This window comes from Cebidichthys violaceus, unplaced genomic scaffold (assembly GCF_023349555.1).
Source record: "Cebidichthys violaceus isolate CVI_PGR_0920_01 unplaced genomic scaffold, fCebVio1.0.p SCAF_4, whole genome shotgun sequence".
In the NCBI taxonomy this organism is placed as follows: Eukaryota; Metazoa; Chordata; class Actinopteri; order Perciformes; family Stichaeidae; genus Cebidichthys; species Cebidichthys violaceus.
This window is the reverse complement of record NW_027176594.1, coordinates 12467354-12538841: the sequence shown is the minus strand read 5'-3', so window position 1 is coordinate 12538841 and position 71488 is coordinate 12467354. Positions and strand designations below refer to the sequence as shown.

At 40.6% G+C, this 71488-nt stretch overlaps 5 protein-coding genes across 6 annotated transcripts in view; 3 read left to right on the top strand and 2 right to left on the bottom strand.

Moving 5' to 3' along the window:
- wu:fc21g02 overlaps positions 1 to 985 on the top strand; it is a 19354-nt gene extending 18369 nt beyond the window's left edge. The window contains exon 14 of the mRNA XM_068727567.1: positions 1 to 985. This exon is cut by the window's left edge and continues 1771 nt beyond it. The gene's annotated coding sequence lies outside the window, so the exon portion shown is untranslated.
- Positions 986 to 15586: 14601 nt separating this feature from the next.
- tmem109 (transmembrane protein 109) lies at positions 15587 to 19879 on the bottom strand. The gene is made up of 3 exons (XM_068727011.1): positions 19506 to 19879; positions 18418 to 18520; positions 15587 to 17048 (listed from the first exon to the last, which is right to left on the bottom strand). The coding sequence occupies exons 1-3, from the start codon at positions 19707 to 19709 to the stop codon at positions 16675 to 16677; spliced, it is 681 nt and encodes a 226-aa protein (XP_068583112.1). The 5' UTR covers positions 19710 to 19879; the 3' UTR covers positions 15587 to 16674.
- Positions 19880 to 21050: 1171 nt separating this feature from the next.
- tmem176 (transmembrane protein 176) lies at positions 21051 to 38911 on the bottom strand. 2 transcript variants are annotated; one of them, XM_068726680.1, is made up of 7 exons: positions 38819 to 38911; positions 31775 to 31903; positions 30314 to 30424; positions 30042 to 30098; positions 29495 to 29641; positions 25255 to 25371; positions 21051 to 22494 (listed from the first exon to the last, which is right to left on the bottom strand). In XM_068726680.1, the coding sequence occupies exons 1-7, from the start codon at positions 38903 to 38905 to the stop codon at positions 22435 to 22437; spliced, it is 708 nt and encodes a 235-aa protein (XP_068582781.1). In that variant the 5' UTR covers positions 38906 to 38911; the 3' UTR covers positions 21051 to 22434. The 2 variants fall into 2 exon arrangements, with proteins under 2 accessions (XP_068582781.1, XP_068582782.1); XM_068726681.1 differs by lacking the exon at positions 38819 to 38911 and adding an exon at positions 34801 to 34998.
- Positions 35042 to 47798, top strand: si:dkey-9i23.16 (uncharacterized protein LOC571915 homolog). The gene is made up of 6 exons (XM_068726682.1): positions 35042 to 35187; positions 39321 to 39405; positions 39512 to 39622; positions 45136 to 45192; positions 45617 to 45784; positions 46158 to 47798. Exons 2-6 carry the CDS (start codon positions 39325 to 39327, stop codon positions 46263 to 46265), a joined length of 525 nt encoding a protein of 174 aa, XP_068582783.1. The 5' UTR covers positions 35042 to 35187; positions 39321 to 39324; the 3' UTR covers positions 46266 to 47798.
- Positions 47799 to 52966: 5168 nt separating this feature from the next.
- vps37c (VPS37C subunit of ESCRT-I) lies at positions 52967 to 62308 on the top strand. Its single transcript, XM_068726937.1, has 5 exons — positions 52967 to 53450; positions 53888 to 54001; positions 55922 to 56093; positions 56622 to 56704; positions 58161 to 62308. Exons 2-5 carry the CDS (start codon positions 53909 to 53911, stop codon positions 58887 to 58889), a joined length of 1077 nt encoding a protein of 358 aa, XP_068583038.1. The 5' UTR covers positions 52967 to 53450; positions 53888 to 53908; the 3' UTR covers positions 58890 to 62308.
- Positions 62309 to 71488: the final 9180 nt, after the last annotated feature.

Sequence of the window (71488 nt, the reverse complement as noted above, 5' to 3'; positions counted from 1 at the left end):
CTAAAAGTAATAATTCCATTCAAATAACCCAGGTTTGGTGTGATGTCCGTCTGTGGTAAATGCTAACAACTGAACCGTAAGAATGCTACCAGAAGAACCACTTTGACTGCCTTTCAGGGTGGCCTCATGCCTCCTTTACAGCAAAAAAACAAAAACATATCACTCATCCACTCATTTATCACCAAGTCACAGTTAAGCAGGAAGTAGCAGCAATCATCTAGAATGTTCCACTTAAAACCACTAACTAATTAATTGAACCGTGAGTAGCATCACAAATGCCTTTCTTTACAGTATTGCAATCTTTCATTTTGTTTCTGGAGGTGAGTAAATACACTACAAAATACTGGAATAAGTTTATGTCCTGCATGATGTCGAGGCAACTGGGTTTTTGGAGTTGCATATTAAACTGGGACAAACCAGTTCTGTACCGGTTTATTTTATTTTTTTAACCTTTGCATCCTATATCTGATGTTCCTCACACCTAGCAATGTTGAGATGAATTGTTATTCACATAATGTTGAAAATATGACTCATGTATTAAGTTGTTTTTTTTTGTAAATGTAACCAATTATATTCACTAAGTGTAGATGTTGATGTTTATGGGTGTTAACGGAGTTGGAGACCACTTTTGTTGTACTTTGGTCTGTCCAGTTCCGTCCACCTCTGGATTATATGCCAATGAACCGTGGTTTCATACCTCTCATTTTATACCTGACATGATATAGTATGAATTGCTGTATGTGGATGTGTAACTCTTGTGTCAGTTTTTTTCATTTTCAACAAGACATTCACCATTAAAAGAATTTTACAGGAGACAGCCGGAGTGAAAATCTGCAAGCGGATGACTTTATATGATACTGTTGATAAACTCCATGCTGCAGGCACAGTGGAACTTAAAGGGACATTGTGCCACCTTCTAGTAGACGTCCAATCAGTGCTAATGGAAAATGTAGTCCACTGAAGAAATAAATTCCTGTGCATTCACTATTGACTGAGAAAGCTGATTTATCCTGCTGCGGAGTGTTGTGCTGCTGTGTCATCAGCTGAGACTACATTTAATATATCAGTGACGTGCGGTGAGGTTCGTGGCTGGTGAGGCACTGACTGACACTACATAAATCAGATTTGCAAATATATGAACTCAATAGAGTAGCTTAAATCACCATTCAATTGGCAGCTTGCACATTGACTACTGGTTGTTTTTCATATTTCATATCAGCATTCTTTACACACACATAGGTAAGGTACATATTTGATTCCACCGGGAGCGTTTCAGAAGCGGAGCGCTCGCGGGCGCCACCCGCGAAAATCGTGAGATTCCGCGATAATCTGCGTAACAACCCCGGATGTATAAAGAGAACAACGAACACATAAAAGGTTACTTTACCTGTCCGACGTTGAATTGCTGTTGATTTGGTCATATTTCCTTGTTTTTTGAGACATTTTTAAGCTTGGATATAGAATCTTACATTTTTGTGGTCAAGAAGAAGAAGAGGACTGTAGAAGAAGAGCAACCACAGAACAAGCATAACCCCGACTCGTGGGCTCTCGCTCGCCCTCTTCTTTGAGGCAGAGTAGTGTTTGCCTCCCCTCTGTGCTTTTTCACTGCGGTTTCTGTCAGATCAGCAACACTAAATATGTTCTACACATACGTGAAATACAGTACCTATTCTATGGAAATAAAGGACATATATATATAAAAGTGTCTACAAATATTACAGTGGTGACAAACAATGAGAAAGCAAAAGGCACGCGCTCAACCCCGTTTATGAGGGATTGCGCAATCTGAGGTGAGGCACAGCTCGTCGCTGCCTCACCTCGCGTGTCTCCTCTGTTTGAACAGGACATGCACTAATTCAGCGATTTTGATAATAAAAATGCTTGAAATGATTGGAATCATACATTAATTACATTTATAGCACAGATCAGTAGAGAAATATTAATATTAAGGCTCTGCCTCCCCTGACATACATATACATATTTATATATATATATATATATATATATATATATATATATATATATATATATATGTGTATATGCATTAATTGGGATATTTGTGTACATGTACAGTATTTGTGTAGATTGAAATATTTCCCATATTCCTATCTAACCCTCAATCGACACCCCTCACCCATTAACCGGATCACACATAAGATTGACACACACACACACACACACACACACATCCATGTATACTGTATATATATATATATATATATACATATATATATATATATATATATATATATACATATATACACATACACACACAACATTTTGCTGGACTCACTTTCATACTCTTTGGTCTAAACCTATTATTGTTGGAATGCTGATTCAGCATTCCAAGTATTGTTCTTCGAATCTTTATTGTTGGAATGCTGATTCAGTATTCCAAGTATTGTTCTTCGAATCTTTATTCAACTATTTCTTCCGTACGTATTTTGGCACTTAATAACTTCCACATTTTTTCAGCTACAGAAACCGTTCAAATATGAAAATGTTCAGCTTTTTCAGGAGAGGGGTGCTATTTCTCATAATATTTCTAATCTTTCAACTTTTTGAATCATTAAGCTTTTTGCAACTTATTTTTTGAATGGGATGTCTATGGAGAGACACCATTTAAACTTTCAAATGTTGAGAAAACCCTGATCAATGATTGTATGTTATAATCATTTCGATATCTTTTACACTTTTTGAATAGTAGCAATTTTGCTTTTATGTGTTTTTCAGTCCTTTTCTGCTTTTATAATGGGTGTGTATTGCGCAGCTTAGAGTGCGTGATGTCACTGTTAGAGTGAAGAGGAGCTTGAGATTCCTGTGAAAAAAATATTTGTCTTTTGCGACTGACTCCTCAATTTTCACTCTTCATGCATCATTTTTGGATGGAAATTTAGCTAATCTTGTCCTTGTCGTAGACATATGATTATGGAATCCCACAGATTTACACATTTGGCACAAAAGCCTTTACTTGAGAGGAAAACCAACTTTCTCCTCCATAGACCCCAATGTTAAAACGTACTTCAAAAAAGTCTTGCACATACAGCTGTACCCTATTTCTAAATCGCCATTGAAGCCACTTTTTTTTACACTACAGACACAATTTTTGCATGATCTGTTCTTCAAGTCATCCTTGCACTCCAGTATTAATATTGGAGAAATAGGGGCTATGGTTATGGGGGTTTTGGGGTTTTGTTTGACAGGTGTTTTCCAGTCTTTTCTTATGAAAAGGCTGTGAAGCTCACAGGTGTTAGTGCTTGAGCTAATTACTGATGTTTATAAAAACACAGATTCACAGACACAAGCCTCACTCTATCTCTCTGTGTGTCTCTCTCTCACATCATTCAGATATTAGAGACTTTTAGAGGACCCCCCCCCCCCCACACACACACACACACACACACACACACACACCATTTTAAAATACAAGCCCCACCGAATGAATTCCAACTGAAATGCTTTTGATGAAGCCTGTCATTTAATAACCTGTTTGTGTTTATCTAACATTATGATTCAGTCTCCTCTCCTCCTCTCAAACACACCCAGCCCCACCCTTTCAAAATAAAAGCCCCATGGATTAACTGTATTTAAACATTAAGCTCAAAATGAGGATTTTGTGGAAATAATTAATGCTCTTACTAATACTACTACAACTACAACTACTGCTGCTAATATTTCTAGTATTACTACTACTGCTACTAATGCTACTACTACTACAACTTTTGCTGTTGCGACTATTACTACTACTACTACAACTTTTGCTGTTGCGACTATTACTACGATTACTACTACTGCTAATACTACCACTACTACTATTACTTATACTACAACTGCTACTACTACTGCTGTTATTCATGCTACTACCAGTACTAATACTACTACAGCTATTAGTACGAATGCTACTAGTACTTCTACTACTGCTATTACTGCTACTTCAAATACTGCCATTACTATTACTACTACTACTACTTATTGTACTACTACTACTGTTATATTAAATACAGCAACCACTACTACAGCTATCACTATGACTACTTCTACTACTTCTTCTAATTACTAATACTTCTACTACTAATAATACTCTGTCTGGGTGGGTCTGGGTCTGTCTGAGGGTCTGTCTGTGGGTCTGTCTGGGTCTGTCTGTCTGGGTCTGTCTTTCTGGGTCTCTGTGGGTCTGTCTGGGTCTGTCTGTGGGTCTGTCTGTGGGTCTGGCTGTGTCGGTCTGTCTGTCTGTCTGTCGGTCTGGGTCTGTCGGTCTGTCTGTCTGTCGGTCTGGGTCTGTCTGTCTGTCTGTCTGTCTGTCTCTCTGGGTTTGTCTGGATCTCACTGTCTAGGTCTGTCTTCTACTACTTCTTCTAATTACTAATACTTCTACTACTAATAATACTCTGTCTGGGTGGGTCTGGGTCTGTCTGAGGGTCTGTCTGTGGGTCTGTCTGGGTCTGTCTTTCTGGGTCTGTCTGTGGGTCTGTCTGGGTATGTCTGTCTGGGTCTGTCTGTCTGGTCTGTGGGTCTATCTGTGGGTTTGTCTGGGTCTGTCTGTCTCTCTGGGTCTGTGGGTCTGTCTGTGGGTCTGTCTGTCTGTCTGTCTGTCTGTCTGTCTGGGTCTGTCTGTGGGTCTGTATGTGTGTCTGTCTGTCTGGAACTGTCTGTTGGTCTGTCTGTCTGTCTGTCTGGGTCTGTCTGTGGGTCTGTCTGGGTCTGTCTGTCTGAGTCTGTCTGGGTCTGTCTGTCTGGGTCTGTCTTTCTGGGTCTGTCTGTGGGTCTGGCTGTGGGTCTGTCTGGGTATGTCTGTCTCTCTGGGTCTGTGGGTCTGTCTGTCTGTCTGGGTCTGTCCGTCTGTAGGTCTGTTTGTCTGGGTATGTCTGTGGATCTGTCTGGGTCTGTCTGTCTGTGGGTCTGTCTGTCTGTCTGTCTGGGTCTGTCTGTCTGTCTGGGTCTGTGTGGGTCTATCTGTGGGTCTGACTGTCTGGGTCTGTCTGTCGGTCTGTTTGGGTCTGTCTGTCGGTCTGTCTGTGTCTGTCTGTCTGTGGGTCTGTCTGTCTGTCTGGGTCTGTCTGTGTGGGTCTGACTGTCTTGGTCTGTGTGGGTCTGTCTGGGTCTGTCTGTCTGTCGGTCTGTCTGGGTCTGTCTGTCTGGGTCGGTCTGTCGGTCTGTCTGGGTCTGTCTGTCTGTCTGTCTGTCTGTCTGTCTGGGTCTGTCGGTCTGTCGGTTTATCTGTTTGGGTCTGTATGGGTCTGTCTATCTGTCCGTCTGTCCGTCTGTCTGGGTCTGTCTGTCTGGGTCTGTCTGTCTATCGGTCTGTCTGTCTGGGTCTGTCTGTCTGTCTGTTGGTCTGTCTGTCTGGGTCTGTCTGTCTATCGGTCTGTCTGTCTGGGTCTGTCTGTCTGGGTCTGTCTGTCTGTCTGTCTTGGTCTGTCTGTCTCTCTGTCTGTCTGTCTGACTGTCTGGGTCTGTCTGTCTGTCTGTTGGTCTGTCTGTCTGGGTCTGTCTGTCTATCGGTCTGTCTGTCTGGGTCTGTCTGTCTGTCTGTCTGGGTCTGTCTGTCTGTCTGTCTTGGTCTGTCTGTCTCTCTGTCTGTCTGTCTGTCTGTCTGGGTCTGTCTGTCGGTCTGTCTGTCTGTCTGTCTGGGTCTGTCTTTCTGTCTGGGTCTGTCTGTCTGTGTCTGTCTGTCTGGATCTGTCTGGGTCTATCTGTGGGTCTGTCTGTCTGTCTGTCTGGGTCTGTCTGTCTGGAACGGTCTGTGGGTCTGTCTGTGGGTCTGTCTGTCTGTCTGTCTGGGTCTGTCTGTCTGGAACGGTCTGTGGGTCTGTCTGTCTGTTGGTCTTTCTGTCTGGGTCTGTCTGTCTGGAGGTCTGTCTGTGGGTCTGTCTGTGGGTCTGTCTGGGTCTGTCTGTCTGGAACTGTCTGTGGGTCTGTCTGTCTGGGTCTGTCTATCTGTCTGTCTGTCTGTCTGGGTCTGTCTATCTGTCGGTCTGTCTGTCCGGGTCAGTCTGTCTGTCTGGGTACGTCTGTCTGGGTCTGTCTATCTGGGTCTGTCTGTCTGTGTGTCTGTCTTGGTCTGTCTGTCGGTCTGGGTCTGTCGGTCTGTCTGTCTGTCTGTCTGTCTGTCTGGGTTTGTCTGTCTGGGTCTCACTGTCTAGGTCTGTCTGTCTGGGACTGTCTGTCTGGGTCTGTCTGTTTGGGTCTGTCTGTCTGTCTGTCTGGGTCTGTCTGTCGGTTTGTCTGTCTGTCCGGGTCTGTCTGTCTGGGTCTTTCTGTCTTGGTCTGTCTGTCTGTCTGTCTGGGTCTGTCTTTCTGTCTGGGTCTTTCTGTCTTGGTCTGTCTGTCTGTCTGTCTGGGTCTGTCTGTCTGTCTGTCTGGGTCTGTTTGTCTGTCTGTCTTGGTCTGTCTGTCTCTCTGTCTGTCTGTCTGTCTGTCTGTGGGTCTGTCTGTCGGTCTGTCTGTCTGTCTGTCTGGGTCTGTCTTTCTGTCTGGGTCTGTCTGTCTGTGTCTGTCTGTCTGGATCTGTCTGGGTCTATCTGTGGGTCTGTCTGTCTGTCTGTCTGGGTCTGTCTGTCTGGAACGGTCTGTGGGTCTGTCTGTGGGTCTGTCTGTCTGTCTGTCTGGGTCTGTCTGTCTGGAACGGTCTGTGGGTCTGTCTGTCTGTTGGTCTTTCTGTCTGGGTCTGTCTGTCTGGAGGTCTGTCTGTCTGGAGGTCTGTCTGTGGGTCTGTCTGTCTGTTGGTCTTTCTGTCTGGGTCTGTCTGTCTGGAGGTCTGTCTGTGGGTCTGTCTGTGGGTCTGTCTGGGTCTGTCTGTCTGGAACTGTCTGTGGGTCTGTCTGTCTGGGTCTGTCTGTCTGGGTCTGTCTATCTGTCTGTCTGTCTGTCTGGGTCTGTCTATCTGTCGGTCTGTCTGTCCGGGTCAGTCTGTCTGTCTGGGTACGTCTGTCTGGGTCTGTCTATCTGGGTCTGTCTGTCTGTGTGTCTGTCTTGGTCTGTCTGTCGGTCTGGGTCTGTCGGTCTGTCTGTCTGTCTGTCTGTCTGTCTGGGTTTGTCTGTCTGGGTCTCACTGTCTAGGTCTGTCTGTCTGGGACTGTCTGTCTGGGTCTGTCTGTTTGGGTCTGTCTGTCTGTCTGTCTCGGTCTGTCTGTCGGTTTGTCTGTCTGTCCGGGTCTGTCTGTCTGGGTCTTTCTGTCTTGGTCTGTCTGTCTGTCTGTCTGGGTCTGTCTTTCTGTCTGGGTCTGTCTGTGGGTCTGTCTGTCTGTCTGTCTGTCTGGGTCTGTTTGTCTGGAACGGTCTGTGGGTCTGTCTGTCTGTTGGTCTTTCTGTCTGGGTCTGTCTGTCTGGAGGTCTGTCTGTGGGTCTGTCTGGGTCTGTCTGTCTGGAACTGTCTGTGGGTCTGTCTGTCTGTCTGGGTCTGTCTGTCTGTCTGGGTCTGTCTATCTGTCGGTCTGTCTGTCTGGGTCTGTCTGTCTGTCTGTCTGTCTGGGTCTGTCTATCTGTCGGTCTGTCTGTCTGGGTCTGTCTGTCTGGGTCTGTCTGTCTGTCTGGGTCCGTCTGTCGGTCTGTCTGGGTCTGTCTGGGTCTGTCTATCTGGGTCTGTCTGTCTGTGTGTCTGTCTTGGTCTGTCTGTCTGTCTGGGTCTGTCTGTCGGTCGGTCTATCTGTCTGTCTGTCTGTCTGGGTTTGTCTGTCTGGGTCTCACTGTCTAGGTCTGTCTGTCTGGGACTGTCTGTCTGGGTCTGTCTGTTTGGGTCTGTCTGTCTGTCTGGGTCTGTCTGTCGGTCTGTCTGTCTGTCCGGGTCTGTCTGTCTGGGTCTGTTTGTCTGTCTGTCTGTCTGTCTTGGTCTGTCTGTCTGTCTGTCTGGGTCTGTCGGTCTGTCTGTCTGTCTGTCTGTCTGGGTTTGTCTGTCTGTCTGTGGGTCTGTCTGGGTCTGTCTGTCTGTTTGTGGGTCTGTCTGTAGGTCTGTTTGTCTGGGTCTGTCTGTCTGTCTGGGTCTGTCTGGATCTGTCTGTGGGTCTGACTGTCTGGGTCTGTCTGGGTCTGTCGGTCTGTCTGTCTGTCTGTCTGGGTTTGTCTGTCTGTCTGTGGGTCTGTCTGGGTCTGTCTGTCTGTTTGTGGGTCTGTCTGTAGGTCTGTTTGTCTGGGTCTGTCTGTCTGTCTGGGTCTGTCTGGATCTGTCTGTGGGTCTGACTGTCTGGGTCTGTCTGGGTCTGTCTGTTTGTCGGTCTGTCTGGGTCTGTCTGTCTGTCGGTCTGTCTGTCAGGCTCTGTCTGTCTGTCTTTCTGGGTCTGTCGGTTTGTCTGTCTAGGTCTGTCTGTCTGTCAGTTTATCTGTTTGGGTCTGTCTGGGTCTGTCTATCTGTCGGTCTGTCTGTCTGTCTGTCTGGGTCTGTCTATGGGTCTGTCTGGGTCTGTCTGTCTGGGTCTGTTTGTGGGTCTGTATGTCTGTCTGTCTGTCTGGGTCCGTCTGTCTGGAACTGTCTGTTGGTCTGTCTGTCTCTCTGTCTGTCTGTCTTGGTCTGTATGTCTGTCTGTGGGTCTTTCTGTCTGGGTCTGTCTTTCCGGGTTGGTCTGGGTCTGTCTGGGGGTCTGTCTGTGGGTCTGTCTGTGGGCCTGTCTGGGTCTGTCTGTGTGGGTCTGTCTGTGGGTCTGTCTTCTGGGTCTGTCTGTTGGTCTGTCTTCTGGGTCTGTCTGTCTGTCTGTCTCTCTGTCTCTCTGTCTGGGTCTGTCTGTCTGTCTGGGTCCGTCTGTCGGTCTGTCTGGGTCTGTCTGTCTGTCTGTCTGTCTGTCTGTTTGTCTGTATGTCTGGGTCTGTCTGTCTGTCTGTCTGTCTGTCTGTATGTCTGGGTCTGTCTGTCTGGGTATGAGATAGAAAGTCATAACTCTGACATAAAAAGTCACAATTATGAGATAAAATGTCAATTATGAGATAAAAAAAAAGTCAAAATTATTAGATAAAAAGTTATAATTTGGACATGTAAAGTCATAATTATGAGATAAAATTATATAATTTGGACATGTAAAGTCATAATTATGAGATAAAATTACATAATTTTGACATAAAAAGTCATAATTATGAGACAGAAAATCTTAATGGGATAAAAGTACTAATTATGAGATACAATGTCATAATTCTGACATAAAGTCATATTTATGAGATAAAAAGTCATAATTGTGACATAAAAAGTCATGATTATGACATAAAATGTCAATTATGAGATAAAAAGTCAAAATTATTAGATAAAAAGTTATAATTATGAGATAAAAAATCATAATTTTGACATAAAAAGTAATAATTATGAGACAGAAAGTCTTAATGGGATAAAAGTAATAATTATGAGATAGAAAGTCACAATTCTGACAAAAACTCATAATTATGAAATAAAGTCATAATTATGAGATAAAAAGTCAAAATTATTAGATAAAAAGTCATAATTTTGACATAAAAAGTCATAATTATGAGACAGAAAGTCTTAATGGGATAAAAGTAATAATTATGAGATAAAAGGTTCTAAGTATGAGATAAAAAAAGTCATAACTATGTGTGTGTGTGTGTGTGTGTGTGTGTGTGTGTGTGTGTGTGTGTGTGTGTGTGTGTGTGTGTAGGAGGAAGATGAAGTTAAAGAGGAGGGAGGTAACAAAAAATCTTATCTCATGCTTCCTGTTGTAGCCAGTGGAGCGGTTGCTTTGTCCTCCTTCCCCTCACTGTCTTCTGTCTGAGGCTCCAGGATCTCCTCTTCTGCTCCGTCAGGTGTCGGACCTCCTAAACTGTGTGAGCTGCAACTCTTCCCACCCTAAGAGTCGAGACACAGGAGAATCAAGGAGATGACAATCAAAAATAACCATTACTTGTATTTAAAGGTCCTGTATGAATTTAAAATATGATTTACCAGCAGGCAGAATCTTGTAGAGTGTGAACATCCAGATGGCGGCAGTCTGTTGGTTGCGAACTTCCACTGAGGTGTTTCTCCGTCCAGGCTCTGTGTCAAAGTGACTGATCAAAGTGACTGATCTGTGAAGCTGAGTCCTATACTGGTGAGGGTTCCAAAATGGATGATGTCACTATTCTGGAACACTCTTAATGATATCATTGACGACTAGCTGTCACATTGCAGAACCCCCCCCCACCCACCTTTTTTCAAGTGACTGTTTAGCTACTAAGCTAGCTAGCTATTAGCTAGCTTTGAGAGCTTTCTCAGACACATTTAGTGGTTTTTCGCATTAAAAGTTATATGTTTCTCAGATTGTGTACGCAGGCGAACAAAATAGTCCTTGTCTTTTAATGGGACCATGGTACTGTTTGATAGCTTTCCCCCCACACACCAAGCATAACGGAGTCAAAGTGACTCCAAGCAAAAGATAACTTTCGCTGTATTGCCTCGAGGGTTAGAAGGTTTAAAAGTCTGCATTTTTCTTTTAGAAATATTTCTCCATCTCTGTTCTTCACCGCAACATCTCCCGCCATCATTTAATTCTACTATCTTACATTAACAAGGTCATTATTGCGCTACCTACTGTCTGCCACCCACTGGCATGGATGAGTATTTAATTACTTATCCAGCCACTATATTGCAGGCTCAGACGCTCAACAATGGCAAATTACATATATATATATATATAAATATATATATATATATATATATATATATATATATATATATATATATATATATTTATATATATATATATATATATATATATATATATATAAATAAATATATATATATATATATATATATATATATATATATATATATATATATATATAAATCACGGTGGGGGATTGCACAAAGGTCTCTCACCCATAACTTGATGTTACACCTGGTGTATTCACAAGCTCTTCAACCATGCATTACAAGTCCTAAACTGTTGGTGTTGATGTATTAGGTCAGTGTTTTTCAACCTTTCCTGAGCACATGTTTTACAATATCAGTGATTTGTTTTAATAATAGTGCTAGTGTACCTGACTGCTACACAAACACAATTGAAACTGAATTCATATGAGCAGCTGGAAATTAAAATGTGATTAAATGTTCTTATCTGTAATTCAATGACGGGTTCAGAACACAACACAATAATGAATAGTAGCTTAGTAAAATCATGTTGTTTATTGACTTTGTATAACTGTCATTGTCAAATGTAACCAAGCAATAACAAAAACACAAAAAGCAATCAAAGGCCTTATGTCACAGCAGCCATACAGAAATAAGGTATGTCTTGCCTGATCGCCTAAAAACATTAATTTGCATTGTTGAAATATTTTAGCCTGTTTTGAATGTCAACTTGTTTGAAAAATGTAAAAATCTGTATCCTGAAACGGAGAACGAAACAGGTTTCGACGATGGAATTCTGAAAGTTGATTTTAGGAAGTACTTTAAAATACATAAAAATGTGTTGAAATATTCTTCCCACACTGGCAGATTTAGTTTTCACCTTTTTTATAGTAAAATACAATCTTGAACTCAATTCCAGACTCAAGAGGTAGATTTCTCTGAGCAATGCATTATGTTTTATGTTTAGTATAAAGAATAATCTGCAGAATAACGAGTGTCTGTAGTCGTCAGGTAAATGTAGTGGAGATAAAAGCACAATATTCCTCTCTAAAATGCAGCAGATGTACAATTCCACCGATTTAAAAAGCTTATGGCTTATTTGTTTCAGCAAATACAGGAAAGAGAGCAATGGCATTTGTGAGGACTACATTCTGCGCTGCCTTCATGGTGACTGTGGTGATGTCTAAACCGGTGAGTAGCTCTCCTATTGTGCTACAACCACGGTCAAGCAATCTAAGAGAACTTGTGATGAATGTAAAGAACGTTTATTGTTGGAATGCTGATTCAGCATTCCAAGTAATGTTATCCAAATCTTTATTGTTGGTCCTCAATTTTCACTCTTCATGCATAATTTTTGGATGGAAACGTAGCTAATCTTGTCCTTGTAGTAGACATATGACTGTGGAATCCCGCAGATTTTCACATTTGGCACAAAAGCCTTTAATTGAAAGGAAAACCAACTTTCTGCTCCATAGAGCGCAATTTTAAATCGTACTTCAAAAAAGTCTTGCACAGACAATCGTACCCCATTTCTAAATTGCCATTGAAGCCACTTTTTTTTAGACTACAGATCCAATTTTTGCACGATCTGTTCTTCAAGTCATCCTTGCACTCCAGTCTTAATATTGGAGCAATAGGGGCTATGGTTATGGGGGTTTTGTGGTTTTGTTTGACAGGTGTTTCCCAGTTTTTTTCTTATGAAAAGGCTGCCGGGCTCACAGGTGTTCGTGCTTCTTCTAATTACTGTTGTTTATAAACACACAGACTCACAGACTCTCCAACTGCTGCGTCGTCACCATGGCAACCAGTGACACACGCATGCTCTCTCTCTCTGTTTGTCTGTCTGTCTCTACACACTCAGTCCATCTATCTGTCTGCCTGCCTGTCTCTCTCTCCCAATCACTCAGTCCAACTAACTGTCTGCCTGCCTGTCTCTCTCCCCCAATCACTCAGTCCAACTAACTGTCTGTCTGTCTGTCTCTTTCTCCCAACTAACTGTCTGTCTGTCTGTCTCTTTCTCCCAATCACTCAGTCCATCTAACTGTCTTTCTGTCTGTCTCTCTCTCCCAATCACTCAGTCCATCTAACTGTCTGTCTGTCTCTTTCTCCCAATCACTCAGTCCATTTAACTGTCTGCCTGCCTGTCTCTCTCCCCCAATCACTCAGTCCAACTAACTGTCTGTCTGTCTGTCTGTCTGTCTGTCTCTTTCTCCCAATCACTCAGTCCATCTAACTGTCTTTCTGCCTGTCTCTCTCTCCCAATCACTCAGTCCATCTAACTGTCTGTCTGTCTGTCTCTTTCTCCTAATCACTCAGTCCATCTAACTGTCTTTCTGCCTGTCTCTCTCTCCCAATCACTCAGTCCATTTAACTGTCTGTCTGTCTGTCTCTTTCTCCCAATCACTCAGTCCATTTAACTGTCTGTCTGTCTGTCTCTTTCTCCCAATCACTCAGTCCATCTAACTGTCTTTCTGCCTGTCTCTCTCTCCCAATCACTCAGTCCATCTAACTGTCTTTCTGCCTGTCTCTTTCTCCCAATCACTCAGTCCAACTAACTGTCTGTCTGTCTGTCTCTTTCTCCCAATCACTCAGTCCATCTAACTGTCTTTCTGCCTGTCTCTCTCTCCCAATCACTCAGTCCATCTAACTGTCTTTCTGCCTGTCTCTTTCTCCCAATCACTCAGTCCAACTAACTGTCTGTCTGTCTGTCTCTTTCTCCCAATCACTCAGTCCATCTAACTGTCTTTCTGCCTGTCTCTCTCTCCCAATCACTCAGTCCAACTAACTGTCTGTCTGTCTGTCTCTTTCTCCCAATCACTCAGTCCATTTAACTGTCTGCCTGCCTGTCTCTCTCCCCCAATCACTCAGTCCAACTAACTGTCTGTCTGTCTCTTTCTCCCAATCACTCAGTCCAACTAACTGTCTGTCTGTCTGTCTCTTTCTCCCAATCACTCAGTCCATCTAACTGTCTTTCTGCCTGTCTCTCTCTCCCAATCACTCAGTCCATCTAACTGTCTTTCTGCCTGTCTCTCTCTCCCAATCACTCAGTCCAACTAACTGTCTTTCTGCCTGTCTCTTTCTCCCAATCACTCAGTCCATCTAACTGTCTGTCTGTCTTTCTCCCAATCACTCAGTCCATCTAACTGTCTGTCTGTCTCTCTCTCTCCCTTTCTGTGAATGAATCCTGTCATTTAATAACCTCTTTTGGTTTGTGTTTCATACATTCTGATTCTGTCTCCTTTCCTCCTCTCTCCCCCACCCAGCCCCACTCTTTCAAAATAAAAGCCTCATGGATTAACTGTATTTAAACATTAAGCTCAAAATTAGGCTTTTTTGTTGAAATAATGAATGCTCTTACTAATACTGCGACAACTACTACTACTGCTGCTAATATTTCTAGTATTACTACTACTACTACTGCTAATATTACTACTACTTCAACTACAACTTTTGCTGTTGCTACTACTACTACTACTACCATCAATATTATTACTACCACTACTGCTATTACTACCACTACTATTACTTATACTACAACTGCTACTACTACTACTGCTATTCATGCTACTACCAGTACTAATACTACTACAGCTATTAGTATGACTGCTACTAGTACTACTACTACTGCTATTACTGCTACTTCAAATACTGCCATTACTACTACTACTACTTCTTCTACTACTACTATTGTTATATTAAATACTACGACCACTACTACAGCTATTACTACGACAACTGATACTACTACTTCTACTAATATTTCTACTTCTACTAATACTTCTACTACTAATAATACTTCTACTACAACTACAACTTCTACTACTACTACTACAACAAATGTCAGTGCTGCTACTGCTAGTACTTATTCTAATGCTACTAATACTTCTCCTACTAACAATATTTCTACTACTACTACAACTTCTACTACTACTACTACTACAACAAATGTCACTACTGCTACTACTAGTACTTATTCTAATGCTACTAATACTTCTACTACTAACAATACTTCTACTACTACTACAACTTCTACTACTACTACTACTACAAATATCACTACTGCTACTACTAGTACTTATTCTAATGCTATTAGTACTTCTACTACTAATAATACTTCTACTACAACTACAACTTCTACTACTACTACTACTACTACAAATATCATTACTGCTGATATTTTTTAAGCCACTGAAACCATTCGAATATCAAAATGTTCAGCTCTGAGAGGGGTGATATGACTTTTCATATTTGTAATCTTTAAACTTTTTGAATTATTAAGCTGTGTGAATTTTTTTTTTAATGGGATATCTATGGAGAAAATCTTCAAATCCTGTTAAACTTCTTCAACATTCAAAGCCTTCTTACTCATACTTTCAGCTACAGACACCATAGTTAGACGTTTCAACTAGAAGGGTTTTCAGCAGTGCAGTTTAAATGTTTTTGGGCTTCAACATTTTTCAGACAGGTAGTCTCCCATTTCTGTATTTTCAGCAATGTTTTTGCAATTCATTTCAGCTTTCAGCATTCCAACGCATTTTCAGCAGGAAATGCATTTTCTAGTTGTTAATTCTGCTCAGTTTGCTTTTGTCCCTGTCTTACTTGCTGGCACTTGTTTCGTATTCACTTTTCTACACATTAAAAACAATATATATATATATATATATATATATATATATATATATATATATATAGTGTGTGTGTTGTTACAAACTTATATGGAGCAATTGAATCACACCTATCAAATAAATCAAAGACCACCTGGTAAAGGATTTCATAACCACAGGTCCTAATGAATAAAATAAATAAATGATATGCGCAATCCCAAGCAAGTTATAACTAACAGTAAAATTGGTTATCAAAATGGTCATAAGTTGCTGCCTTAGTTCAAAAACATCTTGTTCTAAAAATAAGGACAAGAGAGACAACACATGGCGTGAAGTGGTTGCTTAGCTCTGTGCCTTGAATGTTAGGGAGCACAAAGTGGGGTTAGTACAATATATCATCTACAGTTCTGCACTTACTCCAAGTCAACAACAACAACAACAACTGTGAAATGTTATATATTTTTTTTAATCAGAACATTTTTGACAGCTGTACATATTCATCTCAGAAACTCTCCAAAGTAAAAGTACAGTCTTTGGCTTTGTATTCCTTTAAAGGGCTTTACAAAAAAAGTTATTTAGCACAAAACTATTTTCTATCCAATAGTTTCACAATGTTAGCTGGTGGAATGTGTTGAATACAAACTACATTACTAAAGAAACATACAGTCCACACAGCCCAACCGCTCAGGTCACTAATGTATATAATAATAACTGTCATACTGGTAAATGAGCAACATTCAAGGCACAGGCAGCATTTAAAACTTAGGACTTAAGTTTGTTGAGATAGATTTGAAATGATGGGTGAAGAATTTGAATGTCATAGACTGTACAACTCCCTGTAAAGCACTGCTCATGGACCATGATGGAATGTCAGTTAACTAATGGAATCAAAGCCTTCATGACTTCAACGGACGCATATAGCCGACCATATCCAAGCAGAGCACGGCTCTGACCTCTGGGCTATAACCCACCAGCATGGCTCATTATGGGAAATGCCAGAAAGCTGGACTTGATCTGACTGTAAATACCATTATTATTATCATAAGTTAAAGAGTTGTTTGGAAATTTTGAAACAACTTTGAAAAACACGCCAATTGGCTTTCTTTCCGAGAGTGAGAGGAGAAGATTGATATCATGTTAATGCGAGAGTGGGGCATCAACCTTCTCATCTAACTTTCAAAAATAAAGCAAAGACAAATATTTCCCAAAATGTTTCTTTAATGTAATGTGAAGATGGTCAGAACATTGGACATAAAAGCTTTTTCCTTCACACTTTGGCACACTTTTAGGAACAAATTGCCCTTTTAAAAGGAAGAAACTCAAACTCAATTTCCAGGAATGACCATGTACTCAGATAGTAACAAATCATGAGTAATAGATTACTTTTCAAACACATAATATAAAACATCCAAACTGTAGAAATGTTTCTGAATTGAAGTTCCAGAAGCCCTTAAAGGTCAGCGGTGCTGGTGGCATCAGGAAGGAAGACAGCGAAGATAACACACGGACATTTGACTTCTCTCCATCCCTCCATCACTCCTCCGTCCTCCTCCGCCTCTCCATCTCTCTCAGCCGTCTCTCCAGCATCTCCACCTGCTCCTCCAGGTGAGCCGTTTTATCAGCCGCGTTGGAGCCCCTCAAAGTCCCGACACCCAGTAGCACGCAGACGCACACCAGCACAGCCAATCGAATGGCCATGGTATCGTTGCCCACGCTGCGGTCGCTCAGGATGAGTCCGAAACCGACCAGAGCCAGGCCCACTTTAAGCAGCCACAGAGCCCGCCTCAGAGTGGAGGCAACCAATCTGAAGAGCAGGGAGATCAGCCAGTAGCCAATGAGAGCCGCGAGGACCCACTGGGCCACAAAGATCAGCCCCTCTGGGGTCACTTTGCTGATGGGAAAACCACCTGCAGCAAACAAGAAGACCAAGAGCAAAAAGAACAGTTTAGTAATCGATGCGATGTCTAATAATGTCAAGTTTTGATTCATTGTGGATTACAAAGACATTGTAATTTAATTAAAATCATTATGAAGAGCACAGTATTCCCAGTCATTTCAATGAGTCAAGTCTGTTGCATGCTGTTTAACTAAACCCATGTACTTCATAGTCAAAGTCGATTGCTGGGCGATCTGGCAGCACAGCTTCATCACCATAGCTGTGCCTATGGTGTATGTGTGTGTGAATGTTAGATAGTCCTGATGGGCATGATAACCCCAAGTACAAGTCCATTTACCACTGCAACATAGTCTTATATATAAAAGTTTTATATTTTCAGATTGAGAGTTTATTTTTTTCAGTTTCAAATCTTCAAATCACAGTCCTCAAAGTTATATTTAACCCCAAAAAACTTTTGCTACACTTATTTTTAGTTTGAATACATTAATATAATTTTCAAAGTTCAAGACCAAAACTTAAAACTTTCAGTTTAAAATAGTTTTGTTTTTGTAAATGATCCAAACTACTGGCCTGGATTTGGCTCCATAGAAACACTACAGTTTATCGAGTTGATCCAGACCACTTTATTTGAAGGTCCCACTTTAATGTCACTAATAGTCCCTCATTGCAGGGGAGAGAAGAAAACGGTGACAGCAACTCAAAGCTGTAGCAGGAAGTGGGTTCGTAAAAATGTGATGGGTGTATAAAAAACAAACAGTTGGGATGATTTTACTGTTCACTTTGGTTTGTTTTTCTTCTAAATAAGTTGGACGAAACCTGTTTTGTTTGTCATCTGTCTGATCACCTGACTGCTTGTGTTTCTGACCCATCCGACTCTTTTAGTAAGATACGGTAAGATAAGGTAAGGTATGATAAGATAAGATAACGTACGGTAAGAAAAGGTAAAATAAGATATGATAATGTAAGATAAGATAAGATAAGGAAAGATAAGGTGAAATAAGATAATACTTTAATACTTTATTAGTCAGTCGGGAAATTTGCAGGATTACAGCAGCATAGTGGATACGAACAAGCAAGAGACATAGGTAGAAAAACAAGATCAAAACAAACTAAAACTAAAATATGATATAATCGGACTGAATGGTTGTTAATATTGCACAGTGGATACAGTGGATTGATATTGCACATGAATGAATAATTTAATGAGGAATTGTCCGTTTTTGAGACTTTTAAGACTGAAGACTGTCCTCGTGTCATTATCAGTCTGCAGCATTACAGGAAATAATAATGATATGGTTGGAGTGTGCGTCTTTGTGAAGATCAGTAGAGACATGGTGTGTGTGTGTGTGTGTGTGTGTGTGTGTGTGTGAGATGTTCACCTTGGAAACCAGCAGCCTGCAGGAAATGTGAGACGTACTGTAAGAGCACGTTCAGGCCCGCGGACAAACTTCCTGCCACGGCACCTAGGACCTGAGAGAAAGCCTGGAGGAGAGGGACATAGAGAAACTGAAGGTGGTGCATGACGTGTAGTGGCGTAACAAATCATACAACTCATACGACTAATTATTTTGTGATGTCCCAAAAATCATTTCAACTGCTCTGAAGTCTGTAAACCATCAACAATTCTCACCAACGTTAAAAGGAGTTTCTCACCAACACTACATTTTACGAGATTACATGTGAACACATCATGATAAAGTTGTAATTTACCTTCTCCCAATACTCATTTTCACTGAACAGAGCCTGAACGCATCATAACGTAACCGAACAGAACTTTCAGTTTAAACACGGATTGGCTGTTTACAATGTGACATTATCAGAGATCAGAGACTAGATACTAGAGAATCATAAATGATGTCCTGATCGCATATTTTACTAAATATCGACGGATAACGATCGTCAGTAAAACTTTATCTCACACTGTGATGGTAAAGTTAACGTTAAACTGTGTCATTAACTAGACATGTGTATGACAGTGGGATCGGCCTGCTTTGTACACACTACCAGTAAAATAAGAATGGAACCAGGATGTAACGCTTCACGTTGCTCCCTATTCCTGACTAATGTTGCATCACACGTGACAGAGAACTTTCCCCTCATGTGACCTCTCAGCCCATGCGTTAACGTTAGTATGTGTTAGTACAGGTCCTAGCTAGAGCTACGTGTGTAAATAAAGCGCGTTGATGAAGAAAATGGACATATTCCCTTAGTTTTCCCTTTGTTTGTTAGTTTGCTGTTCGGACAGTTCTCAGCCAGTCAAACGTCCATAACATGTTATTTCTCTTCGGTTTTCTAGGTGCATGTCTCTCTCTGTCTTTGCTGTGTGGATATATTTAAATATGTAACGTTATGTCCCCTATGTCAGACATGAAAATATATACAAATCCATATGTTGCATACTAGCCTTCACCGATAAGCCGCAAACTGTTACACTCTTTTGACCGACTCCGTTCTTTCCACCTCTCACCTTCTGTACAGAAAGCACCGTCTGCTCCCCGGCCAGCCTGCCCAGGTAAGTCCTTCCCTCCCCGGCCAGCTCAGCCAGGGCCGCCCGGAGCTCCTGGATTGTGCCGGAGCGACTCTCGAACACTTTCTCCCCCGACACAGACAGCAACAAGGCGCTAAGAACACACAGCCCGCCGAGAGCTCTTTGAATCGAATGGTCAAACATACTGAAAGTAGCAAACTGACCAAAAAATTTACAATCTTCAAGTAAAAAAAACTAAGTTATGAGCGATATAAAGTGACTACATATACAGGTAAACAGCGACGGGGAGGCTGAACAGGATGTGGAAAGACGTATGGGGATAAAAAAAAAAAGAAAAGATGTCTGCCACCCACTGGGCTGAGTGTGCTACAGGTTTCCATGACGGCTTTACTTTCTTTAGTAAAGTCTTCATAAATCTGAAATGAGACACAGCCGTCGGATCAGAAACCAGTAACATTTCCGTGCTGCCTAGTCTTTTCAGTCATATCTGTGAAGGGCTGGTGAGAAAGTCCGACTCCTGCAGTTTATGAACTATTTTCTCACTCAAACTCAACCCACCACCGAAACGCTGGATATATACACTGCATTTTGTATGTTTACATACTGTAACTATACTCTTTTAAAAAAAAAAAATGGACTCATGTGTCTCAAAATAAAGTTCAATTATACTATACTATACTTCTAAACTGCCAGGGTGCTTCCTATGATACACTGAGCTCCTCCCTCCTCTTCTCTATCTCCTTCTGTATGAATTAATGTCACATTAACACACATTACTAACTTTGCTTCTTCCCCAGAGTCTTTGTGCTTTCTCTCACAGGTTTCCATGGATCCTGGTTTTAAACTGCAATTTCCCACATTCCTTAATGAACTCTATGGAAGACTTGTGCCATGCTGGTGCAGAAAGGATGATGAGGCAGAACCCAGAAGGTTTTGTGATTGTATGGCACAATGTGGTGTTTCACACACTATTCCAGTCACAGGCTGCTTTACAGCACATCCCAGGATGGTGTCAGTCTTTCCTCACCGTACTCTCCATTCTTCAACCTTACAAACCTTGGTTTCTGCTAGATGATAAATAAAAGATACTCAAACAAAGACAACAGTGTAAAGATTGTAAAACATATTCAACTGTACCTTGCATTTCTTTTTTTTGAGAATTTTTAATTTTGCCCAATCTTTATATTTCAGCAGAAATCAGTCAAACTGGAAGAACATTTGTTTTCCATTCTCCCTATTTTCTGCATTATAGAATATATTCCAAAAGCAAATAACATCTTTCCTCCAACTCAGTAAGACTGCAGGATATTTTCGAAATTCGCAATGTTTACTCTTTTTCCATATTACTCGGAAACATGTGAAAACAGAGCTGTTTTTGAATCGCGGCAGCATGTTTGTTCTGCTGCTTTCCTGCTATCGGAGTGTGCATTTGAAACCCTGGTTATCCCAACAGCTGTTTAATAAATACTTTTTCAGTCTCACACACACACACACACACGTGTTTGAAAAATGTCTCTCGGTGGACTACAGGTTTAATTCATATATATGTACATAACATTTTATTTGCATAAACAAAACAAAAATTAACAAAAAAATATAAAAGAGTTAGTACAAAATTAAGGAACTTTATAACACTGTAAATTGTCTAGAAAAACAACCTGAACAAATTCCAGAAGCTCAAAACCCTGGAATAAAAAAGCACTGGAAAAGTAAGAAAGTGAACCTAGGAATTGCTTTTTTGTTTGTTTCTCAAATGACTGGTGCTATTTTATATGTACTTTGGCTATTTATTGAGCTCACTGACTTGATGGTGAACACTGTATTCCCCCCAAAGCAGCAGGTTTCCTACAGACTACATCTATATGAGGTTTTCCTCCAGAGTGTCATTTACCCTCAAAAGGTGTGTTGCAGTGAAGCATCCCCTAAGTATTAGTCCGCCACTATGGGCTTCACTGTGGGAGTGGTACTTTGATTACACACAAAATGTTAATTATGTTGGTCTAAAAATTTTTATCTCAGCAGACCATAAAACCTTCCACTTTTTTAGTCTCCAGTCTGCCCTCTGGCCCTGATCTCATGTGAGTTACACAACAGTCTTGACCAGTGAAACAACCTGGTAGGTTGACCCTGGAAAGGTTAAACACACCTGAATCTGACCTGTTCAAATTCAGGTGTTTTTAACCTAAAATCACTTCAGTGACCTTGATTACACACATGTTGATGCAGCGTTTAATGTACATTTCACATGGTGACAGTGGTGTTCCATAAGAAAGGAGAATAGATATGCAATCAGTAATATTGTGTAAATGACAGAATGTTCCTGATCCCGCTCTGTCTTCATCTGCGCCCTACAGCCACAAAAATGTCCTCTACTTCCTGCACACATGGTTGCGCTTTGCATCCTGTACCACCCAGAAAGTTTGCTACCATTATCAGGATATATTTTCACATTTAATGGCCGTACTAATGTCTTATGATAGTTTTATCACAGGAGAAAAACAATCTCTCTGTCAATTCACGTGTCAGAATTTCTTTTTCCATCTTTTCTCTGTCCCCTGTAATACATTTGTAAATGTGTCATATTTGAACCATTATGCCAGTGTTTAAGAGGTATTATTTCTTCATTACAATACATTTTACTACAACTCTGTTGTTCATTGAAGTTTTGAATTATTTGGCTTAAGTGTACAAATAATATAATAATCGTCTCTCGACAGACATTCATAAGGACACTAACAAAGCAAATGCTCCTCAGTTGGTGGCATTTCAGGTAGAGCTGTGGATAAACCATAGATACAAGCAGATAGACAAAATCAATACACATACAACAGGTGATCAGTCACCTTTGTGAAAAAGGTCTTGATGGGAAGTGATCCATCACCTCAAAGACTAGTGGTCCAATGATTGATCAGTTCAGGTCGGAGGGTGAGAATGATGTGGGGGATGATGGAGCAGCGTGAGTGAGAGACTGTAAAACACAGAAGGAGAGAGTCAGCATTCATGTTAGCGCTCCCTCTCTTCTCCGCATAGCAGAAAGCAGCCATGTCCACTCACGTGGTACTGAAATCTTTAAATGTGGACTTTGGACTAGGTGGTCTCTGAACCTGCACACATCTCCAGTAGCTGAGTAGGTTGTATTATAAGGCAAGGCTAATATTGGTGGAAACTTTATTCATTTTCAATGGGTGAAAAGAAAGAAGTAACTGGAACAGACGTCCAAATTATATTACGCATCAGCTAAACAGTTCTAATGTGTCCTAACCTTTTTCTGCAATCATTAGCATGGTCTGTTAACTAGCTTGTTACCTACAGTAGCACATCATTACCTAAACTAGAACATTTTGCAAGAAATTTTGACAATGTGGCTGCTACGGCCCAAAGACGTTGCAATTATATACATACACGCCAATATTACCAGTAGTATCATTGAGGTTCAATTGAGATATCGCTTCTCTCTTTTCTGCATTTTAGATTCATATTCTTGGATTGAATCTTGTATTCGTGATGGACAGTCCACAAATGACTTTCTGTATATGAGATATACATCTTTGTTTGAGAAGCCTTTGAAAATTATGGGAGCTGACGCTCCAGGGTGGGACTGGGTGGGTGAGAGAGAGGGAGACAGAATCATAATGTTTGACACACACTCACACACACACACACACACACAGAGAGGTTATTAAATGACAGGCTTCATCACAAGCATTCCAGTTACAATTCACTCTGTGGGGCTTTTATTTTGGAAGGGTGGGGCTGGGTGGGGGAGAGGAGACAGAATCATAATGTTTGAGATACATATCTTTGTTTAAGATATATATCTTTGTAAATGACATTTCTGCATTTGTGATGGAAAGACTTGAACTTACTATCAGCATTAACAATAAACAAAAAATGTTAAAAAATATAGATTGGAGAAAATATTCAAATGTAACACTGAGCTTTGGTTCTGCTGAATGTGGATCAGTCTGAGCTTGTACTGGCCAGTGATCCAGCATCTCCTCTGCTGATAAACTTAAGTGTAGAACCTGTAAATTATAAATAGCAATACTCTTTTTAATTTGATCAGCTGCATCCGGCCTATTTAAACTTGCTCCCCCAGATTGCCTTTTATACATTATACTATTTGTATATGGCTTGGCTGAATGAACTTGATGGTTATATTTTACTGAGAATTGTCAATCCATTGGTTTCCATCTTGAGTTGTAACTATACCTGGACTGAGAGATGAGATAATCATTGTCTTGTTTTAAAATTATGTAAGCCAATAAGGAGGGCCATCCCGCCCATACATTTTCTGGACTGATCCCTACAGAGACTGCTGCTAGAGTTTCATTTTGTGCATGCACATTCACGCCGTTTATCAAATGTAATGAATAGTATTTCACTCTCACTTTTGTCCAACACAAAGTCACAGAGCAGCCCTGGAAGTGACGGCATGTAAGGATGCCCCTCGATACCCGGTTCAAAACGCAAACCGATAACACAGTAGTAACTACCCAGAGTATCGATAAGGTCTGGAGTTAACGGTTCTCCTATCGGTACTTTAGAAGTTACAGAGTGAGATCTCTGCAGAAAAAAGCAGTGTTGCAAACCTCCTCTCTCTGTTTCTGTGTCTGTCTGCGGAGTCATGCTTTACTCTAACACACACACACCGACTCCGAATCAGTACAGCGTGAGAGAATCATGGCAGAGAGAAGAAAAAGATCCAAAGTAGGGCTACATTTTACTCCAGTAGATGCTGATAACTTTCGTTGTATCAAATGCAATAAAACCCTCACAAGTAAGTGAGTAGGGAGTAAACATTGACACGGGGCCCTGCATCGTTTATGGGGTCCTACACAACTTGTGTAGTGAGTATATTGGGCCGTCTGGTCTGTGTCAAGCTCTCTCGTAGGATATTGCAGGTGCTCTGGGGGGCCCTCTGGTTGCCACAGGAATCTAGTTCATTCATGCTCTTGGCCGGCTCTGGCGCCGCTAATGCCCAACACCGCTAATGCCCAACACTGCTAATGATGTTGGATTTAGCGGCTTGGCACGAGTGGTTCAAGTCCTGACAGGCATTTTTCTGTTAAACTAAGTAGCTCCATTTCCTCGTCTACAATGCTTTCTTTTGGTATACCTCAAGGTTTAAGGGTGGGACTATTGTTTTGTCACTTTGTGTGCTTCCCCTTGGTCACATAATTAGTAGAGACAACAAATTGTTTCACTTTAATGCAAATGATACACAATTATATCTTCCAGTCAACCATGCTGATTCTTTGGTTAGCCAACAGACCGCTTGTTGATATTAATTGTGGAATGCCTTGTACTTCCTGCCAACTATACCAAAGCCTTCTGCCAGAATTTATTAAAGTTATTTTTATTCAGATCTGAATTTTGAAAACCAAGTACAAGGGGTTATCCAGTCCTGTGTTTTATCAGTTTAGAAGCCTCTCTAAAATGTCACTGACCTGGAGAGAGTTATTCGTGGCTCATTCTATGCTCTTTAATCTGCAACCCGTTAAAAAAAAGCACTAAATCATTTGTCAACAATACAGATGTTCTGCTTTTAAGTAGAACCATAAGAAGAAACACATTTTAGCACCACAATACAGGTCAAAGTAATAATCTCATATACTGTATCTATCTATAGGGGAGTCACACAAAAAGCCCCCCCCCCGGCTGTGATTTGGATGTTCTTTGAGTAGATCAATCAAGTCTTGATTAAGAGAAAGTGTTGGAGTCTTACAGCGTACGGCCCAAAGCTGCGTCTCTGCTTGAAGAGAAGGAAGCAGACAATAGCAGAGATGGCTGTCTGGGCCAGGGTGAAGAGAAGGAGGGACGACTTCAGTCCTCTGCTCAGCGTCTGGTACAAAGGACACACAGCACTCCCATTCATTTTTGTCACAGCAACACAAAACACAGCACGTTCATTAGGAACAACAGCAGGGTGTCAGAGAGGATTATTATTGATTTCAAATTTCACATTTTTGCCAACTCATCAATTGTCTGTCACAGTACAGATAATTGTATTACACTCATAGATAAAGCTATCCTGGCACCCCATACAGCACACAGTGTGGCTCAGACTGTGTTTGACATTTGCTCTATCAGAGCTGTTTTTTTCACTGCAAGAGAGTAAATTATCAACACTTAACACATGCACGTTAACTTGTAATAGCTCAATGCTGTGTTAATGGCCATTGGAATTTAACTCAATCAGAGTTAATACGTGATCACAGAAGACAGAATTATCATTACTACTGCCAATAATATTTACACTCTACCTGTGGTGTTAAGTTTAAAAACCCTGTACAGTATATACAAGTGTTTTTTTACTCTGTTGAGAGTTACATTTAAATAAAGTTTTAACACTAGTGCAAGAGTCAATTTAACACCATTTTGGAGTGGTACCAAGTATACTCGGAAACCGTATTAAATTGAACAGCCTGGATTGACTGTTTTCCCAGCAGAAGAATCTTATATAGGAACCATATATGGGAACCATATATTCACTTCTTTGCCACTTTGGAATGACACGCGATTTTACCGAAAGCTGGAGACCTTGAATTAGTCACAAAACTCCTGTTGTAGAAAATTCTATGTTAATCGGGAGAAAAGAGTTTCGTTCACAAATCAATAAAAGGTCTTTGAGAGTCAACGTTGTCTTTGTTGGTTTTATTCGCTTGCAAGAGAGACGAGAGTTCAACAGATACGTATTCAGTAGTCTGTGGAAGAAGCTTCAACGTACTTTGAGAATACGCTGTGTTATATACACTTCAGGAGCCAACATCCTAACTGTCGTACAAAGTTTCACAACAGTCATGGTTTAACAGTTGAGAATCGGTTTGTACTGGTTCTTAATCTATTACAGACAGACACAGGGTAAGTCAAGAAGGAGAAAGCGGGCATTTCCTTTCACTTTGAAAGGCTGTGCACACTTTGAATGTGTGGAAGCTGCGTTTCTTCAATGGAAAATAGGAACCGAGACCGCACTCGTGCCTCCGTGACCTTCCGCTGTGCTGATACATCATGAGTCTTTTTAGGACATGAATACATACACATACATTTTACCATTACACTCCACATGTAAATATAATCTGATACGTGCACACACATTTAACAGTCTCTAAATAAATACACAATAATGTCAATAATATTTTTCGTGAAGTGTTTCGAAGGCGAACATGAACAGATCTGTGACGTTGAAGTTAAAAATCTGAATGTAAAATATCGATATTTATTCAGATTGTGATGCGTGCATTTGTAAAACTGTTTCACACATCTTCAAATTGCTTGGTATTTGTGTGAAGACTGTGTTAAGAGATCGTAGAAAGATATGAAAGCATAAAAGTAAAATCATCACAAAGATATATTTTGTTCACTTTTTATTGTCACAAAGATATATTTTGTTCACTTTTTATAATTGTCACAAAGATATATTTTGTTCACTTTTTATAATTGTCACAAAGATATATTTTGTTCACTTTTTATAACTGTCACAATATATAAACTGTTTTATTTCATAATAGATGTGATTTAACATAAACTGTTTTATTTCATATTAGATGTGATTTAACATAAACTGTTTTTATTTCATGATAGAAGTAAAAGAAACATTTAGCCTGCCTAGACACTTTAAAGTAACAAGGTCACTTGAGCCTCTTGTAGTGCTTTGGTTCAATCTGAACCAAACTAGTTACAACCAGTTGTATTCTGTAGCTGACTCTGCTCCAAGATGTTTCCTGTATTGTGACGCATGTGATTAGAGGAGGTACTAACTTCAGGATAGCATAAAAGAGGCGGGAAAACTTTGAGAAAATACGCTCTTTTTCCCCCATCGCTAGAGACGGGAAACTTTTCTTCACAAGAAGTTAGAGACCCCGGTTTAAAGGGATACATTTCGCATTTATTTTTTAGGACCACAGTGACTGTTTCATTGCATTGAAATTGTTGTATGTGATTTTTGTGGGAATAACTTTAATAAAACTACAGCCTTACCATTTGTAAGTAACTGGACCTAAACTAGAGACTGGTTTCTTAGAACAATTTGACCCTCTTCCCTGTCCCTCATCCGTGTGGTACAGAGGTGACGACCGACTCTACCAGAGGATCTTAAGGTAAGTTCCCTGGGTGAAGACTTGGCAGAATTTGTCATAAATGGTGAGAATGTTCAAAATAGGCGATAGTAAAGTACAGACGTTCTACATAACTATCCATACGGGGTGCTAGGGTTGCAGCCTAACGAGAACGCCTAGGGCGTAGCCGTACAAGATTCTCGTGAAGACAATTAATCCGAAATCCTAACAATTCAGCTACGGGGTGAGATAAAAGGCCGGAGGTATTGTCTTGACACCTCCAGGAGGAACGTATATCCTCGCAGGTGGGACAGCCAATGGAGTTACCACCGTGTTAGGTGCGCCCGGGGCGGGGTCCGTTCATGCTTCAACTGGAACATGAATGTGCTATGCACAAGTCGTTGTACACATTTGTAAATCTTATTTTTTGGTTTGTAGATCATGTAATACACATTTGTGACGATTTTTTTTACTAATTCCACTCCATAGTACTCGGCCAGAGAGAGAATCAGCAGACCCAAGCACTGACTGGTAAACAGGGTCCATATTATTATGAACTACTTCTAGCTAATTAACTAGATCCATCTAAATTTTGGTCAGCATGATAGCAAGGCCTTTATGTTGCTAAATAGCTACCATTTTGAGTTTTTCTGAAACAGCGTTGACATGGCAAGGTAAACAATCTGTTTCCTCATAAAACAGAATAATGTCTATCACATACTCATATTTCCAGTAGAGGGCCGTGCTTCCTTGCTAATGGATATAAAGCCTCTGTCAGGCGGCTGCTCAGACGTTGGCCAGTTTGCACAGTGTACTTCCAGCTCGTTTGAGGTATTGTTGTGCACGTCACACTGAAAGAGGAACCTGTTCATATTAAAATCTGCACAATTTCTTTCACTAACGACTGGTGATTTCTGATATTATAATTGAACTGTTGCTGCGAGGTAGCTTTGTCTCTTTCTCTTCCTTTCATTTTTCCAGTCTGGTTGAACCATTATATAGTGTTTTGTTTACCATGTTCAAAATAATACTTTTTTCAAACTCTTCAACCCAATGTGACAAACATCATCCGATTTACATGAAATTTACATTGTGTGTACTGCACTTGATATAGAACATAATGGATGTAAGCGTATTCTAATGCCGTGTGGTGAAAAAAAGTAAGACAAAATATGCAACACATCACCTCGCTGTGTCCGATGCCTCAAGCGGTGTCCTACGACATGCAGCTCTCATTATAATCATATTATTATGTTATATACTATACCATACTAAACTATATCACATTTGATATTCTGTTATATTGCTGCACTATACTTTATTATGTCATGCTGTATTATATATTATTATCATCATTATTACTACTATTTCATTATACTGTATTTTATACGTCATGCTGTACTATACAAGTCATTATACAACAAGGTTGCGAAATGAAATAGTAATAATATACTGTACTTTATCGTACTTTACCATGTTTTGCTGTACTGTTTTACTACATCATATACTTGCATATTTCAATTTGATAAATCGAGACAACCAACACTAAGTATCATTGCTACATATTATTGTGGTGTATATGGTTTAATAATATCATGTCGCTTAATCGTGTAACTTGTCACTTTAACTTGTCACTACTTTGTAAAGTGTCTTTTATTACGCTTGTTCGTTTTTGTATAGCTTCTACTCTTATACTAGTTGTACTATTCTTATTTTATTTGATAAACTAGTTGTTACTTCTATATTTATTGTACTTATTCTGTCTTTGTGCTGCTTACACCTGATTTTCCCCTCTGGGGATCAATAAAGGCTAATCGTATCTTAAGATACACTTTACATTGAAGTATTTCAAGTCTTAAGGTATGTTGTTGGCATGGAAGCATGGTAATATGAAATGAAGCAGGTACCAACCGTGGCGTAATGTTCCTCGTTACAGGCGCCACGTGACGTCTTCACGCAGGGCAACTCCGGATTCCTGTTGATGTCCACAGAGTAGATGATCACAGCCACCACTGACAGCACGGTGGACACTCCGCTCGCAATCAAACACACCCGCAGCTGAAAAACAGCCACAACATTTCAGTGGCAGTAAAGAACATGGTATAAGTTATATGAGCAGCTGCGGTAGTACAAGTATTGTAGCAGCGACACAGCTGAGAATTATTTTTTTTGGGGGGGCGGGGGAGGGGTAACAGAATTTTGGATGTGTTGAACAAACGCAGGTTGTTGTTCTTTGACTCCAGACTCAGTGAGGAGGCCAGATGGCCTCTAGTGTATCTGATCAGTAAATGAGACTGGACTCATTTCGCCAGCTCTGCTTATAGGTGATACATGCTTGTTTGAACACAAAGAGGAGTGTAATAAATAAGCGTGACTCAATAAAAGACAGTGTGTTTGTATTCAACCACGCATTGCGCACACCATCTACTGTATGTGTGTGTGTTGTCTATAGACTCACGATCTTCATGGTGCAGTGTTTGTCCAAGACGATAGCCACCGTTCCCGCTGTGATGAACTAAGAGCACACACACACACACACACCCAGGAGACATGGAAGTCAGCACAGACGAACATTACGTCACAATATTAAGGTCCCTGTGCTTTTTCTAGGTCGTGTTATGGGTTTTATTTTATTTTAAAAACACATGATCTAAATCTGTAATCTAAATAAAATGAGATGAAAAAACAGAACACACACACACACACACACACACACACACACAGACTCACCGTTAAGCCGCTCCACCAAGGAACTCCAAGGTTGACCACTTCAGTTAGGACAGTGAAGTGCAGAGGAATGGAGTAGGACATGACCATCAGCCCCAGCATCACCTGACTCACCTGGCACACACACACACACACACACACACACACAAACTTAGTGACACCAGTGATCCAGGATCCAGTTGGCTAACTATTTAGCGTGACTGTTTCATAGGATAAGCCATGGCTTGCCAAAACACGGCAAAGGAGCGGTGGAGAAGGTGAGTGAGGAAAGCCTCGGTTATACTCTCTGCAAGGAAAGTCGCACGGACATGAGCTGAAATCGAGACATAGAAACATTTGGATCTTTATTACTCCCGTGAGGAGAACCAACATTCTCAAAGCTCCTTAATTTTCTCCACCCATCCAAATAGAAGATAAGTTAGAGGTCCACGAAAAAATCAAGCTCATAGCACTATTTATACTTGACCCATATGTGAGTGGCCAGACAACGGCTCTTCGCTGGGGTTCCATGTGGTGGTGACAGGTGTTGCCTGTCCGTGCACATCCAAACATTTACAACTGTGTGGATGGGCAGGGAGAAAATTTTAAACTTTTAGGATCTTTCAGACGTCTGTTTGCTGCGAGGAGAAACCCGAAAAAGATCCAAACCTTTCCTTGTCACAATCACGCATCAGCTCATGTCCTTTGTAGACAGAATAAGAGTGACTCATGACGCTGATAAGTCACCTGACAAAATGTCAACATTTACTTTTTAGTTTGGCATGGACCAAGAACAGCGGTCTTCCGGACAAAAAGTCTAAGTTTGTCTGAGTGGTTACCTGTTTTGTTTATCGCGTGCACATGCACAAGGACACACATGCAGTGCACACATAAATCATGTTTCACACTATTCCACTGATCTACAGGTGGCTGTAACACACCAAGACGTGCTACAATGTGCCAATGAAGATAGGGAAGAAGAAGACGACAAGCCAGTAAATATAGGTGTAAACAATGCAGGATTGAAAATACTTTTTGAAAAAAATCACTTGGCAAATGTTAAAGCTCAAGGATACACACATGTTTTGCTAAATAAAACCTTTCTGGCGTACTGTTGAATGAGCTAGGCTAGCAGTTTGCCCCTGCCTCCAGTCTTTGTGCTAAGCTAGGCTAAACACATCCTGGACCTCTCTCTACAGCGGGTAGAGATGAAACACTGATCTTGATGCTCTTATCACGTCTCCACGACAGCTAACAAGTGTATCACAAGTGTATTCAAGAATGTTGGACTTTTCTTTTATACCAGCAAATCTTGGTCTATACTTAAAACTTCCACTCATCACTCTACAGCTCTGTGTGGTTTTTGTGAGCCAACGTACCTGCACTCACACACACACACACACACACACACACACAGAGAGAGAGAGACAGAGAGAGAGAGAGAGAGAGAGAGAGAGAGAGAGAGAGAGAGAGATCTGCACTCACCCCCAGACATTTGGGTTCTCCTCTCTGGATGGCAGTGCGCAGAGCTTGCTGTCTGTCAATCAGCTTGACAACATTTGTATCCTCCAACACCTGCACCGTCAGATCCCTGGAGACTGCTACCGACATCACCTGCGGAGGACAGCAGAGCCCACTTCTTTACAATCTGATCTGATCATCTTATAGATCAGGTTGCACAAAAAAACAACAGAGCTGAACGTTGTATTGCAAAAACAACAACAAATTAAGTGAAATACAATGCATTGTTATAGGCATTCTTTCTTTTTATGTCATTATTCAATGAAAATATTTCACAATAACACAACAGTTATTTAGCATGTTGTCAATAACTGAATTGTTTTTCCTTGTGACATGGATTTTACCGTATCACTTACTGCTGATGGGATTGTAATTATGAAGTAGTAACAACAATTACTTAAATGTTCAAAAAATATTTGAGAGACAGCGAGATCCTCTTTGTGGCACTGGCACCTCTGCGGCAACTCAGCGGCAAGCGTCAGTCAGATGTCACAACAGCGGCACTCGTTCGGCACCCGTCATGAAGCTGCCGGACTGAGTGGGCGGAGCCACATTTCCTGAGAACACCCATTGTTGTTACGACAGGTCAGCTGCCGTAAATCAGTTTTATGATTTTAGTTGAGTCACCTGAGCCACCCGTTCTCTGTATACGTCCGTAACCACGTTGTTTTGTTTCTCATTCATTTTATTTAAGTATGATTTTGCTGGTTTTGCAACAAAAGGGAACATAATACTTTTTTTTAATATTCTAGAGTCAAACTTTCTATATTTCAATGGCAACAAAGCTGAAGTAATTGTATTTGGACCACAGTATTTGACCAACATTATATCTTCTCATATTGGCCTTTAACCTCTTCTGTTTCACCAGTCAATTCAGGATTCAAGTGTGACAATTAAATCAATGACGTAGGTAAATTAGGCTTAGTGTTTGAAAAGAATGAACCAAACGTCTCTTTATTTTTCAATTGTCATTATTTATTGCTTCATGAACTACACATGCTCACTCTTCTATTACATAAAAATAACAAGTAAATACATGATGTATACAACTAGGTTGCAAATTAACCATCAACATCAAATAACAGATGAAATAACCTGCATTAAATACATCTGTATCAATAACCTAGACAATTAAGAAAGACAGGTAAATATAACAAATCTATGGTTTAAATACACTTATACTGCCATCTAGTGGTAGAGATGGTAAACACTTTTAATCTGCGTCTTCTTTTACAGCTCTGCGTTCACTCAAGCAACAGCACAAAACGGTGAAAGAATAAATAGCAGTCGCTCTTCAAAAGAAAAAACAAATAAACGATAAAACAGAATATCAAAACGTACACGGTCCATGGGGGCACACTCCTCTGACTACTAGCGACAATCATCTGACGCCTAGTGGCACTCCTCTGGCGCCTAGCGGCACTCCTCTGACGTCTAGCGGCACTCCTCCGACTATTAGCGGCGTCTGGCGGCACTCCTCTGACTACTAGCGGCACTCCTCTGACTAGTAGTGGCAATCGTCTGACGCCTAGTGGCACTCCTGTGACAACTGTTGTCACTGGCAGCTTGTGGCACCTACATATAAGCAGAGGAAGAGTGAAGCTATTTTCAGACTTGTATTCTGTATATATATATAATATAATTTACATTATATATATATATATATATATATATATATATATATATATATATATATATATATATATATATATACTTTTAAATGATAATAAAACGGATGCTTTATTTTCATTACTTTATCCAATTGTGGTAAATGAAATAATTAGTAAATTTATAAAGATTTAGGAAAGAGTGTATTATGTTCCCTTTTGTTGCAAAACCAGCAAAATCATACTTAAATAAAATGAATGAGAAACAAAACAACGTGGTTACGGACGTATACAGAGAACGGGTGGCTCAGGTGACTCAACTAAAATCATAAAACTGATTTACGGCAGCTGACCTGTCGTAACAACAATGGGTGTTCTCAGGAAATGTGGCTCCGCCCACTCAGTCCGGCAGCTTCATGACGGGTGCCGAACGAGTGCCGCTGTTGTGACATCTGACTGACGCTTGCCGCTGAGTTGCCGCTGAGTTGCCGCTCAGGTGCCACAAGGTGCCGCAAGGTGCCGCAAGGTGCCACAGACTAGTCACTGAGGTGCCACAGTCCTGACGCCTGACTGACGCTTGCCACAGACTAGCCACTGAGGTGCCAGTGCCACAAAGAGGATCTCGGCCTTACTGAAATATTTAAACTTATCTTGATGACCAATAGGTTTCAGTGTAGAGTGTATGGTAGTGAGTGTGACGAACAATATGTTTGAACAAAGGTTAGGTTAGGTTTAGGTCAAATCTCCTTACAAAAATATAACTGTTTTTCTTGAACTTTCTGGTGGAAAATGTTAACAATGGAATATAATTTTTGAGCCCATAAAGCAACATCCATGTCTTCTACACATCAAGGCTATTCATCGGTGTGGTCCGTTAAGACGGGTTCACATTTTCAGGCACCCTTCAGACTTCTGACAGCTCTATTTTTAAACAGTTTTGTAACATGGCACATGCTATATGCATCACTAGATTCGCGTTGTGTCGCTGCTTTTTGACTGCCTCTCATTAAAGCAAAGGGGTCTTTTCATGATTACAGAAATCATCTCCTTTTTCGATTGCTGCTTTTAATAGGTGGTGTGCGTAACACCACTGAGGGTTTACACACACAAGACTTCGCACACATTGAGGAGAGAGTATTGCGTAATCTTGACAGCTCATATGACTTGGGCTGTTGAAGCCCATGGTGTTTTTGGGAAACAGTATTGTGCGCCTATGCTCTAACACATTTTATCGACGGACCATCTCCTTAATCAGAAATTAATTCTACATATTAAATTAGACTTTACGCATCGTGTAAACACCAGTGCCCTCTCACTTTAACGGGGACAAAACGCATTTAGGTCTATCTAGTTATTAGAATGCACAAAATGTCTCATTCCTACCTTTTTTTTCTCTCTGGATAAATTAAGAAGTCTGTCCTCCTTTCTTTCTTCCGACCACTCCCTGTCTTCTCCTCTGTGCAAGCGGGTAAGTACGTTTACGTTTACGTACGGGATACGTTTATAAAACGGACAAGAGACAGACAGAGAGGGAGAGAGAGAGAGAGAGAGAGAGAGAGAGAGAGAGAGAGAGAGAGAGAGAGAGAGAGAGAGAGAGAGAGAGTAGTGTTCTCCGTCCTTGGATGAGAATTCAGCGGAGCTCCTCCTCCGCTTCGTCATTTTGTTGTCGTGAGTCTTCTCCGTTAAAAGTCCATCAGAAGAACTGTTTTTCTCGGTGGGACATAGAAAGACTTCACAAGCAAACCTGCACTTGTAAGACATTTAGTTGAGGTAAGTAACCTTCTGGGGTCACACACGGCAGGAAAAAAAAGTCCGTATGTAAATCGGGGTGGGGCGGGGGTTGTTTGGGGGTGCATGTTTAAGTGACATTGGTTCATTTCTTGAACCGCAGTGTCGCATTTGTTTGTTAAGTGCGTAGAGTGTCTTTTGCAAGTTATTTTGTGGTACACTGACATAGCATGGTAATACAATTCAACCCTTTTCAGATCTAAACATCATTATAAATCTGAAGCTGTGTGGGGCTATTGGTGTTTTTCCCCCGTGGACCAGATTGTAGGGCAGGTTCACCGGTGTTTGATCCTCCAGCAGTTGCGACATGTTTGCATGAGGTAACTATGTCGTGACAGGTGTATTGCTCAGGACCCAAGGAAGCACAGTGTTGAGTATGACATTGTTTTAATTGGCATTTCCTGAGAAAGCTGCAAGTAGCAACACTACAGGCCAAGCATTCGCCCGTTCTGATCAGCAGTGTTTTCAACTAGCGCTGCAGTTTTAAGTAAATTCGAAGACTATCGTCTCATCGAAGTTATTATTTATTTGCTAAGTCTGTAAGGTACTGCAGAGCAGGTAGCAGGGGTAGGAAGCAAACATGGGGACAGTGGGCAGGTAACACTCAACAAAACTCCATGTAACGACCAACCGACAACCAACAGTGAACAGACAGTACTAGTAATTCACAAGAAGCTAATGACACCAACCACAGGTGGGGAGACAAGAGGGCAGGCTGAAAGTTGATTGGTGGTAGAAACGATGGGAAAAGAGAAAGGCTGATATGCAGAAAAAAGGAGGGAAATTTGCCAAGAAAGGAAGTCAAACATTTTTACTTGTCCAGTGTGTTTAAACCCTTTAGAACCTCTTGCCCTCTCTGTATCCTATTGACCTGTCTGTACCCGTATCCACCCTATGTATATGTACCCTGTCTGTCCTGTCTGTACCTGTAACTACCATTTTTATACCCGTATGAAACCCATTTGTACTTGTTATTACCCTGTCTATATCTATATGCACCATCTAAACCTGTACCTGTTTATACCTTATTTTGTATCTCACAGGCCTAAGGTATGGTGCCTCACAGATGAGTCTGTGACAAACGGGTCATGAGTTATACAAGTTGTCGGGGCTAGATTGTAGGGGGTTGGGTCAACCGTCACTAATGAAAGAGGATCTCTCTGCTGAGTGCAATTATGCCTCTCACAATATACTGCAACAAACGGTTCATGAATTATGAAAGAAAGGGGGAGCAAATGTTTATGGGGCAGGGATAACCCACATCATAAAAAGGTACTCTCTGCTGAGTGCAATGATGCCTCAACATCAACAAAGGACAAACTGTTCTTAAGGTGGCTAAAGTGTGTGGGGCAGGACTGTGGTTCAATATTGGCATGCAGATGTGTTCAGGCCTGGACTCTTAATGAGGCATGAAAGATTTGGGGCAGATTGGACAATGTATATTCAAGTCACACCAACAGGAAGTTGGAAGGGGGATTATACCAACCAAAAAAAATCTGATAAACTTGTTCAAAAGGAGTTCAAAATAGTTTGCATAAAATACCAAAAATGCACAAAAATCTAAATGGCTGACTCCTGGTTGGATGGGGCAAAATAATATATATCCAAAATCATGAGAGCATTGTCAGTACCACATTTTGGACCAAACTAAGGGACATATTAGGGGGCGCTATGGAGCCTGCTGAATTTTCACAGGTTTTGAGGTGTTCGCCAAGTTTTCCAGAATACCAAAGGCATCAAAAATGCATTTGAATGCTAAAAGTGTTAAGGAGGTGAAATGAAAATACACACAAAATCCGAAATGGCTGACTTCTTATCAGGCAAGTAAAAAAATTTAAATTTTGACATTGAAGATGACAACAATGATCCCACCAAATTTAAATTAAAAAAAACTCCACACCTGTTAAGTGCCCAAAATGGTGTATTGTCACATGACCTATGCCATCATTGATCAAGGTATCAATTATTTCTTAGCAATTAAGCGTCACATTAGTCGGAGGACTATGTCCTAACTAAGGCCTTCCACATGTTAGGGGGGCGCTCTGGAGCCTGCAAGACAGACCTCAACTTAATCACTATACATGCTCATAATGTTCACTGTTTTTGATGTTTTCACTGGAACTGGAATTGTTTTCAATGGAACTTTATCCTAACTCTGGTGTGCATTTGGGGGCGCTATAGAGTCCACTGACCACGCCTGAGCCCAATCATTGCAAAACATTGCAATGTTATCAAGTTCTGAAGAGTGTGCCAATTTTTGTAACTTGTCAAGCATTCCTAGCCCCTTGAAAATTTTATTTTCTGTTCAGCCCTGGCACTTAATCGGACCCTTATAACAAACAAACAGACTCAAAAACTTGATAGCCCCAATGGGGCTAGAACCCTATTGATAATAATCCTTTAAATTGCAATGGGGCCTCCGCTGACCAACCGGTGGTCTGTGCTAATGAACCCAGTGACAAATGTGTACATGTTTGTAGACAACTAATTTACTATATGTTCCTCCCACTTCTGGTGGGCCTTGTCAACTCATTTTAGTATTAACCTCCCCTTCCCTCCGTCCTCTTATTATCAGACCACACTTCTTTCTTACCCTCCCTTCCTTCCTCCTCCTCCTTCTCTCCTCTTCCACTCACCACATCTGCTTCTCATCCAACAGCATTCCTGTCTTTCCTAAGAGGATTGCGACATGTGGTTTTGATGAACTAACAGACTCACACTCTCTCTCTGTTCCCTTTTCCCCCCCTTTCACTACCTCATTTTGGTCTCTATTTTGCAAATCCTTCCGACTGTCCAAACAGATAAGCACACATAAAAACACATGAATACACTTGCACAAATACGACACACATGCTTCTGAGTTTCATTGGCTTCCCACTGTCCTTTCCCCTTTTTAGTAGTGTGTCTCATGTGGTCTGTCTTTGTTGCTCTTTGGGTTTGTTCATGTCTTTTCTTCTCTTGTACAGTCTGCTCTCCTCTTTCTCTCTGATTATGGTTTGCAGTTTTAAACATTATTCTCTAACGAAAAGGTTTGCTTTGGAAAGATTTCCTTTCTGCAGTACAACTTATTTTAATGAACCATTTTATTGGATCTATCTATGGTGTAATGATTTAATATTAACTGGCAGTTAACGAAGTATTTAAAGTTATTACTTATTACTAGGTCCCTTCTAAATGCAAGTTTGTTACCCATCTATTTTTGAAGATGGGATCGGGAGAGTTTTGGTCTGAGGATTGAGGGAGTTTTAAAGTCAAGCAGTGGTGTAGGAAGTATTCAGATCCTATATTTAACTGTAAGCACTAATACCACACTGTAAAATTACTCTGTTACAAGTAAAAGTCCTGCAGGGATAGTTCACGTGTTTTGAAGTGGGGTTGTATGTTTTACTACAAAACCTACCTTTGTCGCCACCAATGCTACTACTACCACCACCACCGATACTGCTTCTACTAATAATTTCTATTGGTGGGTTCGACTTACGTTACATGCATGCAGAAAGTGAAGCTTCATGTCAACAACACCTCATGTCGTTCTTTAAAAAAAGAGACTCTACGACACTAACAACATGAAAACAAAGTGAAGTGCTAACAGAGCAATATAATGTCAACTTACCTCCATGCCGCTCATCACAGTAACCTCTACAGTGGAAGTAGATGCCGGGATCCAAGTCGAACCCACCAATAGAAACTCCTGGCTCATTCAGCAGCGTATGCCCCGCTCACTACATCCAAACTCAACTCATAGCTTTACGTTTTGGTTTTGGTTTTGAAACCGTAGCTTTTGGTTTTGAAACCGTAGCTTTTGGTTTTGAAACCATAGCTTTTCGTTTTGAAACCGTAGCTTTTCATTTTGAAAGCAAAGGTTTTTCTTTTGCAACCAAAAATTGTAGTTTCATAAGCAAAATTAACAAATAATTTATTCTCAAAGACACAAATCTACCTTCATAGTGGTAGCAGAATGAAAGTTGACATTATACATGCAATGCAACATTGTATTGTTTATGTATTAATATGGACTGTAATCGAGGGTGGTATGCACTTGATTTGTGGGAAAAACCCTCTTCACTTCAAATCAGTTCCCTTGTTGTATCTGACTAACGTTTCCTGTTTTGCAGTAACATGACCTCTGGGGGTGTGGTGGCAGCAGTTGAACCCAGGTCACATCATCTCTTTGCCTGGTTTGACCATGAAGCCGCTGCGGTGAGATCAGGACACCACTGAAGTCACCTTAACTTGAATTTGAAGTCTAACTTCCTAAAAATTATTATTCGATAATGTGTAATGCCAAAACTCTGTGTCTGTGTAGGTGGTGACCATCCTGTTGGGGCTGTTCCAGGTGCTGTTGTCTGTCCCACTTGCTTACGCTGAGCAAACTCTGCCAAAATTCTTCATTCTGCCACTTGTCTTAGGAATTCTAGTACGTACCTCATGATTCGTATTCTAATTCTTAGTATGACTATCAGTGTGTGGGGACAAATTAACGTAGGGTTTCCATTTTTCCCACTACCAAATAAGCAACAAAATATGGCATGCCTCTAAAACTGTATCATTATAAAAACTTATGTGGAAAAAAATTCTAAATAAATGATAAAGGAACCACAAGTTAAATCTTTAGAGCAAAAAACTAAAACAATTTTGAATGCTTATGTAAATATTTATCCATATTTGTACATACCAAACCGACCGAACAGCACCAGACATTAACAAATATATTTTATTTTTTATTTTTTTGCATTAATTACACTATACAGTATGTACAACTAATGGACATAAAGGCCGCCTATGATTGGATGACAGGTGATCTCACCTGTGGCATGATCAGCACATGATTTATTTTTGCTGTCGTATCATATCAAGGATTTGTAAGAATGCCGCTGCTGATCAAAGTAGAGTAGCAGTCAACACTGGACATGGGAGGTCCCATAAGGAACTAACCCACATCCCGGCTAATAGCATATTATATATGGTAATGGTAAATGGACTTGCATTTGTAAAGCTCCTTTCTAGTCTTCCGATTACTCAAAGTGTTGTACACTATATATCAACATTTTCCCACTCACACACACATTCGTATACTGATGACAAGGTGCCACCTGCACATCAGGATCTAAACTAATGCACATTCACGCACACTCACACATCGATGGCACAACCATCAGGAGCAATTTGGGGTTCATATGTATGTATGTGTATATATATATATATAGATATATATATATATCTATATATATATATATATATATATATATATATATATATATCCTCTTGCAGATTGCACTTGCAGATTAAATCCAATTGTTGACAACATTTCAGACATTAAAACACCACCAGGCAACAATAAGATAACCAAAGACAGCTAAATATATCTCAAATCTGGTTAACAAATGACCCTAATTGATCCATAAGATTAATCAAAGCAACTACAATAAACTTTGATTTTGTGAGGATTTCGGCAGCCCCTGTGGCATTTCTGTCCCAAATGACCGTACAGAAATTGAAAAAAGGGTTCGACATGAAATATATTACAGAAATTGAATTATTCTTGTTAAATGCTTTTAAATCCCAAATAAAATGATTAGAGGCAGATTCCTTTTTTCAATGTATGCAGTTACGAAACAGACTCTTCTGAAATCTGAGTCTTGGTTTTCAGTTCCTTTAATTTTTGTCTGTAAGCCTCATGTCATCAAAATCTTGATCTGGCTAGCACATGCATTTAAATCAGGAAGTGAGTGAAAGAAAGACGTACCGTAAATTCCGGACTATAGAGCGCACCTATATATAGGCCGCACCTGCTAATTTTTAAAAGAAAAAAGAAATTGTACATAAATAAGCCGCACTTGTCTATAAGCCGCAGGTGTCCCCGTTGAAACATGAGATATTAACGCGGCAAGATGTTACTGGAAAGATTTTTTTAAACTTTAAAATGAAATAAATGCCGGTAACATCCACAACTACATACATACCGCAAATGCCTTTTTTTTTTTGCTGCCGTCTCCAGCGTCTCACCATCGATTCATTGATGCCGAGCGTACGTGCAGCAGCTCTATTTCCTTCTTCGACAGCCAGACGGATCGCTTTTAACTTGAAAGCCGCATCATATGCATTTCTTCGTGTCTTTTCCATGTTGAGGGTTCGTGCACGAAGCGCAAAATGGGTGATCTGAAGAATTAAGTGTGAGTGAGTTTGCCGAAACAGTTTCATTGGTCCACTGTGACCTGTTCGGTAATTTCATTGGTCTGATATGACGAGGTTAAATGTGTTGGCGGTGGGAAGCTAGTTAGCCTGTGAAAATCCATCAATTAGCCGCATCGTTGTAAAAGCCGCAGTCTCAAAGCGTGTGAAAAAAAGTAGCGGCTTATATACCGGAATTTACGGTACTTCAGCAGTCTGTCTGGCCACTCAACTTTACACAAACTACTGTTGATTGCCCAGTTGTAGTGTTCAGAAGTTTCTCAAACAGAGGGGAAGAAGGCCATAGAGGAGAAGAAGCAGCCCCCCCCCTTGCACTCTCTCTTCCATTAGCAAGCAGGGCAGGAGTCAGCAGGTCCAAGTCAAAATCAAAAGTATTTAATATTCTTAACAGAAGCTAAAACAATTACAAACTGAATTACACTATTAATAACAAAACAAATATATTAAATTCATGAAAGTGAGGCCCCGTCCGGGCCACGCGACAGACACGTATGTCTACCCCATGGTCAGGATGAGGTCTGCCAATCTCCAGAGAAACACAGTTCTTTGTCTCCCTTTGCGCTAAAGATTTAACTTGTGGTTCCTTTATCATTTATTTAGAATTTGTTTCCACATAACTTTTTATAATGATACAGTTTTAGAGGCATGCCATATTTTGTTGCAAAAACTAAAACAATTTTGAATGCTTATGTAAATATGTATCCATATTTGTACATACCAAACCGACCGAACAGCACCAGACATTAACAAATATATTTTATTTTTTATTTTTTTGCATTAATTACACTATACAGTATGTACAACTAATGGACATAAAGGCCGCCTATGATTGGATGACAGGTGATCTCACCTGTGGCATGATCAGCACATGATTTATTTTTGCTGTCGTATCATATCAAGGATTTGTAAGAGTGCCGCTGCTGATCAAAGTAGAGTAGCAGTCAACACTGGACATGGGAGGTCCCATAAGGAACTAACCCACATCCCGGCTAATATTATATTATATATGGTAATGGTAAATGGACTTGCATTTGTAAAGCTCCTTTCTAGTCTTCCGATTACTCAAAGTGTTGTACACTATATGTCAACATTTTCCCACTCACACACACATTCGTATACTGATGACAAGGTGCCACCTGCACATCAGGATCTAAACTAATGCACATTCACGCACACTCACACATCGATGGCACAACCATCAGGAGCAATTTGGGGTTCATATGTATGTATGTATGTATATATATATATATATATCCTCTTGCAGATTGCACTTGTAGATTAAATCCAATTGTTGACAACATTTCAGACATTAAAACACCACCAGGCAACAATAAGATAACCAAAGACAGCAAAATATATCTCAAATCTGGTTAACAAATGACCCTAATTGATCCATAAGAGCAATCAAAGCAACTACAATAAACTTTGATTTTGTGAGGATTTCGGCAGCCCCTGTGGCATTTCTGTCCCAAATGACCGTACAGAAATTGAAAAAAGGGTTCGACATTAAATATATTACAGAAAGACTTGAATGAATTATTCTTGTTAAATGCTTTTAAATCCCAAATAAAATGATTAGAGGCAGATTCCTTTTTTCAATGTATCCAGTTACGAAACAGACTCTTCTGAAATCTGAGTCTTGGTTTTCAGTTCCTTTAATTTTTGTCTGTAAGCCTCATGTCATCAAAATCTTGATCTGGCTAGCACATGCATTTAAATCAGGAAGTGAGTGAAAGAAAGACGTACCGTAAATTCCGGACTATAGAGCGCACCTATATATAGGCTGCACCTGCTAATTTTTAAAAGAAAAAAGAAATTGTACATAAAATAACAAAACAAATATATTAAATTCATGAAAGTGAGGCCCCGTCCGGGCCACGCGACAGACACGTATGTCTACCCCATGGTCAGGATGAGGTCTGCCAATCTCCAGAGAAACACAGTTCTTTGTCTCCCAAGAGTCTCTGTAAAGTTTCGTATTACACTTTTGTCACCACATCGATCAGTCCAGTGATTGGCTGAAAGCTGATCAGCTCCTCCTTGGCTCTTGTGACCAGTTGATCTGTGGGTCAGACGCATGCACCCCCCTTCTGGAAGACAACCTCTGTACCTCTCTGTCCCAGCTCCAACTGCATGCATTACCTTATATGGTGGTGACCTAAGGCCTCTTCTCTCACAGACACATGATATATTCAGCAAATCCTCTTCTGGTTTAAACTTCAACAAGTATACATTTTGTAACTAGGAATGCTTTTAAACTTTAAATTTCTCACACGGTGCATGTTGGTAATCACAAAACGCTTCGCGGTGCTTACCTGATCAACAAATGCAGCTAATGTTCTGCTACATTCAAGTGACGTTAGCCAAACGTTAGCTAGCTTTGTGTTAGCCACCAATGTAACTTCATATGTAAAACTATCTCTCACTATCAGTGGTTCTGTATAGACACTTATGTGACAGCTACAGTAGCTTGGAAAATGGCAATATATGTGGCACTGAATTGGAGGAATCAGACCCCAAATGAGACAAGAATGTAGAAACACAGGCAATGTATAATGAAATAGACATTACATACCAATGTAGGAGCAAGACTGCCAATTCAAGATTGGTTTTGAATTGAGACTGTTTCATAACCAGTTAAAAACTCCCTATTGTAACTTTAATTGTAAGGGTTACAGCTGTACATCTTGCTGCTCTTCATCACTCAATCCTAAAACTGAACTGAGTGTATTGAATCATTGAAAACAACCACATTCAACTGTCAGCTCACCCCCTTGAATACAGCATGTTACCTCCCGGTTACAAGCTTATTGAACGATCTGAAAAACGTGGTTAATAATGTCCTGTAATAAAAAGGCAATTATCTGGCTCCTTATATGATGAATAGCCTATACACACAATAATCCTGCTGACACAACAGTGTGTTTTGATTATCCAGAGTAAATGGCTAAAGAGTAGATTGCTGAAAATAAAAAAGCACAGAGGAATAATCGATGAAGTGCCTTATCTCTGCGACCCTCATGTCCAATAATGCTCACAGATGCAACACACACACATGCTTTTGCATTATGGCTAGAGGTTTTCAAGAAGGAACCAGCAACAGACTGACCTTACTCTGACGGAATATATAAGACTGCAGGATAGATAAATTAATAATTAGTTAGTTTCACAATTTTTGGGATAAATCTCAGACAACACTCACATGTCCGTATGTAAATTGAAAGGGTCATTGCTATAATCATACCACAACACTGTCACACTCTATCACTGGGAAATATAAACTTGATTTGACTAAATCAGACTGCTGAAGCCTCAGGTTAGCTTCATCTGAAATTTAAAAGTCCCTTTTTACACAGAACAAGGATTTTGTTCTCCATGAGTATGACCAGCAAGAATGATTACAGCCACCAGTAACTTTTTTAATGTGCATGAACATGTGACTGTTGTCTTCCTGTAAAGAAATGTGAAGCTATTCTTCAAAGAGACAAACAAACATAGTCTGTGATCTTGAACAAATTTAATTATTTAAATCTGCAAAGTGATTCATGCTTCCCACCTCTACCTTAAAGCACTAAATCAGTCCATGCATGGAAAGGATGTCAAAATAGATGAAATAATATATTGTAAAAAAAAAAAGAAATCACATGATGAAATACAAGGCTCTCTGCTGCATGTTCTTTACTCTGATGAAAGATGTTTTAGTCTGCTAGTTAAAGTACAATATTGTGTGTATTACAGATTGTGACAGGAGGATCATTCACCATTGCCAATGAAAGGAACTCCAGCAGACTACTGGTACGTTCACATAAAAATCTAAAGATTTATGGGAGATTTTGGGCAAACCACCACCTGATACGTCATAGAACGTTTTCCACCCTGTGTATTCAAATACACTCAGCAAGTCTCTGTTACATTGTATAATCTAAGAATACAAATAATTGTTTGTCTGCCATTTCTATCTTCTAAAACACTCTGTAACCTTTGTATTGAAAAGTACTGTATAAATGGAGTGTATCAATTTATTATTATTATTATATTGTTATATGCTAAGCTAAAATTCACAGTCAGCCAAAGGCATAAATTAACTGACACCCCGAGCCTAAAAAAGACAACAGTAATACTTGGTTTACAGTAAATTCATATGTTCAAATCTGCAGCCATATAGTCAGTGTATGGGTGTAAATGCACAATGATGGAACTTGACTGCCCTCCTCCACAGCTTCGAGGTTGCGCGTGCAGTCACACAGTTGGCCTGCTGGGGGCGCTGCTTGCCTTCTGCCTCTACTGCTACAACCTCAGCGCCGTATCCAACGCAGAAGAGCCGTGTGCTCCTCACGTCCATGACTACAGAATGTCAATTGAAAATTGTCCCATTACACTCCTGGCGGTCAGTTTGCTGTTATCAAACTTTTCTTTTCTTTTTTCTCTGTTCTTTTCTCAGGGTGAAAACAAAGAAGAAGAAGAAAAAAAAACTGATAATAGTAATGACAGATGAGCTGAATGGGGATTGGGTTAGGTGGATGGATAGATGGGCGTGATGCAAGAATGGTGATGATGATAAAGAGAAATCAATGCGTGCATAGCTGCCATAGAAGAGTGGAAAGGAAGGGGCGCGGCACCAACACATTTCTGACATAAGAGATCAGGAAGAGTGGATGGCCCGGTCTCATGAGAAGAGTCAGCGTAGATTAGTGGAGATGACTGCAGTTTAGTCACTTGAGTATGTATAGTTGTATGATGTGTTTCATTGTCTCCTGCAGGCCTATTGCTGGAGTCTGACACTGCTGCTGCTGCTCTATGACATTGGGGCCGTGGTCCTGCACTGCCTCCTGACTGTCTCCGCCCTCAAAGCACTCAAAACAGACTGATACACACACGGGAAACACACATGCTACATGATGAATTACTCCATAACAGCATTAAATTTTCTTTAAAAACCACATAATTCTCCTAACAAAAGTGTCAAACCAGCAGATTTCTGTTTTAGTGGATTTGATGACATTTGATATTGTGTAAAAATAGTGACAGGTAGCAAATTACTTCTCCTCAAAGTCAATGGAAATTGATTATTATTTTTCTGATTAGTTGACAGGTGTCCAATTAAATCATTAAACAGTGCACCTCAGTTCCATCACCAACACCCAAACAAACTTTGAAAAATGGATTATGATATTAACAGAGCCTACCTGTTGACCTGGTTAATGGCCATGGCATAAGTTTGATAAGACACGAAAAATAAGTTATTTTCATAGCCAATGATATTATACAGCCACACAGTCAGCCGATATATTGGACAATATTAGCATTCCCATAGTAACTGAAGATGTGAACCTAACCTGCTCGCTGTCAGGTTTTCTTTAACAAACCCTGAGTCTCTGTGTTTTTCCTGTACCGATGTGAGGGTCCCGGGACAGAGGATGTCCCATGTGTACAGATTGTAAAGCCCCCTGAGGCAAATTTGTGATTTGTGATTTTGGGCTACAGAACATAAATTGAATTGAATTGTGTCCTGCCTCTTACAGAGCCAGAAAATGCTGTTTTATTTCACTATTCATTCATATCTAAGAGCGTCTCGTCACGGATTAATTAGACTCTTTTTTTAAAGATAAATGTGCACAGTCCACATATAGCTAACATGCATTAATATCTCTACCTCCAAAATGGAGGCTCTGCCTATGGTTTACCTGTTGCCATGGTGAATCGTGGAATCTGAGATCCATTGATGATGTCTTTTTTTCATTCACCACATGCAAGGCTAACTCAAACTCTGATCAGCTGATCTGGAACTGAAAAAAGTTTCCCATCTCAGGGTTAGTCAACTCAGAGTTCAGTGTTAGGCTCAGAGTTTGTTAAACCTGCTTTCTGAAACGGCCCTGATCAGTAACAGAAAATGTCAGTAAGGCCAAAGAACTGTAGTTTGAGGTCAGTTTGTCCCAATCAGTATATGCATCACAAAAAGTAAATAAATGAATTCCAAGGAACCCATGTCAAAATGATTACCGTATTTTCCGCACTATAAGGCGCACTTAAAAGCCTTTAATTTTCTCAAAAAACGACAGTGCGCCTTGTAATCCGGAGCGCCTTATATATGGATCAATTGGTTAATTGGTTGATCCATACTGGTTGTACACGGCGCTCTGTCAAAATGTTTCAGTACGACTGGTAAACTACAAAGCCCCACCGCTTGCAGCATTACGGCTACCGTAGTCAGGGGCGCCGCCGAAGTAATAGCGGTAAACACCGCTCGAGAGTTACTATATTGTGAATGCACTAACGTTTGATTTAGTGGTATCAGACTGTTTCCTTTACGTGTTTACTGAATCAGGGAAAAGTTCCCCTCTACGTTTAAGTTACCGTATTGTGAATGAAATCAAAAATCAATAAAGTTTGACTGAATGATTTATCTGACTGTTTTGTTGACATTCCCTTTAGCACAGCTCCATCTAGTGGATGCATAACGCAACCCCAGTCAAACGTTTGACTGTAGTAGCTTCTATTCTATGCGCCTTATAATCCGGTGCGCCCTATATATAAAAACAGTTCTAAAATAGGCCATTCATTGAAGGTGTGCCTTATAATCCGGTGCGCCTTATAGTGCGGAAAATACGGTAGTTTATGTTATGTGAAAAATACCGTCAGAGGTAGAGCGGGTCATTCTCCAATCGGAAGATTGCCAGTTCGATCCGCAGCTGTCTGGGCTGTGTCATCGGTGTGTGAGTGTGTATGAAACATGGTACTCATAGGTTTCTGAAAAGCCAAAGTTAAGCTCAAAGTATGCGGATCCATACGTCACCATCTTGGCAGTGACGACACAGCCTAATCCAAGAATGGATATGGCGTTAATACCGAAGCCACCACTGAGGCAAGAACTCGAAAGCAAGACTCATGACCAGGACATTTCCAAAAAACACAGTAGACACATAGAGATCAGCACCGTTTTTTGTACCAGGCTGTAAACAGGTTTATTTCTGATTGACTCGCTTTTGGAGCCAGCCTCAAGTGGCCATTTGAGGAACCTGTGGCTTTTGCTTTGTAGAACTTAGGTCAATTTCATTTCTCTAGTGTCCAGTGGATAGTCATCCATAAAATATTCAAACAGAGTCTATCAGCAAACTTGCTCTTTATAAATCTGTGCATACTGTTCTAACTCAACAAAAGGTTCTGCTCTCTACCGGAGTCGATGGGTGATACTGCTCAATCACAAGCACATGTTCGGCGAATAAAAATTTGTATAAGCCCACCCCGCTGCTGAGCTATATGTTTCTCCTCAACGAACAGTTATGGTTTACGGCCCGGCCCAACCAGCAGAGTGTGGTTGGGACAACAATCCTTAGGAAAAACAGTGATGATCTCCTGTGATAAGCTTCGGGCCTGCAGGTATTCGTGACGGAGGGGCTCTTTGGAACGATTTCATCCGTCACTCAGTGCTTTAAACGTCATCTATCATCTGCTGCTCGCTCACCCTTAGAGGAAGGCTAAGGCGAAGAGTAACAATGCGATAACGAGAAGGGGAGACAGTGGGTGGGATAGGGCACCCATGCCCCCGGCTGCCTGCACTTCTCCCAGCATCGCCTCCGCATGGCCAAGTTTAACTGATTGAGCGGAGAAAATCTCATAATCATGGCTAGGTCCAGAGAATGGGCTATTTTCCACACAACCCAAGTGATCTTGCAACTAACCAGGTGGGATCACAATGAACTGGAAGGAGAGCAGCCCACTACCAAACCAACAGGTTGAGTATCTGGGAGCTATGCAAGCTGAGTGCCAATCTGTAGGACCACAGACAGACGGCCCTGCAGCAGGCAGACTACAGACTACGTATAACGGTGCAGCCTTTGCTAGGGAGCAACTTCCTCAAGCTACTGGCCACCCTCTTGTGTAAAGGTTTGTGCAGGGGAGTCAGGAGGCAACATCCTGTGATGCACTGTTTGCACTGACCTCAGCTAAGAGGGTATGTGATCTGACCGCCCTGTTGTTACACCACAGTTGCTTGTTGCTTCGTGGTGACGGAAGCAGGGCTACTATCAAACTGCTATCAAACCCCTTCTTTGTTCCAAAGAACTTAAGGCAAGGCAAGGCAAGTTTATTTGTATAGCACATTTCAACAACAAGGTAATTCAAAGTGCTTCACATAAAACCATTAAAAGCATCAAAACATAAGGCAATTTAAAAAACAATTAAGAACATTCATTGAAACATTAAAAACAGGAACAGTCATTAAAACACCAAAAAGCAGTGTAAGAAAATAAAATACAGTAGTAAAATGCAGGAAATTGATTAATATCCTTGAACAGAAAGGTCTTCAATCTTGATTTAAAGGAGCTGAGGGTCTCAGCAGACCTGCAGCTTTCTGGGACTTTGTTCCAGATATGTGGAGAAAAAAAACTGAACGCTGCTTCTCCATGTTTAGTTCTGTCTCTGGGAACAGAAAGTAGACCGGTCCCAGACGACCTAAGGGGTCGGGATGGTTCATAAGGTAGCAGCAGATCAGAGATGTATTTTGGCCCTAAACCATTCAGTGCTTTATAAACCAACAGCAGGATTTTAAAGTCAATTCTTTGTTCGACAAGAAGCCAGTGCAAAGACCTCAGAACTGGAGTGATGTGATCCACTTTCTTGGTCTTAGTGAGGGCTCGAGCTGCAGCGTTCTGAATCAGCTGCAGCTTTCTGATTGATTTTTTACAGAGACCTGTAAACACACCGTTACAGTAACTTAAGGAATTCTTAAGGGTGATAGGGTTATACAGGGTTATACAGCTGGATGATTTCTGTCTTCCACCCCAAGTGGTGGACTGTGAGGCAAAGTTACATCTGCTTTTAACAGTTTTTGCGATGACATATTATGGTGAATGCATGGCCCCCATGAGACACACTGAACAGCTGTATGTGTGCTTAGGGGATATTGTGGCCGGTAAAGCCCTATCCAAGAAACGCCTGAGAGATGGCTTTCTGAGTGCATCTCAGAATCAGTGTGGTTTGGTCAATGTAATGCCACTGCAAGGCATGCATTCATCGGGTTGGTGCTCGCTGAAGAGGGTGTCAGGTAGCTCAGCAGCAGGGTGTGCTGCCTTTTATACTGTGGGGTCCGCATGTATTTAGGTAGACACATCCTCATTGGCTGAGTATGCTTACGCAAATTTTCAGTGTCAAACGCTCGCTCATGATTGGAGGGAAGTATTATCCTTTGTGTCCAGTAGAGCGCTCCGTCTGTGCTTAGAACTGTGGTTACAACATAGTAACCTTTGTCTTACCAACAGCAGCTATCCTAAAAATGTTTTGAAGAGACCTGATGTAATTGCATTTTTATGAGAACATAGCCTTTTACTGGAAGTCTATATTGGTTACCTCAATGACACTTACTTAGTACATTTTGTATTCACTTTAATATCTTTAAAGATATTTTATGGGTTTTTTCTAACAATTCAAACCTAAAGAAAATAAATGTAGCGCAGAGCACTAATATGAACATCTGTAATAGTCAACTCAATGATAATTTTTGAGCAGTAGCTTGTGTCTGTGTTTCATGTACAGTATGTTGGGGGGACAAAATAACAAACAGCTTGCACAAAGCCTTGCATATAAGCCTCACAAAGATGGCATTTACTGCAGGGCTGAATGCTGTAATAAATAACATTATAGTGTTTTTACTCAGGTTTTGCTGAAAAAATGTGTCTTATTCAAGTGGTTTTAACTGGTGCCATGCAATACACTGTTCATATGACTGATGGTGTCATTCCATACTCTGAACCGTCACAAGTGTTTCCAAGATGGGGCGTGGGCAGCCAACTAAAGAGCAGCTTCTACTCTGTCCAGGGTAGGATATTTTTAATCAGTTGATGATGCTTCATTGGCAACTGTATACGACTTAAATTGCATTTATGCAATCACCAATCCAAATTCTTTGTATGTGCAAACTTACTAGACAATAAACCGATTCTGATTCTGCAGCTTCAAAAGTTTTCACTGAATTCTTAACGATCGCTTTTTACACAATTGCTTTAATTTTATGCAACTATTAAATTGAAAATACAGTCTGCCACACTGAGATTGTCTGTTAAAAGGTCAAGCAGTGTTATTATTATTGTTGGTTGATATACAGAATGCTCAAAACAAAGACACAAGCAACACACTAGCCTTTCTTATTCCTGTAACCACTGAGAGGCTAAATGTCTAATGAAATAGAGACTTGTGCACCTTCACTTTTTCTTTACCTTATCTTACCTACTGTACTTTATGTGTCTCTTTAGCTGTGGGTCTTAATCTTACACTTGGGGTGGTCTGTCTTTGGCTTTATGTTGCTCCTTTTTCTTTTAATTTACATCTCATGAACATTGTCATTTTTATATTCCTAATAATTCACTGTTGATTGTTGCTGTTCATTGATTTTTTGTTATTCCTTCAGGATAATAATCTAAAACAGTTTCACTGATTGAAGGCTTATAATAATACAGATTTTCTCATCATCTCATCAGTTGATACATTTGTGCTGACATATTTTTATGACTTCTTACCAAAATTGGTATTCTTGTTATGATGTCAAATTCTCTAAAACTGCATTTAGAGAATATACAACATTATCAAAATAAAAAAACTCTGCATAAAACCATGGCTGCTAATATTACTGGTCTTTATTTCTTTTTACAGTTGGCAACACACTTTATACTGAGTTCACTTTTTCAAAACTTCTCAGACATTTCTCTTTAGATTAGATTGACTTTATTGCACACCTCTCCTCTTTGGCTTCTCCAAAGTACATTAAAGGTACATACAATACACATTATTGACATGGAGCTCAGTGCAGCTGCTAATCTCACATCCAAGGCGATAGAGAACCATACATTTTCAGACTTGTATAGGAACCTACAAATACAGAAATACAACAGTCAAGACTGTCTGTATGTGTTCCAATCCACAACACATCTTCTGTCTTCTCTTGCAATTCACCTGGAAAAGATTCTGCATGCCTGATCCACCTCTAGCAATCTTCTGCAGATATGTCCTGACATCCAGCATGCATTGTGTCCAAGAGGGGCATCTGATCATGTGGCTAGTGGTCATAAACTTTCCACCTTGCCAAAATGCTAAATGTGTAGTTAGAAGTCATTTATCTTCCCACAGGCAACCAAAGCGGATGAATAAACCTGTCTCCACAGTCCAATGTATTTCTTTTCTATCTTGTATAATATTTTCATTTTTAAAATGTGGAGCCGTTTCTGAAGAAAATAGTGGCGTGCAGCTCCTCCAGCAGAGCAGGGTGACGGATATTTAGCCATCGACAGAAGCACTGGCAGCAGTAGACGGGACATTACCGTCACATAGGGGTTTCCCTTGTATCAGCTGAGCACGGGACCCCACCATTACCTTGCGACATAGGGGACAACAGAGGGACAATGGGCCCAGTTAAATCTAATTGCACAGAAATGTGTCGGCAAATACTATGTATTTAAAATATGTGTTACTATGAATCAGGAGTTTGTTACAGTTCAACTGTGCCGTTTTAGAATATTTTAATTTTGTTCGAACACCCCTGCAAACCATGGATTGTGGATAGTTCCCAAGATGGCGGCGGTTTCTGTCAGTGTGGAGTGAAACTTTCCTATTTTAGTGAAGATTTTGTCATTTTCCAACACATTTTGTCGACTGAAGTCGTGTGATTATTAAGGTTAGCATTGCCGGAACACAGAGGCGTTTGATAGTGTTCGTCAGGACCGAGTGGCGGCATTCTGGGCTCCGTTTTTCATTGCCAAATCGCTGGGCTTTCCTCGAAGTTGGCGGTGGCTAGATGCCTGACATTGCGATCATACAGACTGTTGTTGCCATCATATCGTTTAACGCGGAACCGTCCGGTGAGATTGGACGTGGCCGAGTAGCTAGTTAGCTCAGCGGTCAAAGTGCGTCGAAAACGAGTCGGCAGTTTTTCGTTCAGCTGGATTCCGTCGGGGCTGGTCGGAGATCCCGAGGACGTGTCACGTCACCTATCACTTGAGATAAATAGTTGGTGTTGGATGTCACCACCAGTCAGTGTCGGGCTCAACTTGGTTTGCTAGCGTCTTGTAAGTACCAGTTTATTTTTACCCGGTGTGTGGCTTCGCTGTTACCAGTGCTCGTTTGAACAGCTTGTTCTGTTTTGTGGCCTGCAGTCACTTAACTCGAGAGGATGAATGTAGTATGACTTTAAAGCTAACTATAACACTATCGTTAAGTCAACTGTGTACAAAATTGTGCAATTCAAATGTTACCATCGCTGCTATGAACAAAAAATGCCCACATTTGTCACCTACCACTGGTTGCTATTTTATTAAGGGAGTGGCTGCATGTAATATGGTTTGTTTTGCCTTGATTTGTTAACAATGGCCCAATAAGTCCATGGCTATTAATTATCTACTCAACGGTGGTAGTATTAAGATACAGAGGTTGGGCCTCTCTGACTGTCCACTTTATGTTTCCAAACATTGTTTTTAACTCTTATTTCCTGGTTCCTTTGTGACAGACAGCCATCCTGGCAAATCAAATGGAGAAGCTCCAGGACCTGAGCCAATCAGAGCTCCAGGAGCTCCTGGACAACCCAGAGAGGGTGGAGTCTATGGCTCTGGAGTCTGACGAGGTACAAATTATGATTCACTTTCCATTTGGCCTTCATTTTTTCAATGCAGTATGTTTCAGCTTTTCGAGAGGCTGAACTCTAAAATGACAAGTGTTTTGTGAATTGGGAATTTGATTTTGAAGTCATTAATCCTTGCAGGGTGTTTGGTTAGTTGACCTTCTCAGTGTGGGTAAATCAAATGACACAAACCACCCTAATGCTAATGAATGATATGCCTTGTTTCTAGTTTAGTGGACATTCTGGGTGGGGGAAGTGAGTAATGCTTTCCTTCTTTGGTAACCACAGAATATAATAGAATATATATATGTGTGTGTGTATATGTATGTATTCATACTTGAAATTCACTTCACAAGGTTTATGGAACCTGTACATTTATTCCATACAGTTTAATGTGGTTGCTGTTATTAAATGATATTGTTCAATAATAATCTGTTCATTTTTAGGTCTGATTGTTGCAATTTGAGATGTTATAACTGCTCCTTGTTGCAGTTGCCCCCAGTCTCCCGTACTGCAACTGTAACACTGAAACCTGCCAAAATGACACGTCTACGTTAGGCCAGTAAAATGCAGCCAGTTGCCCGAAAGGGCCACTGCTTGCAACCGTAAAATAAAAAAAAAAATCATTATTTCAGTGAAATCATCGAGCAACATTACTGACTTCGCTCTGCTCCGCCCATCTCTGTCGCACAGTCCTGGGGCTGAAGTACAGAGCGCCACGAGAAAACGGACAGGCAGGCTTGTTTACTTCATAGATGAAATGGCGATCAATGTAAACAACATACAAGTTGAAATGCAAAAGAACAATCATTGCGTGTTGGGGGAAAAACATATGACGGGGTTGAGAATGATGAGTAGTGGAGTCCCCCTGTGGAGCGACTGTACAAGAGAGCCGCTACGGTGACAGCAAACAGCTGTTGTGAAGCTGAGAAAACCTGAAGTCCTGGGCGCCTTACCCAGAGTGCCTCGACAAAACAACATGATTCCATCTTTTCTAACATTCATTTCTAATGTGAAACCACTCTCCAGAAGTGCCTCGCTGTGCCCTCTGTCCACAAGCACTAGATATGAGCTTGAAAGTTGAAATCTAAGAGTAAACAATCAAAAAATAGTTTTCCCATTAAGCCATTCGTTTCCTTTTACAGATATGGTTTTGCTGAATCTGACCAGAGCCCTGAACTACAAAATGTTATTTGAGGTCAGCAGGGTAACTTCAGGTTAAAGCCTGTTCTCAATGCTACGGTGGGGATTCACTTCATGCCGGGCTACAGCGCCATGGCAAGCAGGGTCTATTTGAGTGTGAGGACAGGATTTTGAGGGAGAGCATTACAAAATCTGAGGTGAAATCAAGAAATAAGGTGCTCAAATTGAAGAACACACTTTTGAATACAGATGGGGAAAAAGCTCCATATGTTTAGCATTTTTTTTACTGAGGTAAAGGGATCACGTACCAGTTCTAACAGGGCCGTCGAGCAGCAATCTAACAGCACCATACATTACATTACATAACCACAATAACACTAAATCAGCATATTTTGTCATATAGAAAATATAGCATATATTCATATTATATATTCACTTTTTTGAGCTGTTTGCTTACAGTCCAACAAACTATGCATCGCCTTGCGTTTCTTTGCCACAGCTATTTTGCACGTATGCTGTGGTACCACTTTGAATTGTGATTTTAGTTTTTTCCAATGAGTCTGTTTCACACCAGCTGAAAGAATGCGGTCAAATTGTCGTACGAGATAACAAAAAGATACCGTGGGTATATTGAACTCTCTTTGAAGTACAGGCCTCTGGTGTCAGCTTTGTATTTTGTAATACTCTGTGATACTGACCCAGCTCTACATTTAGTGGTATCCACAAAATGGCTAAAATGTAAAGCTGCCATAGTCTGATGCTTGTTTTTTTTCCCCCTAGATCCAGAACATTCAGCTGGAGAGAGAGATGGCCTTGGCATCAAATCGCAGCCTGGCTGAGCAAAACCTGGACATGAAGCCTCGTTTAGAGTCAGAGAAGGAGGTACTGGTGGAGAGATATTCTCAGCTGGAGGCCATCAGAGAAACCTACAGACAACACTGCTCCCTGAGAGGTAGGAGGGAGGGACAGTGAAGTGAATCTTGAGGCAGGGAGGAACAAAGGGTGGATGAATAAATGGAGTGAGGGATGTGAGACTTTTAACCAGTGACTGGAGTCACTTTAGAGTCCAGCTATTACAGTCTGAACTAACCACAGACTCTCTGCTGTCCAGCTCTCTCTCTCTCGCTCTCTCTCTCTCTCTCTCTCTCTCTCTCTCTCTCTCTCTCTCTCTCTCTCTCTCTCTCTCTCTCTCTCTCTCTCTCTCTCTCTCGCTTTCACTCTCCTAATCTCGCTCTCGCTCTCTCTCCTTCTGTCTCTCTTGCTCTGTGTGTCTCTTCTGTTGCCAAAGCATCAAAATACAATGGGTCCAAATATTTGGACAGTTCACTATAACAGCAATCTGAACATTAACACATTATTATTGATATATCTTAATGTGTGTGTATATGTCTATACAATATGTTGTGCTTGTATTCGTCTCTCTCTTTCTCACTCTGTACGGTATGTCTGTTTCCCTCATTAACGCTGTCCTTGTCCTCAGATGGGATGGTGGGTCAGGTGTCCCCAGAGGCTTTGTTCTCCAGACTACAGACAGAGGGCAGCAAAACAGAGGCAGAGTCAGAGGTCAGAACTGTTAATAAACAAACACACAGACACACACTCGCACTGTGGAATGATGCATGTGTTTCCCAGAGAATTTTATTTTATTTGTGACGATAGCTCTTTAGGCAATAAAACAATGGCTTACAAGTTTTCTAAAAAACATTCACCGGCTCTGGTGCTAGAAACGGTCCAAAAAATGTCTATAAGGGAGAAATGTGCAGCAGCTTCAGAAACAATGCCAATTCAAAGCAACATAGGAAAATCCAAAAGAGATTCAACAGCGGAAATGTGCTGTAAATGAAAAAACGTGCATCAGAAATCCACAAAAACACTGCAAATTCAGAAACGATGCCAACTTTTATAATATTGTAAAAGGACTAGCATACATAGCTTTTTATGCCTCCTCTTTACTCCTCTTTTCTTCCTGCTGCAAAAACAAACTCACTCATCTGGTCTCTCTTTCTCAAGTCGATAAAAGAGCTGTTCCACGTGGTGCTTCCCCTAGAGGCCTGGAGAGCTTCCGTTGTGTTGACTGGAAATGCAGCGTTTTTCGGCATGGTTTATGTATTTGCTGCGTGTTCGTTGTTAATGTATTTGTTTTGGCTTTCTGCAGCACGTTATTTCATTTGCACAGCCTGTTTTTGATGTTTTAGATTTTTGTGTGTGTTTTTGAATAGGCATTGTTTTTGAAGCTGTAGCACGTTTCAAATGGAAATGTATTGAGCCGTTGTAGCTAGGGATTGATATCATTACGATTTTATTGATGCTTTTCTTCATGGAAACTGTTATCGGTTCTTTTTCATTACTAAATATTTGCTTTTTAATATAAAAAAAAGAATACATTTAGAACAGAATTTAAATGTATTCATATTTCATATAACTAAATGTTGTTGCTGAGCAGCAACAGTAATGTTGCAAAGTCAATGGATGAAGTCATTAATATCTCACTGGAAATAAATCTAAAACGACAATAAAATAAATAACATTTCTGAGTGAAGTTTATAAAGAATGAAGAACACAGATATCAGTCATTTCTCCTGTTGTGCGTGCGGCGTGTGTGTCACAGAGAGCAGAGGACATGCTGCAGCGTGACAATAAATTACACCAAAACATAAAAAACAACTACTAAAAAGCAACAATAACGTCAGAGCTTATCAATTCTCCGGTCTTTAATAACTTGGCACCGGTGCCCGTTTAATACTAGGTTTCGGTTCCCATCCCTAGTTGTAGAACATTTGCCTTTGTCAGCCAGCATAAATCAGTGCTTGGAGGAAGTAAAAAGAAAGGAAACTGTACTTACTGTAGAGGTATAATGATTTGGGACATAAAGATGTCTTCCCTTCACAGGTTTGTAGACCTGCAGCACAGATTTAAATTCTTGTATAAACAGCCTGATGATGCAATCTTGAGTTTAGTACTAGTTTGATCTGCTCAGCAGTAAGCGTCTCTGTCCCCGGTTGTGTGTCTCTGTCTGCAGGCTCTGGCCGATGAGTTTCTGGAGGGCTCTCTGCCATTGGACCCCTTCCTTGATCGCTTCCTCTCCCTGCGATCCCTCGCTCACAAAAGACGGGTGCGGATAGAGAAACTCCAGGAGATCCTACGACAGAGAAGCGAAGGCATTCCCAACACCATGACACCATCAACAGGCATCAGCCAAGACCCCGCTGCCACCCCCTCACCATGGAATCAACAGACAACAACGGCAACGGTGACAAATCCGCAGCAGCCAAACTCCACAGCTCAGTCCTCCAGCTACCAAAACGCCTCGCAGCCGGCCACCTCGTCTGCAGGGGCCTCCTCCGGTCTCCCCTATAGCCCGTACCCCGTCTCCCCACCCAACCACCCCCCTGCAGCGGCAGCAGGCTCCGGCCCAGCCAACACCCCATCACAGTTCCCTCCGTACCCAGGTCCCGGCTCACCTTTCACCCCAGCAGGGAGCTACTCCGGCCCCAGGCCCGCATTCGGGCCTCCGGCTTCATCCGCCTGCCCTTACCCGACCCCGCCCTCCTTCCCTGCCCCACACCCGGGCTCAGCATTTGGCCAGTACACCCCGAGCCACCCCCAGAGTGGCCCTGCACCCTACCCGGCCTCCTACAGCTACGGCGGCTACAGCTACCCAGCCGGGCCCGCGTATTCCAATTCTCAGTCGCCAACAGGGAGACCCATCTACAGACCAGGATATGGAGTTCCACAGCCGTACTCATGAAAGCACTACTGCTCCTTTGTCTCAATTCTTCCTCTCAAATCTTCCCTTCATTGCTCTCTCACCTCCCTCCCTCCCTTCCTTAACTCCAGTCTCCCCCATCCTATATCCCTCTCCTCTCGTCTTTTTCTGCCCTCCCTCTTTCTTTCTCCCATACTGAGGTCTCTCGCTTTACTTATCTTTGTTGCACTATTTCTCTCTTTCTCTAAATATCGGTCTGATGATCACTCTGTCTTTCTCTCTTTCCTTTTCCCTGTCTCTGTCACCCTCCGACCCACCAACTCCCCCACACTAGTCTCAGGTTGTTGCGTTGTGTTAAAACACTTGTATCTGGCCCTTCATATACCCTCACTCTCCTCCCCCTCTCCATCGCTCCTACCCTCCTCCTCTTCCATTTCTTGTGTGTGTGTGTGTGTGTGTGTGTGTGTGTGTGTGTGTGTGTGTGTGTGTGTGTGTGTGTGTGTGTGTGTGTGTGTGTGTGTGTGTGTTGCTATTTGGCAATCAGAAAGTCCTTGTTAACACACAAGTGCACTCCCCCTTATGACAAATGCATGTCTTTGTAACACCGCATCAGTGTCCAGTAGCTGTCTGATTTACTTTGTTATTCATGAGCACAATGTGCGTAGAGAAAGCGACTCATGATGGAACTGGGGTGGTGTCATGACCCCTGGACTCATAAAATGCAATTGAATTGGCAAAGTATTGAATTCACAAAATATGGCTCTTACATTAAGTGAGTTTAAGATGCAGGGTTTGAGAAAACCACATCCTCAGCAGTAGCTGCTGGATCTATCAGCTCTTCCAGGCCCTTCCCGTCTACAAACACACGTTTCATTATGCACTTACCTGTAGACAGTGGGCAGAAAAAACCTCCAGTCACCCCTTCATTTTTGTCAACCAAAGAATCTTGTGTCGATCACACTGCTTTTTTTCTTCCCATTTTAATTTAACGTTAACATAGAAAGAGGAAGCTGCAGCTGTGTGTCGGCCGCTGTGCTGGTGATGTGGTGACTACTCGCTGTGCTAGTTGGTGAACTACTGCAGCTGGCTAGCTAACCGCTAACATGCTAGCCAACTGGCAACAATAGTAGTGAACCCTTTTCCATTTGTTCCCAGAATTGTTGTTACTGAAGAGGGAAAAAATTGTTTTTGTTCTTTGTCCGTTTGGGGGCAGTGTAAATCTAGTTCCACAGTAACAGAAGATGGCACTCTGCATGAAGGCAGCGGTCGTCTTCAGTTGTTAGCCTCAGTCTTAAATTTGTAGTTTCATGTATGTATCTCATTCCACAAAAACAAAAAAAAAATCACAGACAGCTTGCAAGACAAGGCAGGAAGTGTTGTACTACCAGATGTTTGTAAAATGTTTACGACAACATACATTAGCTAGCTAGCTGACTTAAATGAGCTAATGCTAGAGACAGATTGCCCACCTCTCCCACAAGTACAATTAGAAACCAACTCCACCTCAGAACTGGTGCTTTTCAGAGTCCTCGGGCTCCTTTCACTTTTTAAAAGCTTGGCTTGCCAGCTTGTTTAGGGGGTCTGCGGGGATAGAACCACATTGCCTGTTTGTCAGCATGTGCAAATCTCCACCGGTAAAGCATGTTTTTTTATGCTAAGAGCAGTTACAATGAAACCTGGATAGGTCGATGTGGGGTTAGGGGGTGCTGGGAGCACTGTGGTCCTGTAGTGACACCCTCACTGAAACAGTGGTTCACAGTTTGAGCCAAACACACTTTCACGTCTTTGTTCCCACCTCGTCTGTAACGTCCCCACCAACACTGCTGTCGTCCTCATCCCTTCCTCCTGTCCTGACCTCCTCTCCATCACTCCCCTCCTCTTTTCATCTGCTCGTTGATTATGAACTGATGCTTGACAATGATAACCAGAAGAAAATAGTTTTATTTCTATAAGTTCACGCTATTCGTGAGAATACATGTGATGTGTATAGTTTAATGGAGTGAAAATATAAAGTTGGAGATCAGTTCTGTGTCAATTTAATCAATACAAATAATATCATTGAATTTGCAATGTAGGTAATTGATGAAAGCTCATTTATGGATCTTTTAGAGGTACATGCCACCTCTCTAAATTTGTATTACACTGTGGAATAAACATGAAACTATAATATCTCATGAAATTGTTACCTTGCAATGTCACATTTCATCAAAATCATCATAATTTTTCTTTAATATCTTCTCTCAGCTACTTCAGAACACTTTGAGTATCATCACGATCTTTAAAGCAGCTATACGGTTAAACAGTTCCCTTGCTGATATTGTAGCACCCCCAATACAGCCCTCAAATTATTATTATTATATGATTTTAAGCTGGGTGGACTCAGCTTAAAATCATCAGTGAAGAATTGGAGGGAATTCAGAGTTGCTTTAACGAACATGCCAATAATATCACATACATGTGTTTTATTCAAGTTCAAATTCAACCGCGCTCTATCTTGAAGTGATTTTAATCGAAATTGGTCCCAGCCTCTAAAATGCTGTACTGCTTTTAACACGAAGCAAGGGAGTCATTGAAGGGAGCTCAAATTGAGTACTGAGTTGGTCATCATTGAATCTGTGATGAAATGACTAGTCTGTGTAAATGCAGCAAGATGAAGCAGTTTGTGTTTGTGTGATTAAAGGCAGAGCAGCGTCGCACTTCATTTTTATTTCATGACACTGCATGTTGCCCAGAGAATCCACCAGGAAATCATTTGCTTCTTTTTGTGTCAGAAGGGACTTTGACCTGTTGGATTATTTATTGTAGCTGTATTTAGTGTCCGAGCCACATCGAGAATCTTTCACTGCACTGTCACAGCTGGAGTTTCATCAGGATTCGTGCAAAAACGTGTTGCTGCAGTTTGGACAAGCAGCCTTTCAGTGATCTTATGACAGCCTCTGCTCTGTTAATGTGGCCTCCACAGGCCGACTGGACATCTGGAAGAGACCACCTTGGTAGTCATTTAAAGGACAATTGTGTAGTTATGTTTTTATTATTATTTATAAGCTGGTTTTGAGTTTCCTGGTTTCAGCTGTCCGCTATCACCCCAAATCCTGGAAACGACAGCAGTGGATGGAGGCGTGTCCTTTTTTGTTTCCTCTTCTGTTTGAAACCTGTCTGACCGGTTGTCTGAGTGCTCATATGGACTCGGTTCTAAAGTTTATCTACCGCGTCTGCAGATTTCTGCAGCGTTCCTGTCAGTTATCATATCTGTTAGAAATGATGGGGGAAACTCAAGGAAAACAAGTCTAAGTGTTTTTTGTATTTCACTGGCAACATCTCTGGTCCAAGTCCTCATAGATATTCCATTCAAAATATTTGGCCCCACTTTCTGATCACAATGTTTGCCTCATATTTAGTGCTAAATGTGTGCATTGAGTATGTGCTGTATAATATAGAATAATAAAAATGTATTTCTAGCATTTCACAATTACAGCTCAATGATGTTTTGACAATATGTATATGTCAAAAGCCTCATGGGAACTGTAGTTGTATTTGTAGAGGGCATTGGGCATTTTATCACTGCACTTCCCGAATATCAAATAACATTCAAAACAGTCTGGGTTGTACGGGCACATCTTTCTTTTGTTGGCAATGACAACATGGACAAACCTCCTCCAAACATGTGACCAACTTTCTAAACCTGATGTTATTGACCAACTCAGAAATGTCTAGAACAACGCTTGCCATAATTCCAGAGCCCCAGAACATGTTCAATGACCATGTTTTCCTTTTCTCACATGGTTTGATGATTCGGTTTAGTTGCTCCTGCCACTACTGACTAATTTCTGTCAGAAATTTGAAAGGCATCATTTGTTTGGTGACAGATAATTAATGCAATTATCTTAGTATGATGTTGGATCAATTAGCAGTTTCAGAAAAGATTTTTATGTAGCAGGAAAGTGTGATGGTTTGCTCATATACTGGTAACAAAGAGAAACAGTCCGGATGCACTCGATCACAGGCCTGGACTGGTTTAGCATAATAAAGCCTGTGATACATGTGTCAGTGTTGGGATGTCATTCTGTTAGGCTAAAGTACCCTCGGCTAGTCTGGGAAAAAAATACATAAAAAATACATCAGATCAACGATAGTAGCTTGCTTCTTTATATTACTAGCAACAGGCTATGCTTTATAAAGCCTAATAAGGTGTAACTAAGGGCTTTAATAAAGGTTGATAAATACTGTACTAATGCCTTATAGGTTAGTTTATCTTTAAAGCGTCATAACTGGATCGCAGCAGTTCTTCATAAATCGATCAATAAGTTTGTGTCAGCCACTTAAAAAACAAATGATTTACTAAATCAGGTTGCACATTAAAACTTGTCTTGGCTAGTAAAGACCTTAGCAGTGTGTAAATTGGAATTGGTAAAGTTTGGAAACACCTGTAGTAGTACTGTCCAATCAAGAGCTATCAATTATGTAAACAGGGAGTCGCTGTAGCATCACAAGCTAGGTCTTAATTTCCAGAAATGGAAGTTTTGGGACCCTAACGATATCCCAAACTTAACTGCCAATCCTTTGTAAATTTACATTGATACATGCATATAGAAATGTGGTCCGCTTTAAAGTTAGCAGTATTCATGCAGAATGAGTCTAACTGATGTCATTTAGTATAACATCTTGTAATATGTGGTATGTTACATTCTATTTGTGAAATGTAATTTAAAATCTCCACAGTTCACATCATTATTGAGCAGCATTTCGATCAGGTGTCAGGTCAGACGTGTCGTCCAAATCCCATTATGTTGTCATCTAAACGGCTAATATGTTAGCAAGCTAATGTTACTTTTGTTAGTTAACTAAGCAGCAGTTAGTGGCAACATTTGTAATATTTCATCTTTACATAAGAACTAGTTTGTGTGGCAAACCTGTCTTAATTTAGCGATGCGTAAATCTCCACTAAACCAACCTGTCTCACGGCAGTTTGAAGAAATTGTCACAAATTATAAACTATTGATTCGTATACATGGACATGAATTTAACTTATTTTTTTTTCGTGTTGCTCTGCACGACTTAGGTTTAGGAAAAACATCATGGTTGGTCTTACAATAAGTACGTTAAAATTAGGTTTGGGCAACAAAACCACTTAGTTAAATTTAGGAGAAGACGCCACAAAAGGGTCACAACAACACTTTGGGACACAAACACCGGTGTCGAACAAGTCGCTGGTCGTGTCCATTTCACGTATTTCTGATGTCTTCTTAACTTCAGGATCAATGCTCTTTGATCTCTGACATTATGGACCAAAAAACATGAAGAAGAAGAAGGATCCCATGCAAACGTATGAATGGATTAGCAACATTTATAATAGGTCAATCTGTGGACCCAATATATGTTCTTATTAATATCTTATAACTGATAACATTAGTAAATGATTAACATGAATAAGCCATTGTTACAATGTGTAAGTCCTTTGTGGAGGGGGCCTTATTAGACCTTGTCCACCTACAATCCACAAACACGTGATATCTATCAGCAGGTCAGAAAGATAACCAGACTGGTTGACGGTATTCTGCATGTGATAGTGCATGCTCCACCTGAACTCACTGCTGCTGCCACACGATGGCACAAGCTAACAGACTGACACCGTCTGGGGTTTGACACATTTCCTGTGACCTGTTGTCAGTCAGTCGTCATTGTACATTTGTGTGAGAAGCTGTGGATCAGTCAGGTGTTGACCTGCTCACAGGACATGATGTGCATGAAGAGTGAAAAGCCAGCTGATGTCCTGGACATACAGTACTTACAGTATGGTGCTGATGCCATTCTCTATATCGCCTGTGTTTTACTTCTATATCACCTGTGTTTCGGTCAGTTCATCTTTTACTTACTTCACACAACACCAGTGTTTTGGCTGTTTTTAGTTGGCTTTGAGTCAACACACCTAGGGGACTTCACTTCAGATGAAGATACCCTAATAACCTTGAGCACGACAAGCTTTTCATATCCAACTTTAAGACAGGAATGATTCTAGTGGGTTTGTACTGAGGACAACAAATGTTTTAGAAGAAGCACAAAGGCGATGTTTTATTATTATCCAGAGGGAAATAACATTCAGATGGATTTATCTGTTCTGTATCTGGTGGAGATGAATTATATGATGTTAATGATGACTGCAGATTATTGAAAAGCCTTTTTTGTTTTATTTTCTCTTTTTTGGGGTTGTGACAAATTAAACAGAATTTTAAACACATTAAACTAAATCAAAACAGTCTGAATCTTCATTTACACATTGAAGTGCTGTTCATTTAATAGCGTGGAGGACAAAATAGACATTGAGGACATTTTGCATTTATTGGGGTTAATACAAATCAATTTAAAGGAGCTGTATTTAACTTTCTGAACATGAATATAGTGTTTATGTAAAGATGTTGAGGAGTCTCTCTCCCTCTCTGTGTGTTGCTATCGGAGCCTCTCCTTGCTCGTTCACATAGCCGGGCTGGCCATGATCAGGCTTTTAGTCATTGTGCAAAATACCTCGTGGGGGTCCCGTCTACCCCGACCGAGGAGAGGAAATCAAAATGCTCCCAATCTCAGATCTTGCACCTTTTAATAAATTATTTGTTTGGATATAATATTACAGAATATCCATCACGGTGCTAACCTGGGCCTTGTATGAGACTTTATATGAGTTTCAGCAGTTCTATCTTTTATTTGATGCTATGCCGGCACAATAGATCTGTAGCCCTGGTTGTCTTACTATTTCTACATTAGTAGAATGATGATTAGAAATTAGGATAAACAGAAACTGAAGGAGAACAATGTATGCATGTGCCATTATATTCCTTGCTTAAGAGTAGTTTAGTTCATGGTTTTGCTCATATATAATTATAATCTTGCAAACATATTCCTTGTTCATGTATCAGTATAATCGTGCAAACATTTTCTTCAGGGTTAGTGATAGTTCATGTATCTTAAAGACAGTCGCACAATCATAGAGCTAGGAGGGGACACGTAATCTCATAATAACATGTCCGTTCAATAGCGGCCTTCAGCAGTGTCCCAAGGGAACAAACTGTCCTTTGTGCATACGCTGTTGGGTCAGCTTGACCAGAGACTCTGGTACATAGAGTCGTTAAAACTTAGAGGGTTGCCTGGCACAAAGCCGGGGACGGATGGAAGCTTACGGTAACTTAATTTAAAGTAAGCCCATGCACAAAGAATTGATAAGGTAAATTGATAAGGTAAAAATGTAGACGTTATGTCTACATGACAAGCGCATAAAGATTTGCTAATATAAAGATAAAGACAGTGATGTCACCCTAACGAGATTGTAAAGGTTTGTTAATATAAAGAGAAAGACAGTGATGTCAGCATAACAAGATTCTAAAGAATGTATTAAACATAAAGATATGGACGTTATGACTTCATAACGAAGTTTCTAGAGAAGGACAGCAGAGGAAGATAGGCCAGAGGTACATCCGAATAAGGCTTCATCAGCAGATAAATGATATATCTCATGTGACCAGATATCTCAAAAGCCCCCAATGTACCGGGGCTGAGAGTGGATCGTTAATCCTAAATGTATGACACAAAGAACGAGATGACTGTATAGATTAGAAGAACATTGGGGGTGGGAGGGTGAAAAGAGCGGGGCCGATCATAAAAAGTGGGAACGAGGGTATAAAGTAAAGAACATTTCTTTGTTTAGTCAGTTGATTCCGGACAGCTCGGTTTACTTGTACTCTGTGTGTGATGCAAATAAACCTGCGTGAACTGAAGAAACTCCAATCTCTCTTGTGTTCTGTGTGTGTTCGTTACTGAGTTCCTCTTCGTGAGAATCCTGTGGTATCTCACCACGAGTCAGATAGCAACCAGTTATTAAAGCCAGCCTTTAAGTATTAAGTTTAATATGAAGTTAAAGTCCAAGAAGTTGATCATAGCCATAGAAAAAAACACAACAAAACATAATCCAGGCACTCCAAAATATTAGAACAACTTCACATGTTTTCTGTAATAATCTTTCTTTTGTTTATGTTTCTGTTTATTTAAAAAAAAACTGTGTTTAAGTCTAGTATGCCTACAACTTTTTGTTTCTGTGCTATCTTATTGTGATATTTAATGTTTTCATTATTTTCAATTTGTTTCACCTGTCAAGTCATTATCTAGGTCATGTGATTGCTTCCAATTTGTTGCTTATACAATGTAGGTGTGGCCACACCTGTTAAATTTCCTGATGAAGACCTACAGTGGCCGAAACATGTTGTGGCTCACTTTTATTGTTTTGGACGGTGTGTTTGGCTCACCGCTGACAGAACTACCAGTACACACACGGGTGTACCTCTCAGCAACTCAGCCGCTGCTACGCTAAGCAGGTGAGTTTAATTTAGTTTTTTTGGCAAGGTTGTATGATGTGTCTTCTGCCACGATTTCGTGCAGATTGCCTGCATACATTACCGATTGTTTCTGAGTTTGCATGAAGTATATTTTTACGACACCTCACAGCCCATGCATGTTTATAAGGGGGGGTTAGCCAATTGTGATTTGTATTCATTCAATCACACCTCTGCCCTCAGTGTCTCTCATCGTGGCTAGCGGCTTCCGTACTTTACATTCATTCCACCTCAAGCCGTTCAACTCTCAGGGTGAAGTCATAAATCGGCGTGTTTCATCCGAACCGTCCTCTCACCCGGATGAAAGTGGCCAGGCTGCTATTTAATTAGTTTCAAAGCTCTGTCCGAACTCTAATTGTTTCTCTGAAACTTTTCTGTGAAACTTTTACCGAAAATTTTATAATGGGCTCTTTTCACAGCAACCATTTTGACATTTCATTGCAGAATAAACACAGGTGTTATTAATACTGAATTATAGCCCTGTTCATTAAGTCCCTGATATTGGGCCTGTTGGCTCACAGCTGTGACACACAAACTTTAATGTTTCCCGTTAATCACCAAAACTATTGCGGCCCACTTAAGTTTATTTGCCCCATCAAAGTTTCATAATCCCCAATAAAGTTGCCAAAATCTGTTTTTGAACAAAGTTGAGATGAGAACATGCCAAACCAGATGCTAAATCTTCACTTATATTAGATCCACAAGGCCCTTTTGTTGTGCATCTAATAATACTGATGCCGGCAACGGCAGAGACAGCAAGGTAGAGCTAGAATATTTTCACATCCAACCTGATGAACTAAGGCTTTATTTGGACCAAACCAGAGTGGCCGATTGTTGGAAGTGGACAGACGAAGGAAGAAACCTCAGAGAGACCAACAAGAGGAGGGATCCCTTTCCCAGGACCGACAGAAGTGCAATAGATGCATGTGTACAGAAATAATTGCCTAAAATCCATTGTTTAACCTTACGGGGGAAAAAAACATTCTTTACAGTGGTGCTGGATGCCAGGGCAATGGCATCTAGAATAACTATATCATTAGATAATGGATTTCTGAGTTATGAAGGTCGATGGGAGAAAACGTTACATTATTTGAGGATGAATCGTTACCGGTTGAGGGCAGGAGGTGATTAATTTAGTCTCTAATAGTTCATGAAGTCGCTGCTACAGAGGGGTATGTTTTATTGTTTAATTATGTTCTTTCTTTTTTAAAGGGGCAGTAGAGTTCAGTGTCATTTGCAGTTGCACTATCAACAAGATCAATCTGGGAAGGACTAAAGTTAGCATAGGAGTCCTCTGTTATGTTGAGACATGGTATTGAATTAAATGAGTTATAATTTAGTTTAGGTTTAGGGTTTATTAATAGGCTTGAGTCAAAGATGGCTGCTACTCCACCTCCTCGGCCGGTGCCTCGAGGAATGTGAGTATTAATATGACTTGGAGGAGTTGATTAATTTAGGCTGACATATTCTTCATTACACAGCCAGGTTTCAGTAAGTCAAAATAAATCAATATGATTGTCTGACGTTAAATTGTTTACTAATACAGCTTTAGATGACAGAGATCTGATATTTGAGAGTCCACATTTAATTATCCTATTTTGTTGCACTGTTGCATTAGTATTAACTCTAATTAGGTTATTTTGTATAACTCCTCTTCTGTTTACTTTTGATTGCATTTATTTAAGTGGCCGTTGGGCAGACACAGTCTCTCTGGGTTTAGGGTGGGTAACTGCTCTAATGGAAGACTGCAGCTCTGCTTCCTGGTCACAACTCTGGGATGTCATGGTTTAGGTCCATTAATAACTGGGTCAGATTTCTAGATATGAGATCCGCTCCATCCAGAGTGGGATGAAAGCCGTCTCTCCTAATCAGACCAGGTTTTCCCCAGAAAGTCTGGCAATGATCTACGAAGCCCAGAGTGTTTGCTGGACACCACCTCGACAGCCAGCGGTGGAACGATGACATGCGGCTAAACATTTCATCACTGGTCAGTTTGGGAGGGGGCCAGAGAAAACTACGGAGTCCCACATGTCATGATCTTGGGTTTTGTTTGAATTCCTGTCTTATTTTGAAATTCTCTGCCCTTTGTGTTCCTAATTGACTGGGTAAATCCTTGGATTACAATTATTGATGCATTAATGTGTTCATTATTTTGCAGCTGATAAAGGTGCAGCACATTTGAACTACTTTATATACTTAATTTTAGGCTATATACTACTTAATAATTTGTCAAAATGTATTAGTTGATTTATATTTTGTTTTAAGAATCTGAATCTGTAAAGTAGCCTAACTAGTAACAAATATTTCCAAATAAAAGTAGTGAAGTTAAAGGTACAATAATTCCTCTGAGATGTAGTGAATTTTAAGTATAAAGTTACGTCAAACAAAAAGTACCTCAAAACTGTACTCAAGGACAATATTTGAGTAGCCAAAAAGAAGTAAGTTACATTCCATCACAAGGTAAAACTTTACCTGGAGGCATTATCAAATATTTTTGGCGAATTAGGAGAAATGTACAGACAAAGTAGTAAAATAAACACCTAAATTAATATTTTGGATATTTTCTTTCCACAACTGTGAAAGAAGACATGCCCAAAATCTTGAATTGTGTCTGAGCATGAAGAAGCTATAATTTTGCCTGGCGTGACTCTTAAGTACAAGACTACCTACTGGAACTAGTCACCTCTAGATGTTTACTGCCACTCCTTGCAGGCAGGGGCTTCTTACATTTTGTAATAATCCTTCATTAAAGGATAGAATACAAACAGTTTTTTTCGCAGAATCAAATAGTGATTCACTTTCCAAATTGTTTGAATGGAATTATTTTAGAAATACAAAACAGAAAAGACACAGGTGGTTTTCCATTTTTTCATTTTTTAGGTCTTATCATTTTTGCTTTGACTTTGACTGCATAGAATTATCTCGCAGCCTCTTTTTTCAGGTCCAGACCCCAGTTTGAAAACCACTGGTCTACGGTTAAAAAAGTGAGCTTGTCACAAACATGTTTCTTTCTTTCATAACAGACTGTTTTTGGTATTTTTGATCTCTCTGAATTGATTGTGTGAAAAAAAAAAATCACCTCAAAGTGTTGTCTCCAATGTTTTCATGTGAGGTCATCTGAGCTGTTAGATATTGTATGTAAAAGGATATCAACTATAAATGATCATCCAAATATTTATCAATGCTGCACACCCAGGGTTATTACCTGGGTGTTATGTGCCGGCTGCTCCCCAGCCTCCTCCCCATGAGAAAATACTGTGCCGAGCAGAGAAGAGGGGGAGGTAAAAGTCTGCGGGACTTTTGGTGTCTTTACGACTCCGTAAACCAGAGGCGGAGGATGACAGAAAACGAGAGTGACGGGGGTAATGAAGTAGAGCACTGATGAGTCAGGAGAAGAAGATATTTCACTTGTAACAGAACCAGGAGATGATGTGTTCTCAAATCAGAAAAGAAATGACTCCTTCATTCCTTCACGCAAAGTTCTTCACAATGAGTAGCACATTTTGGAAACTTGTTATCCTACAGTAGCAGAAGCATTGCACAATTATTTTACAAGTTTCGAAATCTAGACTACAATAGAACTTTTAATTCTTTTGAATTAACACGCACTCACACACACTCACACACACACACACACACACACACACACACACACACACACACACACACACACACACAACATTTTTTTTTTTTTTCTACAGCTCAAAATCACAAATTGGCTTCAGAGGGCTTTACAATCAGAACAGCATACAACATGCTCTGAGAATGGTTAAAGCTGATGGAATAAAAAAATTCTGTTAAGTTTGCAATATGCAAATATATATATATGTATGTATAATATATTTCAAACTTATCATCCCTAATTTCTTGTATTTATTCTTGCTGTCCATTGTGACTTTCAGTCTGATGGCAGCGACTGAAATGGTTGAGAGGTCATTGAATCAGAATCAGAAACGGTTTATTGCTAAGTATGTGACACGGAATTTAAAATAACAGAATCTTACGATCTATTCAACACTTTAAGGTCCCAACTCAAAACTGTGGTCACACATTAGAGTATATAATCTCTCCATCAGAGACCTTTCGGTGTCGGATCATATGTGCATCTCGTTTTACACTGTGGTTCAGACAGTGCAGTCAAATTACAAAATGAAGGTGTATATTTGTGTTATAAAGGAGCACAAAGCAGGATAATTCGTTCCGCTCTTTAAAAGTACTGATTATTCAGATGCAAAATTACCTCACAAATTCTTTTGATACAATATG

Coding starts and splice junctions, on each gene's coding strand:
- tmem176 (XM_068726680.1), bottom strand. CDS start 38,905: ATGAGCCAGGAGTTTCTATTGGTGGGTTCGACTTGGATCCCGGCATCT. Junction 30,425..31,774: donor GAGAACCCAAATGTCTGGGG/GTGAGTGCAGAT, acceptor TGTGTGTGCCAG/GTGAGTCAGGTGATGCTGGG. Junction 30,099..30,313: donor CTTGGTGGAGCGGCTTAACG/GTGAGTCTGTGT, acceptor GTGTGCTCTTAG/TTCATCACAGCGGGAACGGT.
- vps37c (XM_068726937.1), top strand. CDS start 53,909: ATGGAGAAGCTCCAGGACCTGAGCCAATCAGAGCTCCAGGAGCTCCTG. Junction 54,002..55,921: donor TGGCTCTGGAGTCTGACGAG/GTACAAATTATG, acceptor TTTTCCCCCTAG/ATCCAGAACATTCAGCTGGA. Junction 56,094..56,621: donor ACAACACTGCTCCCTGAGAG/GTAGGAGGGAGG, acceptor CCTTGTCCTCAG/ATGGGATGGTGGGTCAGGTG.
- tmem109 (XM_068727011.1), bottom strand. CDS start 19,709: ATGTTTGACCATTCGATTCAAAGAGCTCTCGGCGGGCTGTGTGTTCTT. Junction 18,521..19,505: donor CGGTGCTTTCTGTACAGAAG/GTGAGAGGTGGA, acceptor CCTCTCCTCCAG/GCTTTCTCTCAGGTCCTAGG. Junction 17,049..18,417: donor GCAGGCTGCTGGTTTCCAAG/GTGAACATCTCA, acceptor TGTTTGCTGCAG/GTGGTTTTCCCATCAGCAAA.
- si:dkey-9i23.16 (XM_068726682.1), top strand. CDS start 39,325: ATGACCTCTGGGGGTGTGGTGGCAGCAGTTGAACCCAGGTCACATCAT. Junction 39,406..39,511: donor TTGACCATGAAGCCGCTGCG/GTGAGATCAGGA, acceptor GTGTCTGTGTAG/GTGGTGACCATCCTGTTGGG. Junction 45,193..45,616: donor GGAACTCCAGCAGACTACTG/GTACGTTCACAT, acceptor CCTCCTCCACAG/CTTCGAGGTTGCGCGTGCAG.